This window comes from Babylonia areolata, chromosome 34, assembly GCF_041734735.1.
Source record: "Babylonia areolata isolate BAREFJ2019XMU chromosome 34, ASM4173473v1, whole genome shotgun sequence".
Lineage (NCBI taxonomy): Eukaryota > Metazoa > Mollusca > Gastropoda > Neogastropoda > Buccinidae > Babylonia > Babylonia areolata.
Genome location: NC_134909.1, coordinates 20241685 through 20297448, shown reverse-complemented (window position 1 = coordinate 20297448; position 55764 = coordinate 20241685). Strand labels below are relative to the sequence as shown.

The window sequence follows — 55764 nt, the reverse complement described above, 5'->3', positions numbered from 1 at the left end:
GATGCCCCCCCCACACCCCCCTCCCCGGCATCCCCCTCTGAAAGTTTCTCCCCCCCCTCGCCCCCCCCCCCCCCCACACTGCTGCCAATATTTTCTCCCCCTCCACTAGACATTAAGTTGTGGTCTGGACGCTAGTCATTCGGATGAGACGCTAAACCGAGGTCCCGTGTGCAGCATGCACTTAGCAGATGTAAAAGAACCCACGGCAACAAAAGTTTTGTTCCTGGCAAACTTCAGTAGAAAAATACACTTCGATAGGAAAAACAAATTAAAAAAAACTCCACACAGGAAAAAATACCAAAAAATGGGTGGCGCTGTGGCATAGCGATGCGCTCTCCCTGGGGAGAGCAGCCCGAATTTCACACAGAGAAATCTGTTGTGATAAAAAGAAATACAAATACAAATACTCTCTACAGAATGTTCCGATTCCTGTGCGGTGGTCTAAGCGGTGATGCGCACAAACAGAAAGCAAGTATCCATAGCTTCGAGTCCCATATAAAATACGGACCAGTATTTTTTACTTCCACCCCCCACCCCCCCCCCCATCCACCGCCCCCTCCCTCCTCTTACCCTTACACTCCTCCTCCTCCAACTAGACCTCGGATGGTGGCGGTCTGGATTGCAAGTCTTTGCTGTTGAGACGATAACTTCCCACCCCCCTAACCCCCCTCCATGAGGTCCCATGTACTACAGCAAGCACTTAGAGCACGCATACATGTAAAAGAACCCACGGCAAACACAAAAGGTTGTTTCGCTGTGCCTGGCAAAAAAATAACGTAGAAAAATCCACTCTGATAGAAAAAAAAAAAAAATATATATATATATATACACCTGCATACAAGAGGGACACACACAAAAAAAAAAAGAAAAAAAAAGCAAAAAAAGCATAGCATTGCACTGTAGTGAACCACTATCCCCCAGAGAGAGAGAGAGAGAGAGAAGCCCAAATTTCACATGGAAGAAATCTGTAGTGACATAAAAAAAAAATTAAACAAAAACAAAAACAAAAAAAACAGTAACACAAAACAATACAACACAACAACATCCAACATCCAATCAGAACTGACGTCAACACTGCTACAGATTGACGCCCCCTACCCTCTCCCCCCCCCCCTCCCCCCCACCCCAATACTCCAAACACACACCCTCCCACCCCCCACCTCCCCCCCCCAAACGCACGCATAGCTGACCAACTTCTCTCCACCAGCTACGGAATGTAATGTTTTCACGGTTCCGATTGTCGCTTTCATACATGTATGGCGCCTTGTGCTGATAATGCATCCTACCTACCCCCCCCCTCCCAACCCTCCAAACACACACCCTCCCACCCCGCACCCTCCACCTCCCCCCCCACACGCACGCATAGGTGACCAACTTCTCTCCACTAGCTACGGAATGTAATGTTTTCACGGTTCCGATGGCCGCTTTCATACATGTATGGCGCCTTGTGCTGATAATGCATCCTACCTACCCCCCCCCCCCCAACCCTCCAAACACACACCCTCCCACCCCGCACTCTCCACCTCCTGCCCCACACGCACGCATAGCTGACCAACTTCTCTCCACTAGCTACGGAATGTAATGTTTTCATGGTTCCGATGGTCGCTTTCATACATGTATGGCGCCTTGTGCTGATACTGCATCCTACCTACCCTTCCCCCCCCCCCCAACCCCAATACTCCAAACACACACCCTCCCACCCCCCACCTCCCACCCCACACGCACGCATAGCCAGACCAACTTCTCTCCACCAGCTACGGAATGTAATGTTTTCACGGTTCCGATGGCCGTTTTCATACATGTATGGCGCCTTGTGCTGATACTGCATCCTACCTACCCCCCCCCCCCTAACCCCCACACTCCAAACACACACCCTCCCACCCCGCACCCTCCACCTCCCCCCCCCCCACACGCACGCATAGCTGACCAACTTCTCTCCACTAGCTACGGAATGTAATGTTTTCACGGTTCCGATGGTCGTTTTCATACATGTATGGCGCCTTGTACTGATACTGCATCCTACCTACCCTCCCCCCACACCCTAATACTCCAAACACACACCCTCCCACCCTCCACCTCCCCCCCCACACGCACGCATAGGTGACCAACTTCTCTCCACCAGCTACGGAATGTAATGTTTTCACGGTTCTGATGGCCATTTTCATACATGTATGGCGCCTTGTGCTGATACTGCATCCTACCTACCTACCCTCCCCCCAGTCAACCGTATGTCCACAGTCAGATCGTAGAGTGACCCACTGCTAATTTCAACATGATATGTCATTTTGAGGGAAAAAAAACAAAAACAAAACAGCAACAACAACAAGAAGAAAAAGAAAAGAGAAGAAAGAAATTTGTAATTTTCTCTCCTGATAAAAACAACAACAACAACAACAACAACACACACACACACACACACACACACACACAAAACAACCCAAGGAATTGCTGCAGACAGTCATTCTGTATACTTGGGATACCATAATGAAATGGGAAATTTCAAAGCTCTTCCTTTCACATTCGCTTCACAAACTGACATCATAATAATAATAAAACTGACATAATAATAATAATAATAATCAGAAGAAGAAGAGCATAGCCAATGCTGATTCTGAATTTGACAAAAGATTGTGTGTGAAACAGGGTATGATTCCCCCCAACCCACCCCTCCACACACCCATGACCCCCCCCACATCTCCCCCAAAACACAGTCCCACAGACCCCCCCCCACACACACACCCGCCCCCAAACCACACCCCACCCCTTCAAACACACACCCCCACCTCTAAAATAAAACACAAACCCACCCCAAACCCCTCAAAGACACACTCTCTCTCACGGCAAAACCAAACCACGACAAACTCGTCTCTCGTTCGCTTTACACCTATACCGACTGGGAGCGGGTGTGGGGGAAGGTGGGGAGGGGGTTGGGGGAAGGAGGGGGGTGTGTGTGTGTGTGTGGGGGGGTCGGAGGGGGGGGGGGGGGGCGGGGGTGAGGGAAAAGGAAAGAGAGAGGGAATGTTTCCAACAACATCAACGGAGAAATGCTGAAGGAAAAAAAAAAAAAAAACCAACCACAAACAAACAATCATTTTGAATCGGTTTTTTTTTTGTTTGTTTGTTTGTTTTTAACCCACATGACTGCAAGTCACATAATGCCCAGTTGGGGGGAGGGAGTGTGTGGAATGGTTAGGGGCGGGGGGTTGGGGGGGGTATGCTAACTCGTCTTTGCAAATAAAATGACCACCCCCCCTTCCTTCCCCCCCCCCCCCCCAACACACACACACACAAACCAGCCCCACCCCCCAAACCCAACCCCACATCATCCCCCCAATACACAAAAACACACAACAACAAATAAATAAACAACAACAACGAAAAAAACCATCAAACCCTCTTTGGCACAGAAAGTAAAGTTCTACAGTCTCTCAAACTGTCTGCCAGCAGGGCTCAAAATCACAGTCAGCTCTGTCTCTCTCTCTCTCCACTCTCTCCGCTCTCTCTGTCTCTCTCTCTCTCCACTCTCTCTCTCCGCTCTCTCTGTCTCTCTCTCTCCACTCTCTCTGTGTATCTCTCTCTCCACTCACTCCTTCTCCACTCTCTCTGTATCTCTCTCTCTCTCCGCCCTTCAAAAGGGGTAATGGCCTATGCTGAATAAATTGTTCGTTCGTTCGTTCATTCGTTCGTTCATTCTCTCTCCTCGAGTCTCCCTCTCTCTCCGCCCTTCAAAAGGGGCGATGGCCTATGTTGAATAAATCGTTCGTTCGTTCATGCGTTCGTGCATTCATTCTCTCTCTTCAAGCCCCTTTCATTCTCTGATAAAACGGTTTCGTCCCGCTAAGCGGAAAGACGCCATGCTGATGGGTCGAGGTGAAACGTACGTAGTCGACCTCCACAGTCGCTCTTCCTCTGCATCTTCTTCTTCTTCCTCTCAGCATGGGTGTGACGTAAGGCTAAGGGTGTTCCATTGTTAGGCAGGCTGGCTGGCTGGCTGGCAGGCTGGCAGGCTGTCCGTCCGTCTGTCTGTCTGTCTGTCTGATGACAGTTCATGTCTGGCGTTCAGAGAGCAACACATTTCACTTTCTCCAGCAGCCTTCCAACAAAAGCCATACCAAGTTTTCCCTGATTTTTCTGATACGCGAGGTGGAAAAAAAAAAAGAAAAGAAAGAAAAAAAACAAACCCCACCCTCACACGCAGAGATGAAGTTCAGCACACAGGAGTACAAGCACGCGCACGCACGCACGCGTACAAACACACATACACATGTATGCAACCACACGCAAAGACATGCACGCACACATCTACCACCCTCTTCCCTCATTCCAACTCCCCCAACAGACACACACACACACCTCTCTGACCTCCTCTCTACCCTCCATCCCCCCCGAACCCCCCTCCCAAACCCACCACCGACACACACAATATCCCAATCCCCCTCCTCCAATCACAGAAGGGAGCCACAGCTGACTTGACGCTGGCGGCAGGTGAGGTTGAGGTCAGGTCAGGTCAGGTCAAGGGGAGGTCAGTCTCACACCACTTTGAAGGGCTGGGTGGCCTCGTCCTCTGGCCCGGGGCTGTCCGGCTCTTTGGGGGCGTACGACTTGCCTGCCACACACACACACACACACACAAACCAAATCAACTCAAATCAAATCAAACCATTGTCGCTTTATAGCCCAGCCCACCACACACACACACACACACACACACACACACACCAAATCAACTCAAATCAAATCAAACCATATCGCTTTTAGCCCAATCCATCATACCACACACACACACACACACACACACACACAAACTAAATCAACTCAAATCAAATCAAACCTTATCGCTTTATAGCCCAGCCCACCACACACACACACACACACACAAACTAAATCAACTCAAATCAAATCAAACAATGTTGCTTTATAGGCCAGCCCACCATACCACACACACACACACCACACTACGCACCACACACACACACCACACCACGCAACACACACACACACACACCACACCACACCACGCACCACACACACACACACACACACACACACACACACACACCACACCACACCACACACACACACACACACACACCACACCACGCACCACACACACACACACACACCCACACACACCAACCATCCATCCCTCAGACACCACAGCTGTCTGGAGAACAGTATATTACTGGAAACGAATGACAAGCGCCCAATGGCAGCCGCCAGTCGACTCTACCCAGGTAGAGCAGCCTGCTGTGCAAATGACACTCATGTTTGTAAAGTGCTTTGAGCTTGGTCTCCCACCGAGGTTAGACGCTATAATATAGAAGTATCCAAATCATCATCATCATCATCACCAACCTTTTCAGTGCCAGGCTAAGTTTATGCTCAGTGACAACTAGTCACCAAGGGATGTTTTGGTCATGGAGAGTGACGGGCGCAATAGCCCAGTGGTTAAAGCGTTGGACTGTCAATCTGAGGGTCCCGGGTTCGAATCACGGTGACGGCGCCTGGTGGGGTGAAGGGTGGAGATTTTTACAATCTCCCAGGTCAACATATGTGCAGACCTGCTAGTGCCTGAACCCCCTTCGTGTGTATATGCAAGCAGAAGATCAAATACGCACGTTAAAGATCCCGTAATCCATGTCAGCGTTCGGTGGGTTATGGAAACAAGAACATACCCAGCATGCACACCCCCAAAAACGGAGTATGGCTGCCTACATGGCGGGGTAAAAACAGTGATACACGTAAAAACCCACTTCGTGTGTATACGGCAAGCAGAAGATCAAATACGCACGTTAAACTGAAGATCCTGTAATCCATGTCAGCGTTCGGTGGGGTTGTGGAAACAAGAACATACCCAGCATGCACCCACCCCCCACCCCACCCCCGAAAACGGAGTATGGCTGCCTACATGGCGGGGTAAAAACGGTTACACGTAAAAACCCACTCGTGTGCATACGAGTGAACGTGGGAGGTGCAGCCCACGAACACAGAAGAAGAAGAAGAAGGTCATGGAGAGTCATAATAAAAAAAAAAAAGAAAAAAGAAAAATTAGCATGCAAACTACGAGAAGGTATATACATAACCTATCATACTTTTTTTTTTCCCGAAAGGAAAATGAACGCGCTATCCTATCATGACAATTTCACATGAATGTAATGATTCCGTGACTCATAAACTCCTACCATGACGTGGATGGAAATTTACGTTGTGGGGGGGTTGGGGTGGGGGGGAGGGACACTTTTTCCCCCCACACCAGAAAGTGGAGTGATGGCCAAGAGGTAACGCATCTGCCTAGGAAGCGAGAGAATCTGAGTGCGCTGGATTGAATCACGGCTCAGCCGCCAATATTTTCTCCCCCTCCACTACACCTTGAGTGGTGGTCTGGACGCTAGTCATTGGGATGAGACGATAAACCAAGGTCCCGTGTGCAGCATGCACTTAGCACACGTAAAAGAACCCACAGCAACAAAGATTTGTTCCTGGCAAAATTCTTTAGAAAAATCCACTTCAACAAGAAAAACAAATAAAACTGCACACAGGGAGAAAAAAAAAAAAGAAAAAAAAAGGGTGGCACTCTCCGTGTAGCGACGCGCTCTCCATGGGGAGAGCAGCCCGAATTTCACACAGAGAGAAATCTGTTGTGACAAAAAGAGAAATACAATACAATACAATCGCAGGGCACTGAAGGGGTTAAAGCACCATGATCCGAAAGAGGGGAACGACGATGCAGTCTTATCACTAACAAAGAGTCTCCACCACCAAGCTCGCTCTTCTATCTGACCAACACCCCCCCCCCCCCCACCCCCTCCCCGACACAGACACCACCAAAAAAAACACCACGGCCCACAACAAGACGACGCCTCACAGCGATTCACCATGAAACCTGGTGACGCCAAGACAAATCCCTATCCCCCACTTCTTGAGTAACCCCCCCTTTCCCACATACCTCACCGTCACTTGTGTTCTAGGTTCTTGGTTGTATTTCTTTTTCTTTTTTTTTCCCTTTTTTTTTTTATCACAACAGATTTCTCTGTGTGAAATTCATGCTGCTCTCCCCAGGGAGAGGGCATCGCTACACTACAGCTCTACCTTTTTTTTCTTCTTTTTTTTCCCCCTGCGTGCAGTTTTATTTGTTTTTCCTATCGAAGTGGATTTTTCTACCGAATTTTGCCAGGAACAAGCCTTTGGTTGGCGTGGGTTCTTTTACGTGCACTAAGTGCATGCTGCACACGGGACCTCAGTTTATCGTCTCATCCGAATGACTAGCGTGCAGACCACCACTCAAGGTCTAGTGGAGGGGAAGAAAATATCGCCGGCTGAGCCGTGATTTGAACCAGCACGCTCAGATTCTCTCGCTTCCTAGGCGGACGCGTTACCTCTAGGCCATCACTCCACTCTTGTTGCTTACGGTCCAGCCAACCACACAGGGCCATGTCAGGACTGTCAAACCATACAAATGCTCAACCGCGTCAACACAAAACTGTCACATCTACAAAAAAAAAGAACCACTGGGACAAACCCACAAAACACAGTTCATGACACAGTACCCCAACCATTTAGCTCCTTATGGCAAATATAAGACTAGGCCATGCTGAGGACGCCAGCCATTCCGCTTGATTTATCATCCCCAGATTACAAAAAATTGTTAAAAAGGAAAGATCAACACTTCCAAGCCAAATAAAAAATACAAAAACGCCATATAGGTAAATAACACTGCAGAATGGGCAGCTAGTGCCTGTCCCAGTGTTGACATCTCACTACCTAATCGCCAGAGCAAAACAGCACAGATAGTACTTCATACACTGCAGAAAAGAGAGAAAAAGAAAAAAAAGAGTGTCAAGGCTTGCTTGAAAAAAGAAAGGGGAATGGACTGGGAGGGCAGAAAAAGGAGACAACAGTGAAGAAAAAAAAAAGAAAAAAAAGGCAGAAACAAAGAGAATGACAGAAAAGAGGACATTTCCAGCACAAAATTACCAGAAGGGCGGGGATGCTATTTATACTGAAAGCCCCCCAGCATCCCCACGGGAGTAGTCACTTGTATTTGTATTTCTTTTTATCACAGCAGATTTCTCTGTGTGAAATTCGGGCTGCTCTCCCCAGGGAGAGCGCGTCGCTATAATACAGCGCCACCCATTTTTTTGTATTTTTTCCTGCGTGCAGTTTCATTTGTTTTCCCTATCGAAGTGGATTTTTCTATAGAATTTTGCCAGGAACAACCCTCTTGTTGCCGTGGGTTCTTTTACGTGCGCTAAGTGCATGCTGCACACGGGACCTCGGTTTATCGTCCCATCCGAATGACTAGCGTCCAGACCACCACTCAAGGTCTAGTGGAGGGGGAGAAAATATCGGCGGCCGAGCCGTGATTCGAACCAGCGCGCTCAGATTTTCTCGCTTCCTAGGCGGACGCGTTACCTCTAGGCCATCACTCGGCTTGTGTTATACTGTGTTGTGTTATACTGTGTTGTATTGCCCTGTTTTGCACGGCACTGCATTGTATTATAATCACCCTTTCTCTGGCGTAAAACAATGAAGACCAGCACGATGACGACAACGGCGACGATGACGACGACGGCGATAATGACGCCTGCTATCGCACCTTCGCTCATGCTTGCCCCTGGAAAGTAAGAAAAAGAAACAAGGTGTCAAACATGCATGCACGCATATACACTCACATGCACAGAAACAATAAAAAGATAACACACACACCCACACAAACACACAGATGCAGAAACACTCACACAGACACAAACTCAAGCACACACACACACACACACACACACACTCTCTCTCTCTCTCTGTGTCTCTCTCACACTCAGTTGTCACTTTTGAACATATGGGCATCAGATTATAGTAAAAACTGTTTCATTCACATATGTATGTCATTTCCTGTTTTTATGTTGTTTTTATCTCAAAGGACATAACAATGCACGTTACGTTTTCTACAGAAAGATGCTCTGGAAATTTCCCTTTAGAATAAGAAAAAAAAAAAGCTTTAATTATAGATTTGATTTTTTTTTTTTTTTTTTTCAAAACAGTTTCAATAATAATCATATCATGCATGTACAGTCAACAGCACTTTAAAAAAAACCAAAAAACAAAAAAAAAAACAAAAAAACCCGACAATCAGCAAAGCGTCGGACTTCCGATCCAGTGTTCACCAGTGTTCAGAGTTCAAGGCCCTGTTTCAACACGATGTTGCTGTGCCCTTGAAGAAAGGTACACAACTCCTTCTTCTTCTTCTGCGTTCGTGGGCTGCAACTCCCACGTTCACTCGTATGCACACGAGTGGGCCTTTACGTGTATGACCGTTTTTACCCCGCCATGTAGGCAGCCATACTCCGCTTTCGGGGGTGTGCATGCTGGGTATGTTCTTGTTTCCATAACCCACCGAACACTGACATGGATTACAGGATCTTTAACATGCGTATTTGATATTCTGCTTGCATATACACACGAAGGGGGTTCAGGCACTAGCAGGTCTGCACATATGTTGACCTGGGAGATTGTAAAAATCTCCACCCTTTACCCACCAGCCGCCGTCACCGTGATTCGAACCCGGGACCCTCAGATTGAAAGTCCAACGCTTTAACCACTCGTTGGACTTTCAATCTGAGGGTCCCGGGTTCGAATCATGGTGACGGCGCCTGGTGGGTAAAGGGTGGAGATTTTTCCGATCTCCCAGGTCAACATATGTGCAGACCTGCTTAGTGCCTGAACCCCCTTCGTGTGTATATGCAAGCAGAAGACCAAATACGCACGTTAAAGATCCTGCGTTCGGTGGGTTATGGAAACAAGAACATTCCCAGCATGCACACCCCCGAAAGCGGAGTATGGCTGCCTATATGGCAGGGTAAAAACGGTCATACACGTAGAAGCCCACTCGTGTGCATACGAGTGAACGTGGGAGTTGCAGCCCACGAACGCAGAAGAAGAAGAAGAAGAATTCTTTTGGTTCAAGGTCCCAAGGTTTCAATGATGCGTACGAGTGAGCGTGCTTGTTTCGGTTTTCCGTATGTATGGTGAGATGTTGTGTGAAGGAGTTTTAGATTTCTTTTTTTTTTTTTTTTCTGTTATTTTGAGATGTACGTTCTTAGTGTACTGTGTGATGTATGTGACCAGTGTTGGGAGTGGTTGTAAGCAGTGTTATTTTGTTTTTGTTTTTCTCTTTTATTTTTGTTTTCGTCTTTTTTGTTTCATTTTAAATATTGTGATGTTGGGAGTGGTTCTAAGTAATGTGACATGGCTGTAAATATTGTCATATTGGGAGTGGTTTTAAGTATTGTTTTATATATATATATATATATATATATATATATATATATATATATATAAGTTGTGATATTTGATCTAAGCATTGTGATATGAACGAGTCCATTATTTAGATACTATGATGCACATGAACGGTGTTGTGTAGTCTGCGGTGATTTTTTTGTGCGAGTAGAAACATTAAATTAGTGTGTGAGTTGTTGGACGTCTGTGCAGGGACTTGCATGATAAGTTTTTCGTTTTCATGTAATGTATGAACGCATGTTTTAAACAACGGTTTTTACATCGCACGTCAGAGCCGAGCACGTTTTACACGGAAAGGCTCTAGTACATGAATGAAATCACTATCAATACTTTCATTGCTAAAGCCTTTAGTGAAAAGAACATTCTGACATCAACTCATCCCAGCGCCAGCAGCATTCCGGATACAGGCCACAGTATTATTATACAGTATCATCATCACACACATACACGCCACCGCCACCACCACCATGCCCACAACCCACACTACACACTGTTCATACACACACACACACACACACACACACACACAGAACTAACAGTACCAGGCTACAAAGGACACTATTATCATATCATATACACATGTATTACATACCACCACCAAGCCCCAACCCACGCCAAAGACTGTTTCTAAGCACAGACACACCACACACACGCACGCACGCACACACACACACACACACACACACATACTCTCTCTCTCACACACACACACACACACACACGGCAGTGGTAGTCAAAAAGTACAGGCTGTAAGTGATCTGATGGACACCATCACCACCACGAGATCCCTCAGACATATACAGCTTATGACTGCCAGCTCTGCTCCCAACTGATGAATATTGATCATGAACATTGAGGAGGAAGAGAAGAAGGAAGAGGGGGAGGAGGAGGAGGAGGAGAAGGAAGAAAATAAGGAGAAGGGGGAAAATACGGAGGAGAAGGAGGAGGAGATGGAGGAAAATAAGGAGGAAGAGGAGGAGGAGGAGAAGGAGGAATAGGAGGAGGAGAAGAAAAAGAAGAAACGGGAGGAGGAGAAAGAGGATAAGAAGAAGAAGGGGAAGGAAGAGGAGGAGAAGAAGGAGAAGAAGAAAGTGAAGGAGGAGGAGGAGAAGCAGAAAAAGAAGACCAAAGAGAAGTAGTAGGAGGAGAAGGAGAAGAAGAAGAAGAAGGAGAATGATGATGATAAAAATACACACAAACTAATGCATTCCATTCATCCGGCGGGATGAATCGTGTGCACAGACAAAATCAACGAGCAAAATCAAAAGAGCTTTTAACACCAGATATTCACATGCAAGCAACAGCCCCGAATCAAAGGAAAGGAAGAACAAAACTCATAAACACATGTAGATATTTAACCAAAACAAAATTAAGCCAGAGAAAAACAAAAAAACCAAAAAAAACCCCAGAACAAACAAAGGGTTGGGAGGGAGAAACTCATTTGAGAAAAAAAAAAAGCCAGAAAAACGAGGCGCTCATCTGGTCAGGGACATGGAAGAGGTGGTAATCTACTAACGGGAGATTGTTATCAGCCTGACGGGCGCAATAGCCGAGTGGTTCAAGCGTTGGACTTTCAATCTGAGGGTCCACGGTTTCCAATCTCGGTAACGGCACCTGGTGGGTAAAGGGTGGAGATTATCCCTATCTCCCAGGTCAACATATGTGCAGACCTGCTTAGTGCCTGAACCCCCTTCGTGTGTACACGCAAGCAGAAGATCAAATACGCACATTAAAGATCCTGTAATCCATGTCAGCGTTCGGTGGGTTATGGAAACAAGAACATACCCAGCATGCACACGCCCGAAAACAGAGTATGGCTGCCTACATGGCGGGGTAAAAATGGTCATACACGTAAAAGCTCACTTGCATACATACAAGTAAACGGGGGAGTTGCAGCCCATGAATGAAGAAGAAGTAGTTATCAGCTGCTGCTACTTTCGTTTTCTCTACGCATCGGCGGGTAGTAGTTTGCATGGGACAGGTGGGGTCGCTCTGGCGGTCAAAATTTGTTTCATTAAAAAAGAGTTTCCACGTGCCTACATCAAATGCCGAAACTGCAAGCAAAGGGAACCAACTCTTAAAGCAGACCTGCCTATCTCCATCAAATGCCCTTCAGTAGTTTTCAAACCCACGAACGCCAATTTTCAGTAGTCTTGGGACTTCTATCAGTCGTACTGAACCTGCACTATATTTTTCCATCACAGGCAAAACATATTTTTAAACCCATAACCACCCCCAGAAAACGGAGGCAGGGTAAAAACGGTCATACATGTAAAAGCCCACTCACGTTCATACAAGTGAACGTGGGAGTCACAGCCCAAGAACAAAGAAGAAGAAGAAACCCATAACCGTAGTCCAGTACTTTTTTTTTTTTTTTTTTTTTACCGATTTCTGCAGAAACTACCGATAAATCGTAATGGTAGGCAGGTCAGCCACAGCATTTCCGGCTGTGTCCACATGTGTGAATTTTGGAGGTAAAAAAAAAAAAAAGCGTGGTCAATTTTCTGAGTTTCTTCTCTGTATCAATATGACATGGAAGCCTGCCGTGGCTGTGGGCTCCCCTGGGGTTGAACGGTTAATTAAGGGCAGACTTGACAGAGCCGAGTGCACACACCCACCCGCCCGCCCACAAATGGTTAAATAAAAAACCTGGACAACAATTGAGTTTGACGATGTCTCATGATTAGGAATAAGGATTTGTGAACACTATAGGATTTTAAATGACTAACTCGTTTTGTGTTGTCCTTCATACCACTTTGTCAACGAGCCTCAACGTACACTGTTGTATGTATGAATGTACTAAATGGGGGATGCACTCACTCATACACACTCACACACTCACAAATATACATACTAACATTCACATTCACACACACACACTAACATTCATGCACACACACACACACACACACACACACACAAACAAAAACACACACCACACACACACACACACACACAAACAAAAACACACCACACACACACACACACACACACACACTCACAAACATACACACACGAATACCAACCCACACTAACACTAACTTACACACACACACACACACACACACACACACATACTAACAAACACACTAACACAACACACACAAATATTCAAATAAACACACAAACACACACTCACTCACAAACATACATACACAAATAACTACCCACATTGACACTAACTTGCACACACACACACACACACACACACACAAATTGAATGGTACTGTCTGCGTTTACATTACACTTTGTCACAACAGATTTCTCTGAGTGAAATTCTGGCTGCTCTCCCCAGGTACATCATGTCACTACCGTACAGAACCACCCCAAACCCAACCCCCCCCCCACCCCCCTTTTTCCCCCCCCCCTCAATATGCAAATGATCCACTCAAACCATCATTCTCTTAGTTTTTAAACCATCCAAAAAATATTACTGGCAAAAACTTCTTTTTTTTTCTTTTTTTTTTAAATAAAAAACCAGGCATGGACGTTACATCAGCTGTAACTCTTCTTGTGATTAAAAAAAAAAAAAAAAAAAAAAAAGTTCAGGAACAGACTCTCCGACAGCATCCAACACTCTGACTCCCCCACCTCTTTTTAAATCGGGCCTCCGACGGGCGCAACAGCCGAGTGGTTAAAGCGTTGGACTTTCAATCTGAGGGTCACAGGTTCAAATCTCAGTTAACGGTGCCCGGTGGGTAAAGGGTGGAGGTTTTTCCAATCTCCCAGGTCAACATAATTTTGTGCAGACCTGCTTAGTGCCTGAACCCCCTTCGTGTGTATACGGCAAGCAGAAGATCAAATACGCACGTTAAACTGAAGATCCTGTAATCCATGTCAGCGTTCGGTGGGGTTATGGAAACAAGAACATACCCAGCATGCACCCCCCCCCCGAAAACGGAGTACGGCTGCCTACATGGCAGGGTAAAAACGGTCATACACGTAAAAGCCCACTCGTGTACATACGAGTGAACGTGGGAGAAGCAGCCCACAAACGAAGAAGAAGAAATCTGGCCTGCACACCTCTTTTCTCTTCTCTTCTCACAGCTTCAGCGTTTGGTTGTGGCATGACGGGCGCAATAGCCAAGTGGTTAAATCGTTGGACTGTCAATCTGAGGGTCCCGGGTTCGAATCACGGTGACGGCGCCTGGTGGGTAAAGGGTGGAGATTTTTACAATCTCCCAGGTCAACATATGTGCAGACCTGCTAGTGCCTGAACCCCCTTCGTGTGTATATGCAAGCAGAAGTTCAAATATGCACGTTAAACTGAAGCTCCTGTAATCCATGTCAGCGTTCGGTGGGGTTATGGAAACAAGAACATACCCAGCATGCAACCCCCCCCCCTGAAAACGGAGTACGGCTGCCTACATGGCAGGGTAAAAACGGTCATACACGTAAAAGCCCACTCGTGTACATACGAGTGAACGTGGGAGTTGCAGCCCACAAACGAAGAAGAAGAAATCTGGCCTGCACACCTCTTTTCTCTTCTCTTCTCGCAGCTTCAGCGTTTGGTTGTGGCATGACCATCCTGTCCACGTGAGCCATGCTTAACTGTGTATACATGTATTCATGATGTATGTATGTATGTATGTATGTATGTATGCATGTGTACATGCATGCACAAATACGTGTGGGAGACTGGGGGTGGGGTGGCGTGTGGTGGAGGGAAGCGGTAGGGGTGGGATGGGAGAAGGAGTATGTGTATGTATCTATGTTTGTATACCTATGTATATATCTATGTATGTATCTATGTATGAGAGTGTACACATGTGTATTAATAATCATACGTCATTAGGTGTTATGGATTCTTGGGCGCATTCTCATTCTGGAATGCGTAAGCGATATTGAATGCGGCGTGGGAGGCAGCAGCACAACGCTGTGTGTTTAGTAAAGCATCTAGAGCACTAATGACCAGCAGTTTCCTGGACAGAATGCTATGTAAGTCATCCAGTAACATTATCATTATTTTCATCATCATCCTCATCATCCTCCTCATCATCATCATCATTATTATTACTACTGTTATTGTAATGACATCCAGGAACCTTACCAGAACCTAGCGACTGAGGTAAAACGGCGCAGGAGCGAACCAATCACGACCAAACTCCACAGAAACCACCGACATGCAACACTGATCGCAACGCCAGGGGAGAGGAGGGAAAACACGACGACACACACACACAACAACAACAACAACAACGGAACACAACAATCCACACCATACGAATTCATGCTTTTCTTCTTCATTTTTTTGTTTGTTTGTTTTTTTTTGTTTTTTTGCAGGGGGTGTTCAAACTGAAGTTTACAACAGAACTGGACAAGTCTTTTTCATGCTTAAAACCAAAAGTTAAATTCTGCGAAACAGAATAAATGACCGGTGACACAAACCAAATAAAAATTAAATTAAATTAAAAAAATGACGAGAGCGTTCTTCAAGCTGTCTAAAAGCAAAAGGGTATTGTTAGAAACGAATGATACAACAGATCATGTATGCATATTGCATATACAAATATATATATATATATATATATATGACAGTATGGTGGTCTACCTTTACTTTGTGTTGTTGTGGTATCTGTAACAGACATAAAACATGACAAGGAATGACAGAAAGACTGGAGATTTCTAAAGCATAGGCACTCCTTCCTGTTTTCACACGCGCACACGCACACACACACACACACAACACACACACACACAACACACACACACACACACACAACACACACACACACAACACACGCACAACACACACACACACACACACACACACACACACACACTAACCATTCAGTTCAGCATTAGTAAGAAAATAAAGACTCTTACATACAGAGATGGAAAACTGATGCCTTCAATACAAAATACAACAGTTATATTGTATGCCTATGTGGACAGAAAGTAATAAATATATATATATATATATATTCTTCCTTGCCCTTTGATAAAATAGTGCTTCCTGCCCTAGACTTTCCAACCACACTAAAACATCCAACTCTTCACCCAAAACTTACAATTTTTTAGGTCCAAAGGTCCTCCTGTGGCTATCTTAATTTACCTACAAGTAATTTGACATTCAACTTTATTTCTATTGGTCAGCTGATTTAATGGTCAGTTAATTAGATTCTGTTTCCATGGTCAGCTGATTAGATTCTGTTCCTTCGTTCATTTTCCCTAAATTTCCCTGGCCATTCTGAACTTCTCTTTCCTGTCAAATACATGCAGTGTGACCGTCAGTATCAGTATCAGTAGCCCAAGGAGGCGTCACTGCGTTCGGTTAAATCCATATACGCTACACCACATCTGCCAAGCAGATGCCTGACCAGCAGCGTAACCCAATACGCTTACCACATACTCAAAAAATAAAAAATCACTTCAGTGAGCAGAAGTAAAATTAATGACCAACCGACACATACAAACAAGCACATGCACACACGCACGCACAGTCTGCAGCGACTGAGAGTTTCAGCAAATGCTTCAGCACTCCTACCAACCCGTCACCAAATCACCCCCACACCTCTCGCACCCAACCACAGCCACCCTTACTCATACGGATTGTTCTGCTGGTGCTAACAGTAACAGTACCACTAGGCACTGGCTGGCAGGCAAACATTTGTGACCGTTTCAACAAGTCCGCTGACGGGTGTGCTAAAGGCTAGCTCTACAGTGCTACGAGGCACTAGTTTTTTTTATGTCACACTGGCTGCTTTGTTTGTTTTTTGTTGACGTAGTGTTTCCAGCGTTTTGCTCGCAGCGTTCCGTACTTTTTCCTTTGGATTCTGTACACATTTTTTTTTAACACGTACACACACACACACACACTCAATCACATGCACACATGCATGCACACACACTCACACACACACATAAACATTCACCCCCAACCTCCCACCTACCCACCCCGACAGACATACACACTCACACCAAACCCACCTCACACACATATAAACATGTATCTGAGTGCATGCACAGTCTGACCATTTCTTTTGCTCCCTTTTGTCGCGTCTGGTGATCTCTTCGGGTTTCTTCACGACAGTTAATGGCGTCAATCCAAGTGTCAAGTCAACTGTCAAGTCAACTGTCTGGTCAGCCCAATCAAACCAAGTCAAATCAAACCAAGCCAAAACAAACCAAGTCAAGTCAAATCAAACCAAGTCAAAACAAACCAAGTCAAACCAAGTCAAGTCAAATCAAACCAAGTCAAGTTGAATCAAACCACGTCCAGTCAAATCCAATCAAACCAAGTCAAGTCAAATCAAACCAAGTCAAGTCAAATCAAACCAAGTCAAGTTGAATCAAACCACGTCCAGTCAAATCCAATCAAACCAAGTCAAGTCAAATCAAACCAAGTCAAATCAAATCAAACCAAACCAAGCCAAACCAAACCAAGTCAAATCAAACCAAACCAAGTCAAAACAAGTCAAGTCAAATCAAACCAAGTCAAGTCAAATCAAGTCAAGTCAAATCAAACCAAGTTAAACCAAATCAAACCAAGTGAAGTCAAATCAAGTCAAACCAAATCAAACCAAGTCAAGTCAAACCAAGTCAAGTCAGTTTCAGTTTCAAACCAAGTCAAGTCAAATCAAACCAAGTCAAGCCAAACCAAGTCAGTTTCAGTTTCAAACCAAGTCAAGTCAAATCAAACCAAGTCAAGCCAAACCAAGTCAGTTTCAGTTTCAAACCAAGTCAAGTCAAGCCAAACCAAACCAAGTCCAGTCCAATCCAGTCCAATCCAGTCCCTTGCACACAATCACTGACCTGCCGAGGACGGGGGCCTCCTCAGCACCCCTACGACCGCCTTCTGTCGCAAGGGGGCGTCGGCGTGCAGACAACCCACCGCCGGGGAGCTGGTGTTCAGCAGGCAGTGGTAGTTGCCCCCCTTGCTCTCCGCCGACAGCTCCAGTAGGAAGAATCCCCGCCGGTAGTCGGTGCTGGGCAGGAGGTGGCCGTCCGGGTCCTGACGGGAGGAAGGAAGGGAGGGAGGGAGGGAAAGCCCCTTTGTTTGGGAGTCACACTTCTTTTCGTCCGCCTTCATTCTTGCCTCTTAAATGTCATCTTCTTATCCTCCCACACCCCCTAACCACAATCCCCCAGCAACCAACCAACCAACCCACCCTTATTTCTGAATTCCAAGCCCCCACAGCCCCCAACAAACCCCACCAATCCATACGTATTTCCCCATTTCCGATTCCAGCCCACAGCCCCCAACACCCCACCCCTATTTCCCATTTCGATTCACCACCACCCACCCCCTCACGTAACCAGCCCCTGATTTCAGATGTCCAACCCCTTCACCCCCTCCCACCCCTATTGTCTCCCACAACCCCAGCACACCAATCAATCCACCCTGATTTCTGATTGCCAACCTCCCACCCCACCCCTCTTACCTCCCACACCCCCACCCCCACAACCCCAACAAACCAATCAATCCACCCTCATTTCCGATTTCCAATCCCCACCCCACCCCTCTTACCTCCCACACCCCCTACCCCCACAACCCCAGGAAACCCACCAATCCATCCTGATTTCTGACTGCCAACCCCCCCCCCCCCCCCCCATCCCTCTTACCACCCACACCCACACCCCTACCCCCACAACCCCAGGAAACCAACCAATCCACCCTGATTTCTGATTTCCAACCCCCCACCCCACCCCTCTTACCACTCACACACCGCCTACCCCCACAACCCCAGTAAACCCACCAATCCACCCTGATTTCTAATGTCCAACCCCCCCCCCCTCACCCACACCCCCCCCCCCCCCCCCCCACCCCCCCCAGCTCACCTCCCACAGCACAGAGACTGGAGGGGTGCCCAAGTCGGTGAAGGGTCCACACATCAATCGGTCGTCGCCATCGCCGTCGCCGTCACCGGGCGATGACCGCTGGGCCTGCGTGGTGTCGGTCAGTGGGAAGTCGTTGACCTGGACCTCCAGCCACCCCTTCTGCGTCCTCGGGGGCTCTGTGCGGTAAGGGTTGAAAAGGTGAAAGGTCCCTAGAGGTTCAAAAGGTTAAAGTTATAGGTTCCTAAGGGTTCAAAAGGTTAAAGTTATAGGTTCCTAAGGGTTCAAAAGGTTAAAGTTATAGGTTTCTAAGGGTTCAAAAGGTGAATGGTCCCTAAAGGTTCAAAATGTGAAAGGTAAAAAGTGAAAAGTCCCTAAGGATTCAAAACCTGAAACGTCCCTAAGGGTTCAAAAGGTTAAAGTTAAAGGTCCCCAAGGCTTCAAAAGGTTATAGGTCCCACAGCCTTTTACGGCCATCAGGGGCAGTTGAATTTCACATCCACTGTGTCTCGGGCTCGGCAGTATACTATAGGAAGGGGACGGGGGGGCAAAATCCTCTCCTTCCACCGTTTTTAACCTTCCCTGACTTATGAAGTCAGGAAACTGCCATTCACAACCTGCGTGGATTGGGAGGGGGGGGCAAAATCCTCTCCTTCCGCCGTTTTTAACCTTCCCTGACTTATGAAGTCAGGTAACCACCATTCACAACCTCCGTGGAGTGGGGGAAAACTGTAAGTAAAGCGCCCTTCCCCAGGGACACAACACAGCATGCCGAAACAGGGCCTCCAACCCTGTGATCACTGGTGAACACTGGATCAGAACTCCAATGCCAAAACCGATTCTGGCATGGTGCCTCCTGAAGAATTAGGGAGGGGGAAAAAGAAAAATGCATTTGGGAACATGAATTTAAATCAGAGATGGGCTGATTACACAAGCAGCGATGGAGTCAGATATATTATATACAGATGAATCACGAAGTGCCGGAATCCGTGTTAGCTTACGTGACCTAATCAGCTTAAGATCTCAACGTATCAAAAAAAACAAAAAAACACTGATTTTAGATTTCAGTAAGATCAGGTTTGATCCCAGATCAAACTGGTTCAGATCACTGTCTCATCCTTTCTCTGAACTCTGGCTGGAAAATCAAACTGAGCATCTAGTCGTTCAAATGAGATGATGAACTGAGGTGCAGCACACACTTGCTGCACTGAAAAAAGAACCCACGGCAACAAAAATGTTGTCATCGACTAAAATTCTGCAGAGAGAAATCCACTCTGATACTAGGTACACAAACATATGCATGCACTCATGATCTAACTAACGCATTTGGGTTATGCTGCTGGTCAGGCATCTGCCTAGCAGATGTGGTGTAGCGGATGTGGATTTGTCCAAATGCAGTGACACCTCGAGTCACTGAAACTGAAACCATACCAACTGTCTGTAAACTACAGACAAGCCAGGAGATATAACTGAAACTGAAACCATACCAACTGTCTATAAACTAAAGGCAAGCAAGCAGGAGATATTTAGTGAGTTTGACTTCTCACACTGATCATTTCTAATGATTCAAAGAAACGAGAAAAATACAGGGGGAAAAAATGTCAAGAAAGCACAAGAGCACCTGTACTTTCTCTGACACCTCAAAAACACTGGCGTCAAAACAGAAAATCTTGTTGGATTTCTAAGGAACTGCCAACTGAGGGGTGTCCACTTTCGCTACCACTGTTTTCCACAGAAACATTTCTGTGACACAAACCAAAGTTCTCAACAGATCTGTAAGAACTGCCACCAGCTGCCAGCGGGTCGGAATACTCTGATCTTCCACAGATCTCTGGATGATACATATATACAACTCCAACACAGAAAGGCAAAGTTAGTCTGTCAGGATAAATCACATCCAGCTTTCAGAATTTTTTTAGATGCTTCCCTCAGGTTGTTGGTATTGGAAATACTGGGACCAAAACCAACCACTTCGCCAATGGTTTCTTCCCCCAAGCAGTCAATGCCCAGTCTCTTGAACCAACCCTAAAAGAAGAGAATTGTATGACTGCAACTATATATTGGAGACCTGGTCATCAGCCCCAGAAGTAATGTGCAATGCGCAATGGCCGAGAGGTTAAATCGTTGGACTTTCAGTCTGAGGGTCCTGGGTTCAAATCTCGGTAACGGCGCCTGGTGGGCAAAGGGCGGAGATTTTTCCGATCTCCCAGGTCAACATATGGTGCAGACCACCTGGTACCTAAATCCCCTTCATGCCTATATGCACGCAGAAGATCAAATACGCACGTTCAAGATCTTGTAATCCATGTCAGTGTTCGGTGGGTTATGGACACAAAAATATACCCAGCATGCACATCCCCCAAAACAGCATATGGCTGCCTACATGGCAAGGTAAATAAACAAACGTCAAATGTCTTTGACTATATTATATATTAATATGTATGTGTGACTGAAACCTGACTGAATGACACAGGAAACAAATGATGAGCACCCAACGGCAGCTGTCAGTCCACTCTAGAGCTACCCAGCCTGCCATGCTTGTAAAGCACTTAGAGCTTGGTCTCCGACCGAGCACAGGCACATGGTAACTTTATAATCATAAATATCCATATCATCATGTGTTGCAGTGAACAGTGGAGTGTTGGCCTAGCGGTAACGTGTCCACCTAGAAAGCGAGAGAATCTGAGCGCCCTGGTTCGATTCACACTGGCAGTCGCCAGTATTTTCTCCCCCTCCACTAGACCTTGAGTGGTGGTCTGGCCGCTAGACATTCAGATGAGACAATGAACTGAGGTCCCATGTGCAGCATGCATTTAGCTCACATAAAAGAACCCACAGCAACAAAAGGGTTGTCACTGGCAAAATTCTGTAGAAAAATCCACTTTAATAGGAAAACAAATAAAATAGCAGGCAGAATTTTTTTTTTTTTTAAACTATAAAAAAAAAAAAGGGTGGCCCTGTCAGCGTAGCGCCGCACTCTCCCTGGGGAGAGCAGCCCAAATTTCACACAGAGGAATTCATCTGTTGTGACAAAGAGTTATACACTGAAGTGACTCAGCAGCAGTGCAGGGTCTCCTCTGGTGTGTGGCCTCCTGGCGACCGAACATCGATGGTTCCCTGTGGACTGCTGACGCTGCAACTGCGACGGACGAACCCAGGTGTGGCCGTGTATGGGGGAATCTAAATGAGCGGCGTGGGAGTAATGCCACTGAAACGGTGCAGATGATGGGGCAGCAAAAAAAAAAAAAAAGAAAGAGTTATACAAGTTACAAATACAAGACCCTTACCCGCCACCAGGAGACTGGCGTTCTGTATGGCCAGCCCTCCCCCACCACGGAAGCGCACAAACACGATGTAGGTCCCCGAATCACTGCTCCGGATGTTGGACAGCTTGATTCCCGCCGTCCCCACCTGTCACATCACACTGCAGTCTAGAGTTGGTGTGCGGCACCGCATCGCAGCTTTTACATTCGTGACCCACCCCTCCATAGCATTCTGTTTATAAATAACCCAGCCCTCCACATCATAGCATTCTGTTTATAACCCAGCCCTCCACATCATAGCATTCTGTTTATAACCCAGCCCTCCACATCATAGCATTCTGTTTATAACCCAGCCCTTCACATCATAGCATTGTGTTTGCAGCATTCATACTCTCAATGGATACCAAGGAAAGTCTCTCATATGCAATGACATACATATACATGTACACGTAACATACAAACAATATATATATATATATATATATATATGTGTGTGTGTGTGTGTGTGTGTGTGTGTGTGTGTGTGTGTAATTATATATTAGATATATTAGATACACATATACATCTATCTATAAATTTATAGATGTATATAGATTATGTATGTAGAGATACATTATATATCTGCATCTATATCTACCTGTCCCTTATGCTATCTATCTATCGATATGATCTATCTATCTAAACCGACACCTGTGAAAGTCTCTCATCAGTCCTATACCTCCTAACCAACAGAGGTCTGTGAAAGCCTCTCATTAGCAACTTCTGTGAAACTTTCTCTCTCAGGTCATCAGCAAAACCTTCCCTAGACTACACTGTGCACATATTTATACACAGATATACATATATGTATACTGATTGCAGCCAATACCTGTGACACCCTGTCGTCAGCACTGTCAAACAGACCCTGGCCGAAGCTGCCCAAGGTGGTCTCCCCCTCCCCGCCCAGGGGCCGGTGGCTCCAGGACACACCCACCAGCTTGCCCTCCTCCCCCTCATCCTGGCTGAAGCGCCAGGGGAAGGTCACCTCCTCTCCGGCACAGCGCACCAGGCTGGCGCCGCTCTCCAGCTCCTGCTCCCATTGCAGGCTGCGGCAGTCTGGGGGAAACAAATGGTCATTTTTGACTCACTTGCGTAAACAAAGTGAGTCTATGTTTTAACCCGGTGTTCGGTTGTCTGTGTGTGTGTGTGTGTGTGTATCCGTGTGTCTGTGTGTCCGTGGTAAACTTTAACATTGACATTTTCTCTGCAAATACTTTGTCAGTTGACACCAAATTTGGCATAAAAATAGGACAAATTCAGTTCTTTCCAGTCATCTTGTTTAAAACAATATTGCACCTCTGGGATGGGCACAAAAATTTTTTTTTTAAAAGAAGCCTAATTATATGCAAACTGCATTTACTGTTATATTTATATTTTTTTGTATTCTCTAAACTTGGCACTTTGACCTGATATTCTGACACAACAACAAGGAGTCATTATTATCATTTTTTTGTTCAAACAGGAACTTCTTTTGCTAAGCATGGAAGTTTTATTTATTTTGCAAACGTTTTGGTGCAGATAGTAAAAAAGGGAAATTACTCTGTAATTAATGCTAGGGGACTTAATTTATCACAAGTGAGTCTTGAAGGCCTTGCCTCTCTTGTTTGTTGCTGTTGTTGTTTTTAACACTCTTTCACACCATCAGTCCATTCAGAGCACAAAACTCCCTTGCGCTATAAACACAGACAGGCCGTGTCTGAGAATAGATAGGGATTCCCTTGTGATGTGTAGAAAATATGCCCTATCCTACCACTGAACATTTGAAGCAGTAGGCTCATAACTGGTAAACAGACCCATGATCTGGAGTCACCCTTTCAGTGACATGGGATGGGTGCTCCACTTAGCTGGTACTGAAATGCGACACTGGCAGTGAAAGGAGTTTAAGAGGGACACCAAACTCAGACTCCAAAGCTCCGTTGCTAGCGGTTTCAGTTTCTCAATGGAGGCGTCACTGCATTCGGTCAACTCCGTTTTACATTGTATTATATACGTTACGCCACATCTGCTAGGTAGATCTATGTGGGACCAGTGGCATTACCCAATGCGCTTAGTCAGGCCTAGAGCGCATGCATAAACTGTGTGTGTGTGTGTGTGTGTGTGTGTGTGTTCTTTTTCAGGATTTTGCCATAGGACAACACTTACGTTGCCATGTGTGAGTGTGTGTGTGTGTGTTTGTTTCTGTGTGTGTGTGTGTGTTTGTGTGTGTGTTCTTTTTCAGGATTTTGCCATAGGACAACACTTACGTTGCCATGAGTGTGTGTGTTTGTCTGTGTGTGTGTGTGTGTGTGTGTGTGTGTGTGTTTGTGTTTGTTTCTGTGTGTGTGTGTGTATGTCTGTGTGTGTGTGTTGTGTGTGTTTGTGTGTTTGTTCTTTTTCAGGATTTTGCCATAGAACAACACTTACGATGCCATATGTGTGTGTGTGTGTGTGTGTGTGTGTGTGTGTGTGTATGTGTGTGTGTGTGTACCTATCGGGTTTCTTCTACAGAATTTTGCAACAGGACAAAACTGTTGCCATGGGCTCTTTTTCAGTGCAATTAAGTGTACGCTGCAGACAGGACCTAAGTTTATCATCATTTCATCTGAATGTCCAGACACTCAGTCTCATTTTGCTAGTCATACTTAAGGAGAAAGGACCGGAGACCAGGACTCAAACCCAGACCTTCACCGACACTGTACTAGCAGATATTTTTTGCCACCTTTTTCTCTAAGGTTGTTAACATGAGGTAGCAAGGTCATACTCCCCAAGCTCCAACAACCAGGTGCTGCTGAGCCAGTACTTGATCTTCTTCTTCTTCTTCTTCGTTCGTGGGCTGCAACTCCCACGTTCACTCGTATATATACGCGAGTGGGCTTTTACGTGTATGACCGTTTTTAACCCGCCATGTAGGCAGCCATACTCCGCTTTCGGGGGTGTGTGCATGCTGGGTATGTTCTTGTTTCCATAACCCACCGAACGCTGACATGGTTTACAGGATCTTTAACGTGCGTATTTGATCTTCTGCTTGCCGTATACACACGAAGGGGGTTCAGGCACTGGCAGGTCTGCACATATGTTGACCTGGGAGATCGGAAAAATCTCCACCCTTTACCCACCAGGCGCCCTCACCGTGATTCGAACCCGGGACCCGCAGATTGAGGGTCCAACGCTTTAACCATTCGGCTACTGCGCCCGTCACTTGATCCTCTGACACAGCAGTTGTATATTCTTTTTTTTTTCTAAAGAAATAAAAGAACAAAAAAAGGACACTGTAAAGCGTATCATCTTGACACAGAATTGTGGTTGCTGATTTTTTTTGTTTTTATTTTAATTGTGCCCTGTTTGTGACCTTGATCTCTGACCTGAAACCCTCACTTTTTTTTTTTCTTTTTTGAAAATGTATTATTTCCTGTATATCAGCTATAAGCAATATCAGTACCTGGGTTGAGGAAAGCCGGATAAAAACCAAAGCTGTATCACTCATACTTCTCTCTCTCTCTCTCTCTCTTAAATCAATATAATATAACGGTATGAAATAATATACATGTAAGCTGATTACTGGCTCAGTGGACTTGAAATTGCAAAAATAATAATATGAACAATGTTCACATTTTGCCTACCTGGAATTGTCAATTGTTATGGATTGCTGATATTTCAACTGGGCAATATTGTACTGGGTATGTTAGTAACAAGCTCTGCTTTGTACACAGTATGCATTATGTATGATTTATAAGTGAGTGGAGTAGTATAAAATGGGATGAGAGGGGTGTGAGGAAAGGGGGAATGGGAGGAAGGGTAGGATGATGAGTGAGCGAGAGATTTGTATTTGTATTTGTATTTGTATTTCTTTTTATCACAACAGATTTCTCGGTGTGAAATTCGGGCTGCTCTCCCCAGGGAGAGCTCGTCGCTATACTACAGCGCCACCCATTTTTTTGTATTTTTTTCCTGCGTGCAGTTTTATTTGTTTTTCCTATCAAAGTGGATTTTTCTACAGAATTTTGCCAGGAACAACCCTTTTGTTGCCATGGGTTCTTTTACGTGCGCTATGCGATATGCAAGATATACATGTATATTATATGTGCCTATGGCCAAAGTACATTAAACCATTCCGAATCTCTCTCTCTCTCTCTCTCTATCTATCTATCTATCTATCTATCTATCCCTCTCTCTCACTCACTCTCTCTCTCTCTATTTAGACCATGTTGTGACCTTAAACTCCCTGACTTCAACTGTCTGTGGGGATGTTGTTGTTGTTTTGGTTGTTTTGTGTTCTCACCATGACCAGTCCCTGTGCCAAGTAAGTCTGAAGAAGATTGTTAATTAATGCAAGACATCATCTTTCTTGTACTTTCAAGGCATTTTCCTTTCAGATATCATTATTGAGTGTTACAAGTAGATGCCACGTTGTGACGCTTGTTCTTTGTTCTCTTACCTTGAATTTCAATATATCTATCACACCAGGTACACTACAACCAGTCACTGCACCAAGATAATATTCCTCCCTGATGGTACACACCAAACTCGGACAGCCTCACCAGGACAGAACACACCTCACCAGGACACAACACAACACACCTCATCAGGACACAACACAACACACCTCATCAGGACACAACACACCTCACAACGACAGTACACACTTCACCGGGACACAACACACCTCACCAGGACAGTACACACCTCACCAGGACAGTACACACCTCACCAGGACAGTATACACACCTCACCAGGACACAACACACCTCACCAGGATACAACACACCTCACCATGACAGTACACACCTCATCAGGACACAACACACCTCACCAGAACAGTACACACCTCACCAGGACACAACACACCTCACCAGGACACAACACACCTCACCAGGACACCTCACCAGGACAGTACACACCTCACCAGGACACTACACACCTCACCAGGACACAACACACCTCACCAGGACAGTACACACCTCACCAGGACAGGACACACCTCACCAGGACAGTACACACCTCACCAGGACAGTACACACCTCACCAGGACACAACACACCTCACCAGGACAGAACACACCTCACCAGGACACAACACACCTGGACACACCTCACCAGGACAGGACACACCTCACCAGGACAGGACACACCTCACCAGGACAGTACACACCTCACCAGGACACAACACACCTCACCACGACAGAACACACCTCACCAGGACACAACACACCTCACCAGGACACTACACACCTCACCACGACAGTACACACCTCACCAGGACAGTACACACCTCACCAGGACACCTCACCAGGACAGTACACACCTCACCAGGACAGGACACACCTCACCAGGACAGGACAAACCTCACCCAGGTAGTTCACACCTCACCAGAGCACAAGACAACTCACCAGGACACAACACACCTCACCACAACAGAACACACCTCACCACGACAGTACACACCTCACCAGGACACAACACACCTCACCACGACAGTACACACCTCACCACGACAGTACACACCTGAGCACCAAGAGTCGAAACAGGAAACACATCACCAAAAGAACAACAACAAACACACCTCAACATGACAGAAAGAAAGAAAGATCAGTTTCAGTTTCAGTTTCAGAAGCTCAAGGAGGCGTCACTGCGTTCGGACAAATCCACATATATATGCTACACCACATCTGCGTAACTCAACGCGCTTAGTCAGGCCTTTGAGTAAAAAAAAAAAAAAAAAAAAAGAAAAAAAAAGGGGGTGAATAAATAATAGATAAATACATAAAAAAATAAAATAAAATATAAAATTACTACTACCACTACTAATAACATGTATAAGGCGCAAAAACCTGATGAAGCCAACTATAAGCGTACATAAAGAAAGAAAGATCACCACTTGTCACTCACTGACTCACTAACTCACCAGAGAGAGGGAAGCAAGCTAGCTTTCAGACTGGAGTCAAAACCATGACCTGTGACTCAACAATCATGACCGGAGGGACTGGGGAAAGGTGGCTTTTTTCTCCCGGGGGGGGGTGGAGGGAATGACATTGCTCACTCTTGTCTGGACCTTAACTCTCTCTCCATACGAACGACGAAAGAGACGACGTTAACAGCGTTTCACCCCAATTACCATCATCAAAATATTGCAAGCGGAAGGCTCTTATACTGAAGAGGTGAATGTGTGACAAAGAATACCACAATTCTGATGATGGAAGCTAAAGGTTGGGTCATTCAGACACCCACAGGACATCCGAGGGGTCTGTGTAGAGGAGAAGAGAGGACTGGCTGTTCTGAGTGAGTTAAGTCACACTGACTATTAATAGTATTATTGATGGGATTAGGAGTGGACTCAGTCTCTTGTCAACCTGCCTGCCACCTGTCAGTATAAAAACAAATGACCCCCTTCTCCACTTGAAGAGGGCACACACACTGTGACACAGACAGATCTATAGCCAGGTCTATTGATCTAGATATATATATATATCTCTCTCTACAATCTTGGGTAACAACTGAGCATGAGCCAAGTAAGCAGGTATGTGTATATATATATGGAAATTTATACACCACACAGCCTGCAGCAATGTAAGACAAGGGTTTGGGTGAGGGGGTGTGGGGGTGGGGGGTGGGAGTGGTGTTGTGGAGGGGTGGGAGGGGGGGGTGGGGGGGTGAGCCACCGTGTCCAGTTGCCAGGGCTTCTGAAAACATGAGTAATAAATATATTTCTGCATACCTAATGGTTTGAACAGGAAAAGGACCCTCCTGGGACCCCCTATAGAGTTTCAGTTTCAAATTTCTCAAGACTTCACTGCGTTCGGACAAATCTATAAAGATTTTTTTTTTTAATCCGTGATATAAACTACACCACATCTGCTAGGCAGATGCCTGACCAGCAGCACAACCCCATGCACTTAGTCAGGCCTTGAGTGCATGCATATTGTGTATAATTCTATCAGAGCGGATTTCTTCTACAGAATTTTGGCAGGGGACAACACATTTGTTGCCGCGGGTTCTTTTTCAGTGCGCCAAGTGTGCGCTGCACATGGGACCTCTACCCCGAATGACTAGACACTCTGTTTGATTTTCCAGTCAAAGGGTGAGAGCAGGATTCGAACCCAGATCTTCACGGACTGAACACACCTCACCACGACAGTACACACCTCACCAGGACACAACACACCTCACCAGGACAGAACACACCTCACCACAACAGTACACACCTCACCAGGACACAACACACCTCACCATGACAGTACACACCTCACCAGGACACAACACACCTCACCAGGACAGACCACACCTCACCACAACAGTACACACCATCCTGTACACACCTCACCAGGGCACAACACACCTCACCAGGACACAACACACCTCACATCGACAGTACACACCTCACCAGGACACAACACACCTCACACCGACAGTACACACCTCACCAGGACACAACACACCTCACACCGACAGTGCACACCTCACCAGGACACAACAACCTCACACAGACAGTACACACCTCACCAGGACACAACACACCTCACCAGGACAGTACACACCTCACCAGGACACAACACACCTAACCAGGACAGTATACACCTCACCAGGACAGTACACACCTCACCAGGACACACCTCACCAGGACAGAACACACCTCACCAGGACACAACACACCTCACCAGGACACAACACACCTCACCAGGACAGTACACACCTCACCAGGACACAACACACCTCACCAGGACAGAACACACCTCACCAGGACAGAACACACCGTCCTGTACACACCTCACCAGAACAGTACACACCTCACCAGGATACAACACACCTCACCATGACAGTACACACCTCACCAGGACACAACACACCTCACCAGGACAGTACACACCTCACCAGGATACAACACACCTCACCATGACACAACACACCTCACCAGGACAGAACACACCTCACCAGGACAGAACACACCGTCCTGTACACACCTCACCAGGGCACAACACACCTCACCAGGACACAACACACCTCACCAGGACAGTACACACCTCACCAGGACAGAACACACCTCACCAGGACAGAACACACCGTCCTGTACACACCTCACCAGAACAGTACACACCTCACCAGGATACAACACACCTCACCATGACAGTACACACCTCACCAGGACACAACACACCTCACCAGGACAGTACACACCTCACCAGGATACAACACACCTCACCATGACAGTACACACCTCACCAGGACAGAACACACCTCACCACGACAGTACACACCGTCCTGTACACACCTCACAATGACAGTACACACCTCACCAGGACACAACACACCTCACCAGGACACAACACACCTCACCATGACAGTACACACCTCACCAGGACAGAACACACCTCACCAGGACAGAACACACCTCACCAGGACACAACACACCTCACCATGACAGTACACACCTCACCAGGACAGAACACACCTCACCATGACAGAACACACCTCACCAGGACACAACACACCTAACACCGACAGTACACACCTCACCATGACAGTACACACCTCACCAGGACAGTACACACCTCACCAGGACAGAACACACCTCACCACGACAGTACACACCGTCCTGTACACACCTCACCAGAACAGTACACACCTCACCAGGATACAACACACCTCACGGACTCTGTATTGGCAGATGAGCGTCTTAACTCTCTCCATACGAACAGCGAAAGAGACGACGTTAACAGCGTTTCATCCCAATTACAACCATCAAAATATTACAAGAGGAAGGCTCTTACACTGAAGAGGTGAATGTTGACAAAGAATACCACAATTCTGACGACGGAAGCTAAAGGTTGGGTCATATAGACACCCACTGGACATCCGAGGGGTCTGTGTAGAGGAGAAGAGAGGACTGGCCGTACTGAGTGAGTTAACCATTCTGCCAACCCCTAGAATGATGGTCAAGACTCGAACAAACAATTTTAAACTCCACCCCACCACACATTCCAAAATATCCCGAGAGAATGTCATTCAGCTCCAGCTCACACACAACATTTCAGAATCATGTTCCGACTCAAGGCGGCTGCTCGCTCCCCGGAGTAAAAACCAGACCCTTCGGTGATTCTTCCTTTTCCCAATCAGCTTCTTCTGCCTGGAACCGCTTTACCTCACCATCTTCGCCACTCACCCTCACTTCCATCTTTTCAAACTGGTCTGAAGAAACATCTTTCTGAAAATGCCTATATATATAATAATAATAATGTGTGTGTGTGTGTGTGTGTGTGTGTGTGTGTGTGTGTGTGTGTGTGTGTGTTGGGGTTCATGTACTTTTATGTTTATTTGTTTGTGCTTTAATATATATATATATATATATATATATATATATATATATATGAAACTGCATGCTTGTAGCATATATGTTATGCATGTGTGTGTGTGTGTGTGTGTGTGTGTATGTGTGTGTATGTGTGTATGTGTGTGTGTGTATGCATGTGTGTGTGTATGTTTTACATTCATTTGCTTATTTTTTTTATTTATTATCATTATTGTCTTTTTTTTCTTTTCTTTTTAGTAGTAGTAGTAGTAGTAGTAGTAGTAATAGTAGAAGTACACTAGTAGTAGAAGTACTAGTAGTAGTAGAAGCAGTAGTAATATTATCTTTTTTTTCCCTTATTTAGATATTCATTTACTTCTTTTCTTTCTTTTTTTTCATATTTAAATATTTATTTAATTCTTTATTTGTTTGATTATCTATTCTTTTTTTTTCTTTTTCTTTTTATTAAATATTCATTCACTTCTTTTTTTTTCTTCTTTTTTTTTTTCTCAATGACTGACTAAGCGTGTTGTGTTATGCTGCTGGTCAGGCATCTGCTTGGCGCATGGTGGATGTGGTGTAGCGCATAAAATGGATTTGTCCGAACACAGTGACGCCTCCTTGAGCTACTGATACTGATACTGATACTGGATAGACCCACCATACCTTTCTAATGACATTCAGTTATTAGCCATGCAAAAAAAAAAAAAAAAAAAGAGTCATTACCATGCACAATGCCACCACAACACAATTAAACTCAGCAAAGAACCTTAGGCCATGCCTGCCCATGACTAGTAACACATTATCAATTGTTTACGCACAGCCATCACGAAGAATGCCAGCCCATGACCAGTAACACAATATCAATTGTCTATGCACAGTCATCACGAAGAAACACTGCAACCATACAATCTTCTATGCTTTGCATGGTTACTGTACTGTATATTGCATTGTATTATTCCTCCACCACAACAGATTTCTTTGTGTGGAATTCAGGCTGCTCTGCACAATGGACTGATGGAGAGCATATATATCGCTACAGTGCAGCACCACCCTTATTTTCGGTGTGCAAGTGTGTCCTTTTCTTCTTCCTTTCGCCCCCTTATCGAGGTGGATTTTTCAAGAGAAATTTGCCAAGGACAATTACTTTATTGCTATGGCTTCTTTCATATGTTTAAATAAATAAATATATATATATATATATATATATATATGCATAATATACACACAGGACCTCGGTATATAATCTCATTTGAACGACCAGCACTCAAACCACCAATCAAGTTCCAGTGGAAAGGGGAGTAAAAAATCCCTATACGATGCATATATGTATCGACGGGCGCAATAGCCGAGTGGTTAAAGCGTTGGACTGTCAATCTGAGGGTCCCGGGTTCGAATCACGGTGACAGCGCCTGGTGGGTAAAGGGTGGAGATTTTTATGATCTCCCAGGTCAACATATGTGCAAACCTGCTAGTGCCTGAACCCCCTTCGTGTGTACATGCAAGCAGAAGATCAAATACGCACATTAAAGATCCTGTAAACCATGTCAGCGTTCGGTGGGTTATGGAAACAAGGACATAACCAGTATGCACACCCCTGAAAACAGAGTATGGCTGCCTACATGGCGGGGTAAAAACGGTCATACACATAAAATCCCACTCGTGTGCATACGAGTGAACGCAGAAGAAGAAGAAGCATATATGTATCAAATAATATGGGTTCCCAAACAAATATTTATATTAATTGATCAACCACAAAGTAGCTTATGACTATAGTATAAAAAAAACAACAACAAAAAACAACCAAAAAACACTGATCTTGAAAGCACCTGCTTTGTTTGTTCACATGTCATACGTTTAATGTGCTTTCAGATGTACCCATGAAACGTGGTAAAAACAATGATCTATGCAGGGGAATATGAGAAAACAAATATCATAGGAAATGCCAGGAAATGTTTGTGTGTGTGTGTGTGTGTGTGTGTGTGTGTGTGTGTGTGTGTGTGTAGACAGTTTAAATATTACACAACTGATATTAACATTGTAATTATGTGTGTGTGTGTGTGTGTGTGTGTGTGTGTGTGTGTGTGTGTGTGTGTGTGTGTACCATAATGTTACACTGAATAAATAACGACTGAAAAAAAAAAAAAAAAACAACTGATGGGGCATGCTCGCTATTCAAGCACATTACCATGCACAAGGCCACCACTCCACAGTCAAACTGAGCACAGAACACTGAGGCTGTGTCAGCCAGCGACGTGACCTAACACATCATAAATTATTCGAATGCACTGTCATGAAAAGCTACACCACACTTCCATGACTAATCACCAGGTCAGATGACAACCCAACCCCTGTTCCAACTGACTGTTTGGCCATGTCCAATAAATCAGGGTCAGGGCTTGTGACAAGTTATTCATAAATAAATCATTGGTACACACATTACAAAGGCGGGCATACCTTCTAGTCAAAGTTTCTGCGCCAAGAAGGGGTGATTGGAAAGAACTCTCTGTGGAAGTAGATTATCTTAGCATCAGACTGAAGCTACAATACAGGATTTTCACCTTTTCATGGTGGTCAAATGGTTAGAGCGCTGGATTATCGCCTGAGTTTCCCGAGTTTGATCCCATCACACCTGGTGCGTTAAAGGTAGAGATATTTCTGATCTCCCAGGTCAACATATCTGCAGACCTGTTAGTGCTTGAACCCCTTTTGTGCATGCACACTGAAGACAAAATATGCATGTTAAAAATCCTATATAATCCATCTCAGCATTCAGTGGGTTATGGAAACAGGAAGTGAAGAACATACCCAGCATGCACACCCCACAAAACGGAGTGGGGCTGCCTACATGGTAGGGTAAATAAACAAAACAGGCATATACATAAAATGTCATCTGACTGTGTGAGGGTGTGTGTGTGTGTGTGCGTGACTGAAACCTCACTGAGTGACAAAGGAAATGAATGGTGAGCACATAATGATAATGGCAGCTCCCAGTCAGCTGTACATAGGCAGGCAGCCTGTTGTGCACATAATCAACAACCATCTATCTGAAGATCTAGTCACCAGCCCCATCCACATGTAATATGCAGCTTCTGTTCAAATGTGTGTGTGAGAGAGAGAGAGTTTGTGTGTGTGTGTGTGTGTGTGTGTGTGTGTGTGTGTGTGTGTGTGTGTAGTGCGTGCATGTGTGAGTATGCACAAGTTTTTATATTGATATACACTTATATGTATCCTAATTTCTACTGTATCTGTGTTTGTGTATGATTTTCAATTTATGTTCGTATGTTATGTACTATCCCCCCCAATATTCCTTGTGACCCTGGTACACTTGGTAATAAAGACATATTCTGTTCTATTCTAATTGTGTTTGTAAAGCGCTTAGAGTTTGGTCCTTGACCAAAGATACGTCATCAAAACATAGAGCAGACAACTGAGGCTTGACCAGTGTGTTGGGTCTATGCAAAGGCCAGACATCTACTCCTCTTTTCTTTTCTTTTCTTTTTTTGTGTTTAATACAGCAGTTTTGATTTAGGATATATATATATACATATATATATAACTATAAGGATCAGTCAACACACTTTTCAATACCTCCTTTTTTTTTTAACAAACTGAAATTTAACTATTCATCCTTTTTTCTTTTCTTTTTTAATAGAAAAGCCATGGGACCGACTTGATAAACACACAATGCATCCTCTGCATTCTCATTTCAAAGCAACAGAAATGCATATATATCAATAATGCATATAAATTTTTGCATTATCAGAAGCCTTGTGGGCCCAAAGTGACTGAATGAAACCCACACCAAAGTTTATGTCATAGAACTTACAGAATACAAAATGCTTTATCATCTCCAATGAGAATTTATCTAATTTCTTTTTAGTTCAATGCAGTCAGCACCATGCATTGTGAGAAATTTGCTGTGCTTTTTCAACAATTCTAGACAGGTGATTGTGCCCTCATCAGCTCATGGACAAAATTTGGGGAGTGGTGGAAGGGGAATATAGGGAGTGTGGGTTGGAAACAACAAAGGTGTGCATATGTGTGTGTGTGTGTGTGTGTGTGTGTGTACTGTGTGTGTGTGTGTGTGTGTGTGTGTGTGTGTGTGTGTGTGTGTCACTGTATCTGTGTGTGTGTGTGTGTGTGTGTGTGTGTGTGTGTGTGTGTGTGTGTGTGTGTGCAAGCATGCATGTGTACATGCAATGCATACATATGTGGGTGTGCACTGAACATGGCACATTTTCTTTCATGTTAGCATGCAGGTGCTCAGCTTTTTATCTGTTCAGCTTACTTATGGAGCACTATGTGCACAGTTGTTGGTGGTTTTCTAATCATAACTTCTTCTTTACAGTTCCGCATTTTCAGTTCTATGTCTGTGCAACAACAACAGCAACATGACTCGATAAATTTTCATATTTTTCTTCGTGTATCAAATTTCAGACAGCTCTTGTCCTCGTTTGTTGCGGGAAGGGCACATCCGCGACACACCTACGAAGCTTATCGCTGGTAGCATCAAAAATTCCGTAACCGCAAGTCTTCGATATGAAAACACGTTCAACTGATCGAACCAACATATATTTAATGTTAAATGACATCCTGTCACTAGTTCCATGGAATAAATAAATTAAACAGCCAAGCCAGACACCACTACCGAACTAGATCATCGATTTTCTCCGTTCCGTAATATCACTGCTAAGCTGTTGTGTTGAACCGAAACCCGGCTGAGGGGACGCTATTTTTGTGCTAACGCTACGACTGTCAACGGCATGATTCAATGATCGCTGTTTTGAGGAGTGTTCTTTCCTTCGAGAAAGAGACCAGTTTCAACATATTTGTCAAAAAAAAAATCATATATGGTATGGCTTGTCACCCACCTTTCACAAGATGCACTGAAATACACAACAGAAGCAATAAAGGCCAAGCCATTCTGGCTGAAAGTAAACGGCAGATAGTACACAAATTCACTTCTGCAACAGCACAACGCCAGTCTGGTGTCGAACTGGAAGCTAAGAGAGTGGTGGCCCTTTAGTTTCTGCGATTGACTCAAAAGAGTTAATAGGGAGCGTCATAATCCCTATGACTCAAAAGAGTTAGTGGGAATAAAATCATTATCATTTTCATTAGGATTGAATTTTGTTTTTCTTCCCTTTTCTTTCTTTTTTTTCATATCTGTGAAACTGTGAGTTTGGCGAATATCTGTTATGCATGTGTGGGTGTATGTGTGAATGTGTGTCTTCATGTTTTACATTTATTTGCTTATTTATCATCATTGTTGTCTTATTTATTTAATTATTTATTTATTATTATTGTTATTATTATTTTATTATTATTTTCATCACTACTGCCTTTTTTATATCATATTTATGTAGCTATCTTTTTTTTCTTTTTTTTTTAAGCTTACCTTACTAAGCGCGTTGGGTTAGGCTTACGCTGCTGGTCAGGCATCTGCTTGGCAGATGTGGTGTAGCGTATATGGATTTGTCCGAACGCAGTGACGCCTCCTTGAGCTACTGAAACAAACAAACTGATCTTTTTTTTTTCTTTTCTCTTTTTAAACGTCCTTCCATAGTTGTCACAGTCATATCAACCACACTGGTGTGCGTTTTCGTTTGGTCAATAAGTTTTCACTGAACCATAATTATACAAAAAAAATATCAGTACATGAAATTATATGCATTCAACGGGCGTATATATATATATATCAATTTATAGGTTCGTGGGTGTATCCATGACTGAACTAACTCTTCCATCTTAATTCACTGTATCCGTTCAGGAAAGTGATTTTTTTTTTTTTTTTTTTTTAATGGGAAAACATTAATGAAAAAAGTTATAGGCCATAGGGAGTGACTGAAACTTGTAAATGATTAAGATAAGACGACTTGAACTTCCAGAGTTATCTCAACCAGAGAACTGGATTACACCAGGAGCGGCAAAATAAATGCGGCGGACATGCAATAACTCGATCAACACTACGAAAAATATCAGTCAAACAAGATGGTATGTTTTGATGCTATGTCATTCAGTACTGAGGCCATAACTATAGGCCTATATATGCAACGTTTCGTGGTATTACAGACACCACAGAATAAATAGCCATCTCAGTGGTGATAAAAGCTGTCATTCCTGATTTACTTCATAGTCATTTTTTTAAAATAGTTTTTTCTTTTGGTCTTTTCTTTTTTTTTTTCCGAGCTGAGAAACGTCAGTTTCACGTCAGTGGCACCGGGACCGGGACGTCTGAGTCACGGCAGATTTAATTTCATTTAGATCTAAAGCCGGACCAGTTTCAAACCTACGTGTACCTATATAGCCTACGGTTTTTACGCTTTTTAATTTTATCTTATTTATTTATCTATTTATTTTACTAAACTGGTCACACTAGTGTACCTATCAGTACTGATGATTACTGATTATTAGTATTCCTCCGTCACCACTGAGAAGGTTCAGCACTCGCCATTTTCTCTCAGCAGTTGTAAACTGAAAACTTTTTAAGCAAAAGAACGAACACACACACACACACACACACACACACAGGGGCGGGGGGAAGGGGGGGAGCCGGGGGGTGGGGGGGGGACAAACAGACAGTGAGTCAGACAGGGGGCGGAAGGGCGGGAGAGCAGGGCGGGGGAGGTGGTGGAGGCCGGGCCTAGGGGGGTGGGGGGTCACGTAGAGACATGTGCTCGTGCACTCAGGTTCACTGGTGTTGGGCGACCCAGGACACCCACTTAAGTCTCAGTCCTAACAGGTCCCCACTGTTTAGAAAAGAGATTAAGTATTGTACATGGAGTCAGTGACATATCGTAGGTACAAAACGGTTAAAACAACAACTTAGAGACGCCGGCACCAGTATGTCAGTACCCCACTGGAATAAGTCTTTCTGCAACAGTGCGGTTCATATAATCGAAGAACACTTGTTTAAAAAAAAAAAAAACGATTTTAAAGGAATTGAAAAAAAAAGGCGTAACGTAAATCGGGCACCCTTAAATTTGGCAAGAAATCCAATTAAAATGTTTGTCTTCTCGCCGGCTGAAGCCACAGCACTTCGTAACCAAATGTAAACGACGGAGCGGGGCCGAACCACGCTACAAATAGTAAAGAGTGGTAACTCTCTTCATTCACAAGGTACACAACTTCAAGTCCGTCAGCGCTGCTTACGCTGCCGATTCAGCAAGCACACAGGTAAATAAAAGGTAGGCTACATTGGAACAAACCCAGACACTTCCTCAAAAAAGGAAGCCGGCGCCGGCCCTGTCCTTATACCGATCATTTGACATGAACCACGCTACAACATATCCCAAGCAATCGAAGATTGAAACACTAAGAGATGATCAACTAAAAAAAAAAATAAAAAAAATAAAAAAAATAAAAATTTGCTCCTTGCCCCAAACATGGGGCAAAACATCCTTACGATAGGGGCAGAGTGCCTATAGTGTAGCGTTTTGCCCCCATATTTCGGGCGTTTTGCACTGACTTTGATCTAATTACAAACTTAATACTCAAAAGGATATAAATCGCGTTGCATAATTTAGCCTTGTAATTGGCCTTCTTCAGTAAACTGGCAATGCTATCTTGCCTTATTCATTACTCTCTCTCTCTTTCTCTTTCTCTCTCTCTCTCTCTCTCTCTCTCTCTCTCTCTCTTCTCTCTCTCTCTCTCTCTCTCTCTCTCTCTCTCTCTCTCTCTCTGTGGAAAAAAAACGTATGGACAGGGCAGTGAATATCTGAGAGTGTACGATTAAAGTCACTTACTTTGAAATCATGGACTTCTGTCACTAATTGAATTTCATCGATCACATAATCAATAGCATTTCGGTCTTTGTGTTTTTCCAGTGTTAACGTAATCACTTTGTCTATTTGAGGCGGCGACATACATGCATTAAGGAGAGCTTTAATGTTTGTGTTTAGCTTTAATGTTTGTGTTTTTCCAATTTTAACATAATCACCTAGTCTGCCATTAAAAATGTATGAGTTATTTGAGCGACATACATGCATTAAGGAGAGCTTTAATGTTTGTGTTTAGCTTTAATGTTTGTGTTTTTCCAATTTTAACGTAATCACCTAGTCTGCCATTAGAAATGTATGAGCTATTTGAGCGGCATACATGCATTAAGGAGAGCTTTAATGTTTGTGTTTAGCTTTAATGTTTGTGTTTTTCCAATTTTAACATAATCATCTAGTCTGCCATTACAAATGTATGAGTTATTTGAGCGACATACATGCATTAAGGAGAGCTTTAATGTTTGTGTTTAGCTTTAATGTTTGTGTTTTTCCAATTTTAACGTAATCACCTAGTCTGCCATTAGAAATGTATGAGCTATTTGAGCGGCATACATGCATTAAGGAGAGCCTTTCCAAAATTATTAACAGCGTGTTGTTCTTATTGTGTGTGTGGGGGGGGGGGGGGGGGGGGGGGGGGGGGGGGGGGGGGGGGTGAGGCGGTGCTGGTTTGTTTGGCTGGTTGGTTTTTAGACTGATGACCATTAGAACGCGTTGGACAGTTTGCCAGCATTCTTTTTTCTTTTTTTCTTTTCTTTTTTTTTTTCTTTTTTTTTTAACATCGCTCGTGGGTTTCCCCTGTTCCGCCATCTTTGCATTCGTACGGAGAGAAAGAGGAAGAGACAGAGATAGAACGACAGAGACAGAGAGAGGAAGTTACACACACACACACACACACACACACACACACACACACACACACACACACAGAGAGAGACAGACAGACGGAGACAGAAAGACAGGGAGAGACAGGGACAGAGACTGCCAATCAATAACATAATTTTACACTGGTAGGTAGAAGAAAAAGCTGTTCTTTATTCAATCACAAATCAGAAACATGAAACAACGGAAACTTCTGCAAACAGTTCATGAAACTGTACAAAGCGGGTAAAGATAAGTGAACGCATCTTTTGAATTACCAAATTGTGTAAAAATAGGGGGAAAAAAAGGAGGAAAAATAACGACAAAAGATATATCTGACATCTTTGAAAAATAAGTATATCCATTTTTTTTTACGGCCGAATCCAGAAAAAAAAAATTATATAGCATCCACCTTTTGTTTTATTCGTGGTATTGAAATGTACATGAAATGACTATTCAGTTTTATAATTATTACCATACAGTTTTTACTTTAAAAAAATTCTTTTATTGTTTTAATGTCATTTCTGATGAATAGAAAACTACATTGAAGGTTTAGAAAACTTTACAAAAACGAGTTATGTTTTCTGTAGTTATATGAAATCTAGACAAAAGGTTTCTGATTGTAATTTTACAATCACAATAATCGGACATAACATGCACTTAGAAGACACTGTGCAGAAAGTAGGAATAATATGATACAAAGTTGAATCGGATTTCGCATACATCCTACTTTCATCTGTTGAATCTGACCGCCTCTCTCTCTCTCTCTCTTTCTCTTTGTTTACCTCTATGTCTTAAAAAGTTACAGGTCAAATTCAATTACAATTGATTTTTTTTTTAACAGCAGCAAGCCAGATGTACCACCGGGGAGTTAAAAAAAGATCATGAAAAATTTTTTTTTTTCAAAACAAACAAACAAAAAACACCACCACCACCACCACCAACAACAACAACAGAATCATCACAATACAGCAGTATTCTCCAATTCACCGATCCTGCTCTGTCATATCGCACATGACACAGATGGGATTACCAAAAAAATATTGTACATAATTATATAGTTATCAAAGGTGACAATTAAGTTTAGAAAAAATTAAGTTTAGAAAAAACAACAACAACAACATAACTGTAAGCTGTAAAACAAGACTGACTTTTGATAAGAGGCACCCAATTATTGATAAGACGCACCTGATGTTTGATAAAAGGAACCCTTTTTTTTAAGAAGCACCAATGTTTGATAAGATGCATCCAATGTTTGATAAGAGGCATCCATGCAATATTTAATTTTTAAAAAACACATCCAGTGTTTGATAAAAAGGAACCCAATTTTTGCTAAGAAGCACCAATGTTTGATAAGAGGCATCCAATGTTTGATAAGAGACATCCAATGTTCGATAAGAGGAATCCAATATTTGATAAGAAGCACCAATGTTTATTCAGATACATCCAATGTTTGACAAGAGGCACTCAGTGTCTGATAAGATGCATCCAATGTTTGATAAGAGGAACCCAATATTTGATAAAAGGCACCCAATGTTTAATCAGATACATGCAATGTTTGATAAGAGGCATCCAATGTTTGATAAGAGGCATCCAATGTTTGACAAGAGGCACCCATGTTTGATAATAGGCACATCCAATGTTTGATAACAGGCACCAAATGTTTGATAAGGCATCCAATGTTCGATAAGAGGTGCCGCCATTGTTTGATAAGAGACATTCAATGTCTGATAAAAGGAATCCAATGTTTGATAAGAGGCATCCAATTTTTGATAAGAGGCATTCAATGTTTTATAAGATAATCCAACGTTTGATAAGAGGCATCCAATGTTTGATAAGATACATCCAATGTTTGATAAGAGGAACCTAATATTTGATAAGAGGCACCCAATGTTTGATAAGAGGAATACAATGTTTGATAAGACACATCCAATGTTTGATAAGAGGCGTATGCAATGTTTGATAAGAGACATCCAATGTTTGATAAGAGGAACCAATATTTGCCAAGAGGCACCCAATGTTTGATAAGAGGCATCCAATGTTTGATAAGAAGCACCAATATTTGATAAGATCCATCCAATATTTGAAAAGAGGCATCCAATGTGTGATAAGAGGAACCCAATGTTTGATAAGAAGCACCAATATTTGATAAGATCCATCCAATATTTGAAAAGAGGCATCCAATGTGTGATAAGAGGAACCCAATGTTTGATAAGAAGCACCAATATTTGATAAGATCCATCCAATATTTGAAAAGAGGCATCCAATGTGTGATAAGAGGAACCCAATGTTTGATAAAAAGCACCAATATTTGATAAGATCCATCCAATATTTGAAAAGAGGCATCCAATGTGTGATAAGAGGAACCCAATGTTTGATAAGAAGCACCAATATTTGATAAGATCCATCCAATATTTGATAAGAGGCATCCAATGTGTGATAAGAGGAACCCAATGTTTGATAAGAAGCACCAATATTTGATAAGATCCATCCAATATTTGAAAAGAGGCATCCAATGTGTGATAAGAGGAACCCAGTGTTTGATAAGAAGCACCAATGTTTGATAAGAGCCATCCAATATTTGATAAGAGGCATCCAATGTTTCAGACCATAGGTCTGTCTTCAGGGATTGTGTTGATTGGAAGTGAACACCTGACAGTGATCATTCGTTGTCAAAGCATGTAAACACCAACAAACATTTCTGTGTAATATTTCAAAGCGAAAACAAAACTAAAACAAACAACAACAACAAAAAAACAACAACGATTTTTGAAAAAAAAAAAAGGGGGGGCGTGGGGGGTGGGGGGGGGGGGGCTACAAACAGTTCCCGATATTTTACAGCATAATTTCAAATTAAAATAAACAGTTGTTTTTGGTTCTTTTTGTTGTTGTTGTTTTTTGTTGTTGTTGTTGTTGTTGTTGTTTTTTACAGCATCTTCCAAAAATAGCAAAAGATCATAAACAATTTCGATTATTTTTACAACATCTTGAAAAAGGTGGGGAGGTGGGGGTGGGTGTTGAGAGCAATAACGATTTCAAATATTTTACATCTTTCAAAAAAAAAAGAAAAAAGAAAAGACTATAAACACCTTCAAATATGTTACATCTTTCAAAAAAAAAAAAAGAAGACTATAAACACCTTCAAATATTTTACATCTTTCAAAAACAAAAAAAAAAAGAAAAGAAAAGACTATAAACACCTTCAAATATTTTACATCTTTCAAAAACAAAAAAAAAGAAAAGACTATAAACACCTTCAAATATTTTACATCTTTCAAAAAGAAAAAAAAAGAAAAAAAGAAAAGACTATAACACCTTCAAATATTTTACATCTTTCAAAAACAAAAAAAAGAAAAGACTATAAACACCTTCAAATATTTTACAGCATATTTGAATATAGTGACTACCACAAACAGTTTCGAATATTCACATCATCTTTCAAGATTGAATAAAAGACCATAAAGAATTGCGATCAGTTTACATCATTTTTTTCAAAAGCACACAGCATTCTAAAACATCAGTTGAAAACAAAAAAATCGCATCACATCGATAATACAATCCTTCGATTGACAGATTTTTTTTTGTTTTTTTTTGTTTTGTTTGTTTGTTTTTGTGCTAAACGTGAGTTGTTCATTTAAGAAAAGTGACTTAAAAAAACAACAACAAAAAAACCAAAACAAAACAAACAAACAAAAAAAAAAACCCCGCCAAGAGCATGCTATGTAAATACGAAGCGTACACAATGGTTTGTTGTTGTTGGGCACGTTGGTAGAATCAGCACCTCCTTTACAAGTTGCGAGAAATACAAAAAAACAAACAAGCAAACAACAAGAACAAAAAAGACTTAAAGCATAGACATCTCTCTCTCTCTCTCTCTCTCTCTCTCTCTCACACACACACACACACACACACACACACACACACAGAGACACACATACACACACACTCTCTCTCTCTCTTTGGCCCAGAACGAAGGGACGCAACCCATATTTTGTGTTCGCACTAGCAAAAGAAGAAGGAATCGGTGGCAATAACGTACCTTTGCATACAAGATACAAGTACACTTTATTATATCTAAAATGAAAAAAATTATAACATTTTTAAAAATATGATAATAATAATAATAATAATAATAAAACACAATGTCGACGCGTTTGCTGACAAGAGAGTAACACTAAAAACAAAACAAACTATTAAGTGATTTGATGAACAGATGAACAGGTAGATAAATAAACGAACAGGCAGATAGTTAGATAAACAGAAATGTGGATATATAAAACGATAAATAAACATACAAAGAAATGAATGAATAAATATAGATAAATAAATAATGCATCTATGCAAATAAATACATCAATTGATAATTCATCCAAAGGACAACCACCAACCAAGTTGATTGGGTCATCATGCCACGCCCACCTACGTTTCAGTTCAATATAAGCACTCTGTGGATTCATTAAAAAGATAAAAAATGTTAGATGAAATATTCATATTCAGTTACATGCTTACATAACAGACAAAAAAAACCACACACACACAAAAAAAAAAAAACCACACAAAAAAACCCACCACCGCCTCCCCCCAAAAAACAACAACAAAAAACAAAACAAAAAACACACACAAAAAAAAACAACAACAACAACAACAACAAAAATTACTGATGCATACCATACGGACTTTGGTTGATACACATCATAGGGCCTTTGGCTGCATATCATAGGGTCTTTGGTTGTGGTGGAAAGCGAAAAATGCTGATGTATATCATAGGGCCTTTGGTTGTGGTGGAAAGCGAAAAATTAGTGATGCATATCATACGGCCTTTGGTTGATGCACATCATAGGGCCTTTGGCTGCATATCATAGGGTCTTTGGTTGTGGTGGAAAGCGAAAAATTACTGATGCATATCATACGGCCTTTGGTTGATACACATCATAGGGCCTTTGGCTGCATATCATAGGGTCTTCGGTTGTGGTGGAAAGCGAAAAATTACTGATGCATATCATACGGCCTTTGGTTGATACACATCATAGGGCCTTTGGCTGCATATCATAGGGTCTTTGGTTGTGGTGGAAAGCGAAAAATTACTGATGCATATCATACGGCCTTTGGTTGATACACATCATAGGGCCTTTGGCTGCATATCATAGGGTCTTTGGTTGTGGTGGAAAGCGAAAAATTACTGATGCATATCATACGGCCTTTGGTTGATGCACATCATAGGGCCTTTGGCTGCATATCATAGGGTCTTTGGTTGTGGTGGAAAGCGAAAAATACTGATGCATATCATACGGCCTTTGGTTGATACACATCATACGGCCTTTGGCTGCATATCATTGGGTCTTTGGTTGTGGTGGAAAGCGAAAAATTACTGATGCATATCATACGGCCTTTGGTTGATACACATCATAGGGCCTTTGGCTGCATATCATAGGGTCTTTGGTTGTGGTGGAAAGCGAAAAATTACTGATGCATATCATACGGCCTTTGGTTGATGCACATCATAGGGCCTTTGGCTGCATATCATAGGGTCTTTGGTTGTGGTGGAAAGCGAAAAATACTGATGCATATCAAAGGGTCTTTGGTTGTGGTGGAAAGTGAAAAACACTGATGCATAGGACCTTTGGTTGGACTGGTGGAAAGCGAGGGGTTCAGGCTCGGTTCAGGTGGTTGTACAGAGGGTCGTCTGCCTCTGTGCTGGGTCTGTGGAAATGCAGGTTGTGGTACTCATCATCGTTGTCGCCCAGTCCAGCTGCCATCTGCTGTATCACACAGCAACAACAACAACAAGAACTACAACTATAGCATTAATGATAGTGATGTTTTGAAGGTGATTGATGATGATGATGATGATGATGATGACGATAATCTGAAGAGGAAGAAGAATACTGAGAGTGATGGCGATGATGATGATATTACTATTGTTATTATTATGATTTTCGATTTATGTTCTTATCTTGTGATGTACTATCCCCCCCCACCCCCCACCCCCCAATATTCCTCGTGACCCTGGTACACTTGGTAATAAAGACATATTCTATTCTATTCTATTATTGTTGTTATTGTTATTAGTATTGTTTTTATTGTTGTTGTTGTTGTTGTTGTTGTTATTATTATTATCATTACTGCCATCATCATCATGATAGAAAAGAACTAATGTTGATGATAAAAATAATGATGATGATAATAATAATGTTAATACCAACACTAACTATGATGGTGATGATGACAATTGTCATAATCAACATCCTCATCGCAAGAATGCTGCTGCTACTACTACTACTACTACTACTAATACTAATACTACTGTTGCTGCTGTTTTACTACTACTACTACTATTGCTAACAGGAAGAAGAAGAAGAAGAATCATCATTATCATCAGTTCAGTTCAGTTACTCAAGAAGGCGTCACTGAGTTCGGACAAATCCTTATACGCTACACAACATCTGCCAAGCAGATTCCCGGGCTGACCATCAACGTAACCCAACGCGCTCAGTCAGGCCTTGGGGGGTGGGGGGAGGGGGGCGGGGGAATCATCATCATCATCAAACTAACAACAATAGCAGAAGACAATGAACATTGTATAACTAGGAAATGTAGTGGAATTACAGTTATATACAATAGTGCATTTTGCCACCACGCAAGACACATGTGGGACACAGAAGTGAAAAAAAAACCCCCAAATTTATTTATACCAATACAATACTACAAATGGCAGACATAAATAATCGCAGGAAAAAGACACAAAATACATCTTTCACACACACACTGTGACACACACACACACACACACACACACACACACACACACACAGCAAACAACACCGACCCACAAGTACACACACCACAGGAATACTCCAAAAAGAAGTCGAGAGAGAGAGAGAGAGAGAGAGAGAGAGAGAGAGAGAGAGAGAGAGAGAGACAGAGAGAGAGACAGACAGAGACCGAGAGATATTTAAAACTCACGCAAGATAACTGGCCCACGTTTCCGAGGTTCTCTCCCGTGGATGTCCATTTCTCGTAGTTCGTGGCTTCTGCTGCAACAAAACGACTGGCTGACTGACTGATGGATTGATTGATTGATTTGATTGATTTTCTGTGTCAGAGTTGCGATATAAACAGACAGACAGACAGAAAGACAGACATTTTTTTTTTCTTTTTTCTTTTTTTTTTAATGGAAAGTTGTTAACACCCTCTCTGGTGGACAGAACTAAGGGGAAAGAAAACCATTATTTGATGTTTGTGGAAACTAGTTGCGTCCCTCTGTTGGTAAAATCACAAGAAAAACAAAAACAAAAACAAAAAAAAACACGATTTCTTTTGAGATCAACTTTATCGGGAAAAAATAATCGAAAAAAATTCCTTGGCAATGTACTTTACAGAAAGAACACACACACACACACACACACACACACACACACACACACACACACACACAACTATTATGCATTGCATTGTGTCTTCACGAACGTCGCAAAAGAGACAGACAGACAGACACTGAGACAGACAAAGACACAGACATAGAGAGAGAGACAGAGAGAATGATAACAATGTATACATACCCTGGTCGCGGCCATGCGCTGTCTCGTCAGCGGGTTTTTCCTCTTCCCCTCCTTTCGCTTTCGCTTTCGCTTTTGCTTTCTTCTTCTTGCATACTTGGGCGTACACGTTGTTCTCGCCCTCTGTTACTTTGTCTGCCTCGGGGGCCGCGTCTTTGTCCTTCATTGTCTTCTTCTGCACCTGAGAGACGAAAGAAGAAAGAATACAACAATGAGAAGGTGGGGGGAGGGGGGTTGAGAGTGGGAAGAACAGTGACAGAGAGAGACAGAGAGAAGGGGGGGGGGGGGGGGGGGGGCTAGGGGGGACGAATCGAATCGAAATATTGTAATGTAATTAAAGGGAAAGAAATAAGGATGCACTTATTGGCCTGTTTTCATCCTATCCTCACAAAGAAAATATATACAAAATTAGTCTTAGGAATACGGGGAAAAGAAAAAAAAAGGAGGGAAAAAAAGTAAATACACACACGCAAGAAAGAGAGAGAGAGAGCACAATAAAAACACAAGTGTTCATGTATCTTCGTAAAATTTAACATAATTTGGTCTTGTCACTGTCTTGTCTTGTCCTGTCTTGTCATGTCTTGTCTCGCCTCGTCTTGTCTTGTCTTGTCTTGCCTTGCCTTGCCTTGTCCTGTCTTGTCTTGTCTTGTCACTGTCCTGTCTCATCCTGTCCTGTCCTGTCTTATCCTGTCTTGTCCTGTCTTGTCACTGCCCTGTCTTATCCTGTCTTGTCTTGTCTTATCCTGTCTTGTCCTGTCCTGTCCTGTCTCTTCCCGTCTTGTCTCTCTTTTACGCCCCCACCCCACCCCCCACTCCGGCCACTCCTCACCCACACCCCCACCCCGTCCACTCCTCACCCACACACCCACCCCTCACTTCTCACCCACACCTCACTTCTCAACCACACACCCACCCCTCACTCCTCACCCACACACTCACCCCCTCCTCCACCCAAACACTCCTCCAATCCCGTACAAAAAAAAACCTCCTCTTCCAACTCACCTGAGTGTACCCTTCTCCAGAACCTTCGGGAATTCCCGAAGCGACGTTCACCACCGCGACAGCCATCTCGCCGGCCGCACCACTTTGTCCGGAGTTGCTGGACACGTTGCTACCCCGGGTGGCCGCACTGGCGGAACTGGCGGTCGGCGCAGGAGCTGACGACGTGGACGGGTACGTGGCATCAGGCTGAGGCTGAGGAGCGGACCCAGAGGGCTTCACTGTCACAGGTCTGTTGGCGCTGGACGTCACCAGGTCCATGGAAGTTCCGTACAGGTCGTTAATGTATTCCTGGAACTCTGGGAGAGAAAAAAAGAAGAAAAAAAAAAAGAAAGAAAGAAAAAAAAGGAAAGAAAAGTCAGAATAGTCAAATGTTGTTGAGGACGAGAGAGTTTTCTGATAAATGAGCAAACGGGATAATAATAATAATAATAATAATAATAATAATAATAATAATAATAATGATGATGATCATGATATTTGGTATGTATATAGCGCTGAATCTTGTGCATGGACAAATCAAATCGCTTTCAAACCAGTCATTCACACGCATGCATAACTCATAATAATGATAAACAAAAGAGAAAGAAGAGGCAAGGGGAAGGAGATTGCTTTTTAATTAATTAATTTCCCGGAAACTCCCTAATATCATTTTTGTATTTATTTATTTCTTTTTCATTTCTTTTTTTTTTAAAGGGAGTTTCTGGGAAATTAGTAAACCGGATACTTGACATAGTTTCTTTTCTGGTATATGAGAAAAACGGTATACTCGTGAGTCTCTGGGATACAAACAGACGTGGGAATAGTGGAGAGTTTCTTGGATAGGAACAAACTGGATACTTCATCTTTCTTCTTTTTTTTGCTATTTTCGTTGTTGTTTTTTCTTATAGTAAATTTCCGGGATATGAACAAAACCGGATACTGGAGAGAGTATTTGGGATATGAACAGACAGGATACTTTTTTTTCTTTTGAGGGATCGAGTTTCTAGGACTGAGGAAACAGATTACTTGAGAGTTTCTGGGATATGAAATATAACGGGATACTTCTTGATGGAGTTTCTGGGATATGAACCAAACGGATACTTCTGGGATATGAATGGACGGAATAGTTTTTTCTTTGTAGAGAGTTCCTAAAATATGAGGAAACAGGATACTTTCTTTTCGGTAGAGTTTTTAGGATATGAACCGGATACTTGACGGTTTCTGAGATAGGAAAAAACGGGATATTTTTTTCTTTTTGAACGTGTATCTGGGAAATGATCGGGATACTTTATTTTCTGGATATTATATATATATATATATATATATATATATATGTATGTATGTATGTATGTATATATTTAACAATATCTATAACTATATAGATAAACAGATGTGGTGTGTGTGTGTGTGTGTGTGTGTGTGTGTGTGTGTGTGTGTCTTTGTATGTCTAAACTCTTCTTCTTCTACTTCTGCGTCCGTGGGCTGCAACTCCAACGTTCACTCGAATATACACGAGTGGGTTTTTACGTGTATGACCGTTTTTACCCTGCCATGTAGGCAGCCATACTCCGCTTTCGGGGGTGTGCATGCTGGGTATGTTCTTGTTTCCATAACCCACCGAACGCTGACATGGATAACAGGATCATTAACGTGCGTATTTTGATCTTTTGCTTGCGAATACACACGAAGGGGGTTCAGGCACTAGCAGGTTTGCACATATGTTGACCTGGGAGATCGGAAAAATCTCCACCCTTATATATATATATATATATATGTGTGTGTGTGTGTGTGTGTGTGTGTGTGTGTGTGTGTGTGTGTGTGTGTGTGTGTGTGTGAGTGTGTGTGTGTGTGTGTGTAGATGAATAGCGGGTCGCTTCTATCTGCAAATAGCCTACACACACAGAGATACAGACGCGAACACACACACACACACACACACACACACACACACACATACGCGCGCGCGCGTTTTTTTTTTTTTTTTTTTTTTTTTTCCCAAGAGCATCATTACTAAAGCGGTAAATTCTTCTTCCTCTCCAATTGTCACAACTTCCGTCAGCCGTGCAAGGGATTTTTTTGTTTTTGTTTAATAAATTAAAACAACAAAAAAAAAAAAAAAAAAATTCCCTTGCACGGCTGACGGAAGTTGTGACAATTGGAGAGGAAGAAGAAGTTACCGCGACTGTTGATTGGTCAGCGTCCGCTTTAGTGCAAGGGAGATAACTTATGAACTCGGCACTTGTGAGACCGGAAGACAGCTTGAGTAAGACCTCACTCACTGACTGACTCATCTCATCTGTTTGAGTGGACAGTGAGTGAAACTGAGTGCGTGACAAACTGAATAATCACAGTCGTCTTCCGTCCCAGGAACGTGTCTGTTTAACCAAGTCCGCATCTGTTCAGGATGTGATGCGTAAGTCCTCAGCCTCCCCCCCCACTCCACACACCCACCCACCCATCCACATCTCCATCAGAAAAAGAAAAAGGGATATAGAATAAATGAAAATTGATAAATTGAAGACACACAAAAAAATAGACTGTGGGTATTAAAAGTTTGGATGAGGAGGGAACCTATGAACAAAGTATGTGTGTGTGTGTGTGTTGTATGTGTGTGTGTGTGTGGTGTGTGTGTGTGTGTGTGTGGTGTGTGTATGTGTGTGTGTGTGTGTGTGTGTGTGTGTGTGTGTGTGTGTGTGTGTGTGTGTGTGTGTGTGTGTGTGTCGTGTGTGTGCGTGTGTTGTATGTGAGTAACTCTGTGTGCACTATTTGTTCATTCAAAAAAAAAGAAAAAAAAGAAGAAGAAAAGATAGCTAGATTGGCAGACGGACAGATGTAGAGACATATCCAGACTGTCTGTTTGTCTGTCTGACACACACACACACACACACACACACACACACACACACACACACACACACAGTGAGTTTAATTAACAATGAGGTAGTGAATGAATGGATTGATTCATTCATTCATTCATCCATTCATTCATTCATTCGTTAATTATGAGATGATAAAATCAATGAAGAAAGAAAGAAAGACTGAAATAAAATAATCAAATAGGTGAAAAACCAACACAACTGAATGAAACAAATAAGATAGAACAGAGTCCACTTTAAGTTTTTGAACAATCAGTGCAACGTAAAAAAAAAAAAAACAAAAAAAGCAACCCAGATAGATAAACAAATGAACAAAAAACGAATACATACATGATTATATAATAAATAAAGAAATGAATAAGTAAGTGAGTACATAAATAAATAAATGAATAAATGAATGAATGAATGAATGAATGAATGAATGAATGAGTGAATAAATAAATAAATGAAGAAATAGGTAAAGCGGAATTAAAACAAAACAAAATGAAATGAAATCAAGTACACATACAAGCAGTTGATGCGCCACGCACTGAGCATGTATGGGTACTCACCACTATCGTCACTATCTTCGTCACGGTTGTAGACCACCGCTTTGGGTGGGTGGGTTGGTCTTTCTGGAAAAATGAAATAAAGCGAAATATAACAAACTAAACTAAACTAAACTAAACTAACAATGAACTGAACTGAAATAAACTGAAATTAATTCAGATAAATGCTGTAGTCTTGAACGAACGAACGAATGTTTTATTCAGATAAGTTCAGAGCCCCTTACTGAATGGATGGGGATGATTCACTGATCAAATGATAATGAGAAAATGACATGACACAGTAATTCGACAATTCAAATCAACCAAATATAGTTAATACAAATATTCACGAGATAACTGTACGTAATCTCTTCAATGCAATTGCTTCATGTATATAAATGGCTAAGTTATAGAGAGTACATTCCTGTCTTGAAGACGTGAGTAAATTGAATCTGAAATTAGGCGGGTCTGTACAATATTTTGGTTGAATGCCGTAGTCTCCGGCGACATTTTCACAGAGAGAGTAACTGACTGAGTGAATGAATGAATGATTGAATGCTGTTCATTCAGCTCAGGAAAGAAAAGGGGGGGAAGAATCATAGAGAGAGAAACAAAGAAAAAGTGAAATAAACAGACGAAGAAGAAGAGAACAAAGAAAGATAAAGAGACAGAGGCAAAATGAAAATCAGAAAGAGCTTGAAAGGGAGAGACAGACAGACAGACGGAAGGAGAAATACTGAAAAAATAAGAGAGAGAGAGAGAGAGAGAGAGAGAGAGAGAGAGACAGGGTGTGAGAGAGGCAGACAGAGAGACAGAGACAGAGAGAGGGAGAAACAGACAGACTGATAGAAACAGACAGTGACAGAAATACAGACTAATTTGCCATCGAAATTTTGAAAGAGTGAGATGGGGAAAGAGAGAGAGAGAGAGAGAGAGAGAGAGAGAGAGAGAGAGAGAGAGAGAGAGAGAGAGAGAGAGAGAGAACTTTTTTAATGGGGAGGAAAAAAAAAAAGAATAAGCACATTAGGCGTGTTTTAATCCTGCTTTCGTTAAAAAGGAAAATAAAACAAATACGCAACACAAATAGCAAATAATATAATAAATGGAAACCTCACATTGTGTATAATACCAACAAAAGAAAACACCCCCCCCCCCCAGCCGTCCACGCCACCCCCCCTCCCCCCCAAAACAACAACAACAACAAAACAAAGCAAAAAAAAAAAAAAAAAAAAAGAAAACGAGAGAGAGAGGGATATAAATCACACACACACACACACACACACACACACACACACCACAAAAAAAAAAATCATGACGGGACACAGAGAATGCAGACAGACAGACAAACAGACAGACAGACAGACAGACAGACACGATAAAGTTTTCCCAGGCACAGTGCATCGCCCCATCACTTACTCTTTCGACGAATGGCGATGATGATGATGATGACGGTCACAATGACAACGCCAACCACAGCTGAGGGGATGCCAACAATTAGCGCTAGTGGCAGAGGTTTGGCTCTCTTCGCTTCTTCAGTATCTTCGACACAAAAAAAATAAAAACTAAATAAATAAAACAAAAGGAGCAATAGCGACTACACTTCCGCTCGCGAGCGATAGCCCAGATTATTTTGCTTGCTTTAACTCTCTCCATACGAACGGCGAAAGAGACGACGTTAACAGCGTTTCACCCCAATTACCATCATCAAAATATTGCAAGCGGAAGGCTCTTATACTGAAGAGGTGAATGTTGACAAAGAATACCACAATTCTGACGACAGAAGCTAAAGGTTGGGTCATTCAGACACCCACTGGACATCCGAGGGGTCTGTGTAGAGGAGAAGAGAGGACTGGCCGTACTGAGTGAGTTAAAAAAAAATTATTATGTAACCACAGCAGAGGGGATGCCAACAATTAGCGCTAGTGGCAGAGGTTTGGCACTCTTTGCTTCTTTAGTATCTTCGACACAAAAAAAATAATAACTAAATAAATAAAACAAAAGGAGCAATAGCGACTGCACTTCCGCTCGCGAGCGATAGCCCAGATTATTTTGCTTGCTTTAACTCTCTCCATACGAACGGCGAAAGAGACGACGTTAACAGCGTTTCACCCCAATTACCATCATCAAAATATTGCAAGCGGAAGGCTCTTATACTGAAGAGGTGAATGTTGACAAAGAATACCACAATTCTGACGACAGAAGCTAAAGGTTGGGTCATTGAGACACCCACTGGACATCCGAGGGGTCTGTGTAGAGGAGAAGAGAGGACTGGCCGTACTGAGTGAGTTAAAAAAAATTATTATGTAACCACAGCAGAGGGGATGCCAACAATTAGCGCTAGTGGCAGAGGTTTGGCTCTCTTCGCTTCTTCAGTATCTTCGACACACATACAAAAAAAACTAAATAAATAAAACAAAAGGAGCAATAGCGACTGCACTTCCGCTCGCGAGCGATAGTCCAAATTATTTTGCTTGCTTTAAAAAAAAATTATGTAACCACAGCAGAGGGGATGCCAACAATTAGCGCTAGTGGCAGAGGTTTGGCTCTCTTCGCTTCTTCAGTATCTTCGACACACAAACAAAAAAAACTAAATAAATAAAACAAAAGGAGCAATAGCGACTGCACTTCCGCTCGGAAGCGATAGTCCAGATTATTTTGCTTGCTTTAAAAAAAAAAATTATTGTCATTGTTTTCATTCATATATGTATTATGTTTTGGGAGGGGTCTTTCAACCATATATGTAACTATAAATTTCACAACTTCCAACATTTTTCATGTTATCTGTATAAACATGTCCATGTGCATTTTGTGGTTTGAACTGCCAAGCATGGTGTATTTGAATAATTTCTTTCGTTGGGTTGGATGCACATATTTGTCATACTTCTTTATGGACAAAATAATAGTGGTTTGGCAGTCTTCGCTTCTTCAGTGTCTTCGATACACAAAAATTAATAACTAATAAAATTATAATATATTATATATATATATATATATATATATATATATATATATATAGAGAGAGAGAGAGAGAGAGAGAGAGGAGAGGAGAGCTTTGGTCAGGGGGGGTTTGGGGGGGGAGTGAGAGACAGTGGAGAGCTTTGGTGGGGGTGGGGGGGGGGGTGAGAGAGAGGAGAGGTTTGGTGGGGGTGAGAGAGAGGAGAGGTTTGACTCAGACACAAACTAGATAGACTCAAACATAAACTAGACAGACTCACGAACAAACCAGTCAGACTTAAACACAAACAAATTAGACTCGAACACAAACAGGCAAACTAGACAGACTCAAACACTAACAAACAAATCGGACAGACTCAAACACAAACAAACCATTGAGACTGGCTCCAACACAAACAAACTACATGAACGAAACCACAAACAAACCAGATATGCACAAACACAAACTGGACAGACACAAAATACCATGCAACAACACACAAGACACACAGACTCAGACACAAGCCAGACAGACTCAAACACAAACTAGATAGAGTCACACACAAACTAGATAGAGTCACACACAAACTAGACAGAGTCACACACAAACTAGACAGACTGAAACA

The 55764-nt window shown here is 43.0% G+C and overlaps 2 protein-coding genes across 2 annotated transcripts in view; both read right to left on the bottom strand.

Annotated features, from left to right (window-relative positions):
• Positions 1-4480: 4480 nt before the first annotated feature.
• On the bottom strand, positions 4481-36593 carry LOC143277584 (uncharacterized). Its single transcript, XM_076582463.1, has 8 exons — positions 36503-36593; positions 23200-23426; positions 22356-22479; positions 19072-19247; positions 18046-18244; positions 15842-15865; positions 8507-8614; positions 4481-4606 (listed from the first exon to the last, which is right to left on the bottom strand). Exons 1-8 carry the CDS (start codon positions 36552-36554, stop codon positions 4530-4532), a joined length of 987 nt encoding a protein of 328 aa, XP_076438578.1. The 5' UTR covers positions 36555-36593; the 3' UTR covers positions 4481-4529.
• An 8216-nt stretch (positions 36594-44809) lies between these two features.
• The window catches only part of LOC143277610 (uncharacterized), a 13722-nt gene continuing 2767 nt past the window's right edge, over positions 44810-55764 (bottom strand). Inside the window, exons 4-9 of the mRNA XM_076582489.1 lie at positions 53621-53743; positions 52229-52291; positions 48823-49118; positions 47824-48001; positions 47228-47298; positions 44810-46023 (exon numbers count right to left, since the gene is read on the bottom strand). Coding sequence (XP_076438604.1) covers positions 45913-46023; positions 47228-47298; positions 47824-48001; positions 48823-49118; positions 52229-52291; positions 53621-53743 — 842 coding nt within the window. The 3' untranslated portion in view covers positions 44810-45912. The remainder of the gene's footprint in view (positions 46024-47227; positions 47299-47823; positions 48002-48822; positions 49119-52228; positions 52292-53620; positions 53744-55764) is intronic.

What these genes read in the sequence shown, in the direction of transcription:
- LOC143277584 (XM_076582463.1), bottom strand. Translation starts at nt 36,554, where the DNA reads ATGGCTTGGCCTTTATTGCTTCTGTTGTGTATTTCAGTGCATCTTGTG. An exon ending in CTGACGACAGGGTGTCACAG is followed by an intron (nt 22,480 to 23,199) that starts GTATTGGCTGCA and finishes GTGATGTGACAG; the next exon opens with GTGGGGACGGCGGGAATCAA. An exon ending in GAGGCCCCCGTCCTCGGCAG is followed by an intron (nt 15,866 to 18,045) that starts GTCAGTGATTGT and finishes TGTCTGTTACAG; the next exon opens with ATACCACAACAACACAAAGT.